Source organism: Aegilops tauschii, chromosome 1, assembly GCF_002575655.3.
Source record: "Aegilops tauschii subsp. strangulata cultivar AL8/78 chromosome 1, Aet v6.0, whole genome shotgun sequence".
NCBI classification, from domain to species: Eukaryota; Viridiplantae; Streptophyta; class Magnoliopsida; order Poales; family Poaceae; genus Aegilops; species Aegilops tauschii.
In genome coordinates, this window is record NC_053035.3 from 65,747,847 (window position 1) to 65,819,935 (window position 72,089).

The 72,089-nt window shown below is 46.3% G+C and overlaps 1 long non-coding RNA gene across 45 annotated transcripts; it reads right to left on the reverse strand.

Moving 5' to 3' along the window:
• Positions 1-21,766: 21,766 nt before the first annotated feature.
• Positions 21,767-34,012, reverse strand: LOC109774795 (uncharacterized). Of its 45 annotated transcripts, XR_012202066.1 has the most exons (16): positions 33,449-34,011; positions 32,569-32,898; positions 32,322-32,378; positions 32,166-32,222; positions 31,933-32,039; positions 31,741-31,841; positions 30,283-30,324; positions 30,083-30,110; positions 29,692-29,967; positions 29,425-29,458; positions 28,467-28,568; positions 28,164-28,228; positions 26,374-26,582; positions 23,534-23,959; positions 22,167-23,438; positions 21,767-22,067 (listed from the first exon to the last, which is right to left on the reverse strand). It is a non-coding gene; the product is annotated as an uncharacterized lncRNA (long non-coding RNA). The 45 variants fall into 45 exon arrangements; XR_012202132.1 differs by lacking the exon at positions 26,374-26,582 and adding an exon at positions 29,300-29,320 and having other exon boundaries at positions 29,741-29,967; positions 30,083-30,103; positions 32,166-32,378; XR_012202128.1 differs by lacking the exon at positions 26,374-26,582 and adding an exon at positions 29,300-29,320 and having other exon boundaries at positions 30,083-30,103; positions 32,166-32,378.
• Positions 34,013-72,089: the final 38,077 nt, after the last annotated feature.

The following is a 72,089-nucleotide window of genomic DNA, read 5'->3' on the forward strand; positions in this document are numbered from 1 at the left end:
TGTGATATGCAAAAGAAGAAAGATGTTGATAATGATATTGTTAAATTGAAGCTATTTCCTTTTTCGCTTAGAGATCGTGCTAAAGCTTGGTTTTCGTCTTTGCCTAAAAATAGTATTGATTCTTGGAACAAGTGCAAAGATGCCTTTATCCCTAAGTATTTTCCTCCCGCTAAGATCATCTCTCTTAGAAATGATATTATGAATTTTAAGCAACTAGATCATGAACATGTTGCACAAGCTTGGGAAAGGATGAAATTAATGATACGTAATTGCCCCACTCATGGTTTGAATTTGTGGATGATCATACAAAATTTTTATGCCGGATTGAATTTTGCTTCTAGAAATCTTTTAGATTCGGCCGTGGGAGGCACTTTTATGGAAATCACTTTAGGAGAAGCTACTAAACTCCTAGATAATATTATGGTTAATTATTCTCAATGGCACACTGAAAGATCTACTAATAAAAAAGTGCATGTGATAGAAGAAATTAATGTTTTGAGTGGAAAGATGGATGAACTTATGAAATTATTTGCTACTAAGAGTGTTTCTTCTAATCCTAATGATATGCCTTTTTCTACTTTGATTGAGAATAATAATGAATCCATGGATGTGAATTTTGTTGGTAGGAATAATTTTGGTAACAACGCGTATAGAGGAAACTTTAATCCTAGGCCTTATCCTAGTAATTCCTCTAATAATTATGGTAATTCCTACAAAAACTCTTATGGAAATTTTAATAAGATGCCCTCTGAAATTAGAGACTAGTGTTAAAGAGTTTAGGAATTCACAAAAGAATTTCAATGCTTTGCTTGAGGAAAAATTTCTTAAAGTTGATGAATTGGCTAGGAACGTTGATAGAATTTCTCTTGATGTTGATTCTTTAAAGCTTAGATCTATTCCTCCTAAGCATGATATCAATGAATCTCTCAACGCCATGAGAATTTCCATTGATGAGTGCAAAGAAAGAACCGCTAAGATGCGTGCTAAGAAAGATTGCTTTATAAAAGCGTGTTCTTCAAATTTCTATGAAAATAAAGATGAAGATCTAAAAGTTATTGACGTGTCCCCTATTAAATCTTTGTTTTGCAATATGAATCTTGATAATGATGGGACTGAATATGATCCACTTTTACCTAGAGGGCGTTCCAAAAATTTGAAGTTTTTAGATCTTGATGCTAAAATTGATAAAAGTGGGATTGAAGAGATTAAAACCCTAGATGTTGCTAAACCCACTATTTTGGATTTCAAGGAATTTAATTATGAAAATTGCTCTTTGATTGATTGTATTTCCTTGTTGCAATCCGTGCTAAATTCTCCCCATGCTTATAGTCAAAATAAAGCGTTTACTAAACATATCGTTGATGCCTTGATGCAATCTTATGAAGAAAAGCTTGAGTTGGAAGTTTCTATCCCTAGAAAACTTTATGATGAGTGGGAACCTACTATTAAAATTAAGATCAAGGATCATGAGTTCTATGCTTTGTGTGATTTGGGTGCTAGTGTTTCCACTATTCCCAAAACTTTGTGCGATTTGCTAGATTTCCGCGATTTTGATGATTGCTCTCTAAACTTGCACCTTGCGGATTCAACTATTAAGAAACCTATGGGAAGAATTAATGATGTTCTTATTGTTGCGAATAGGATTAAGTGCCCGTAGATTTTATCGTTCTTGATATAGATTGCAATCCTTCATGTCCTATTATTCTCGGTAGACCTTTCCTTAGAACAATTGGTGCAATTATTGATATGAAGGAAGGGAATATTAGATTCCAATTTCCATTAAAGAAAGGCATGGAACACTTCCCTAGGAAGAAAATAAAATTACCATATGAATCTATCATGAGAGCCACTTATGGATTGCCTACCAAAGATGGCAATACCTAAGATCTATCCTTGCTTTTATGCCTAGCTAGGGGCGTTAAAACGATAGCGCTTGTTGGGAGGCAACCCAATTTTATTTTTAGTTTTTTTGCTTTTTGCTTCTGTTTAGGAATAAATATTTGTTCTAGCCTCTGGTTAGATTTGTTTTTATGTTTTAATTAGTGGCTGTGCCAAGTTAAACCTATAGGATCTTCTTGGATGATAGTTATTTGATCTTGCTGTAATTTCCAGAAACTTTCTGTTCACGAAAACAATTGTTAAAAATCACCATAACGTGATAAAATAGTGATTCCAATTGCTGCTGATCAATAAAAAAATTGCCTAGGTCTTCCTATTTTGGCTGATGTTTTGGAGTTCCAGACGTTTGCGTTAGTTACAGATTACTACAGACTGTTCTGTTTTTTACAGATTCTGTTTTTCGTGTGTTGTTTGCTTATTTTGATGAATCTATGGCTAGTAAAATAGTTTATAAACCATAGAGAAGTTGGAATACAGTAGGTTTAACACCAATATAAATAAAGAATGAGTTCATTACAGTACCTTGAAGTGGTCTTTTGTTTTCTTTCGCTAACCGAGCTCACGAGATTTCTGTTGAGTTTTGTGTTGTGAAGTTTTCAAGTTTTGGGTGAAAGATTTTTGATGGATCATGGAAAAAGGAGTGACAAGAGCCTAAGCTTGGGGATGCCCATGGCACCCCCAAGATAATCTAAGGACACCATAAAGCCAAAGCTTGGGGATGCCCCGGAAGGCATCCCCTCTTTCGTCTACTTCCATCGGTAACTTTACTTGTAGCTATATTTTTATTCACCACATGATATGTGTTTTGCTTGGAGCGTCTTGTATGATTTGAGTATTTGCCTTTTAGTTCACCACAATCATCCTTGCTGTACACACCTTTTGAGAGAGACATACATGATTTGGAATTTGTTAGAATACTCTATGCGCTTCGCTTATATCTTTTGAGTTATATAGTTTTGCTCTAGTACTTCACTTATATCTTTTAGAGCACAGTGATGGATTTGTTTTATAGAAACTATTGATCTCTCATGCTTCATTTAGATTATTTTGAGAGTCTTAAATAGCATGGTAATTTGCTTAAATAATACTAATATGCTTGGTATTCAAGAATAGTAAAAACTTTCTTATGAGTGTGTTGAATACTATGAGAAGTTTGATGCTTGATAATTGTTTTGAGATATGAAGATGGTGATATTAGAGTCATGCTAGTTGAGTAGTTGTGAATTTGAGAAATACTTGTGTTAAAGTTTGTGATTCCCATAGCATGCACGTATGGTGAACCGTTATGTGATGAAGTCGGAGCATGATTTATTTATTGATTGTCTTCCTTATGAGTGGCAGTCGGGGATGAGCGATGGTATTTTCCTACCAATCTATCCCCCTAGGAGCATGCGCGTAATACTTTGCTTTGATAACTTGTAGATTTTTGCAATAAGTATATGAGTTCTTTATGACTAATGTTGAGTCCATGGATTATACGCACCCTTCCTCTTTCCACCATTGCTAGCCTCTCTAATACCGCACACTTTTTCGCCGGTATCATACACTCACCATATACCTTCCTCAAAACAGCCACCATACCTACCTATTATGGCATTTCCATAGCCATTCTGAGATATATTGCCATGCAACTTTCCACCGTTCTGTTTATTATGACACGCTCCATTATTTTCATATTGCTTTGCATGATCATGTAGTTGACATCGTATTTATGGCAAAGCCACCGTTCATAATTCTTTCATACATGTCACTCTTGATTCATTGCATATCCCGGTACACTGCCGGAGGCATTCATATAGAGTCATATTTTGTTCTAAGTATCGAGTTGTAAGAAAATAAAAGTGTGATGATCTTCATTTTTAGAGCATTGTCCCAAGTGAGGAAAAGGATGATGGAGACTATGATTCCACCACAAGTCGGGATGAGACTCTGGACGAAAAAAAGAGGCCATAAAAAAAGAGAAAAGGCCCAAATAAAAAAATGAGAGAAAAAGAGAGAAGGGACAATGTTACTATCCTTTTACCACACTTGTGCTCCAAAGTAGCACCATGATCTTCATGATAGAGAGTCTCCTATGATATCACTTTCATATACTAGTGGGAATTTTTCATTATAGAACTTGGCTTGTATATTCCAATGATGGGCTTCCTCAAAATGCCCTAGGTCTTCGTGAGCAAGCGAGTTGGATGCACATGTTGGGGATCGTAGCAGAAATTAAAATTTTCTACGCATCACCAAGATCAATCTATGGAGTTTACTAGCAACGAGAGGGGAGGAGTGCATCTACATACCCTTGTAGATCGCGAGCAGAAGCATTCAAGAGAACGGGGTTGATGGAGTCGTACTCGTCGTGATCCAAATCACCGATGATCCAAGCGCCGAACGGACGGAGCGGTGACATCTCCCACGCCTTGATCCAGCAAGGAGGAGGGAGAGGTTGAGGAAGAAGGCTCCAACAGCAGCACGACGGCGTGGTGGTGGTGGAGTGACAGTTCTCCGGCAGGGCTTCGCCAAGCACACGCGGAGGAGGAGAGGTGTTGGGGAGGGGAGGGGTTGCGCCTTGGATGTGGTGCTGCAGCCATCCCCTCACCCCTCTATTTATAGGGAGAAGGGGGAAGGGGGCCGGCCCCTCTAGATGAGATCTAGAGGGGGGCGGCGGCCAAGGGGGGAGGGAGCTTGCCCCCCAAGCAAGGGGGGCGCCCCCCCTTTAGGGTTCCCCCCAAACCCTAGGCGCATGGGCCCTAGGGGGATTGGCACCTAGCCCACTAAGGGCTGGTTCCCTTCCACCTACAGCCCATAAGGCCCTCCGAGGCAGGTGGACCCTCCCGGTGGACCCCCAGAACCCCTCCGGTGGTCCCGGTACAATACCGGTATACCCCCGAATATTTCCGGTGACCGTATGGTGACTTCCCATATATAAATCTTTACCTCCGGACCATTCCGGAACTCCTCCTGACGTCCGGGGTCTCATCCGGGACTCCGAACAACATTCGGTAATCACATACAAACCTTCCTTATAACCCTAGCGTCATAGAACCTTAAGTGTGTAGACCCTACGGGTTCGGGAATCATGCAGACATGACCGAGACACCTCTCTAGCCAATAACCAACAGCGGGATCTGGATACCCATGTTGGCTCCCACATGTTCCACGATGATCTCATCGGATGAACCACAATGTCGAGGATTCAAGCAATCCCGTATACAATTCCCTTTGTCAATCGGTACTTTACTTGTCCGAGATTCGATCGTCGGTATCCCAATACCTCGTTCAATCTCGTTACCGGCAAGTCACTTTACTCGTTCTGTAATGCATGATCCCATGACTAACTACTTAGTCACATTGAGCTCATTATGATGATGCAATACCGAGTGGGCCCAGAGATACCTCTCCGTCATACGGAGTGACAAATCCCAGTCTCGATCCGAGCCAACCCAACAGACACTTTCGGAGATACCTGTAGTGCACCTTTATAGCCACCCAGTTACGTTGTGACGTTTGGTACACCCAAAGCATTCCTATGGTATCCGGGAGTTGCACGATCTCATGGTCTAAGGAAATGATACTTGACATTAGAAAAGCTTTAGCAAACAAACTACACGATCTAGTGCTATGATTAGGATTGGGTCTTGTCCATCACATCATTCTCCTAATGATGTGATCCCGTTATCAATGACATCCAATGTCCATGGTCAGGAAACCACAACCATCTATTGATCAACGAGCTAGTCAACTAGAGGCTCACTAGGGACATGTTATGGTCTATGTATTCACACATGTATTACGATTTCCGGATAACACAATTAAAGCATGAACAATAGACAATTATCATGAACAAGGAAATATAATAATAACCATTTTATTATTGCCTCGATAGCATATTTCCAACAGTCTCCCACTTGCACTAGAGTCAATAATCTAGTTACATTGTGATGAATCGTACACCCATAGAGTTCTGGTGTTGATCATGTTTCGCTTGTGGAAGAGGTTTAGTCAACGGATCTGCGACATTCAAATCCGTATGCAGTTTACAAATATCTATGTCTCCATTTTGAACATTTTCACGAATGGAGTTGAAGCGACGCTTGATGTGCCTGGTCTTCTTGTGAAATCTGGGCTCCTTGGCAAGGGCAATAGCTCCAGATTTGTCACAGAAAAGAGTCATCGGCCCCGATGCATTGGGAATAACTCCTAGGTCGGCAATGAACTCCTTCATCTAGATTGCTTCATGTGCTGCCTCCGAGGCTGCCATGTACTCCGCTTCACATTTGTGACTTAGAGTCATCCAGATCTGTGTCGAAGCTAGCATCGATGTAACCCTTTACGACGAGCTCTTCGTCACCTCCATAAACGAGAAACATATCCTTAGTCCTTTTCAGGTACTTCAGGATGTTCTTGACCGCTGTCTAGTGTTCCATGCCGGGATTACTGTGGTACCTTCCTACCAAACTTACGGCAAGGTTTACATCAGGTCTGGTACACAGCATGGCATACATAATAAACCCTATGGCCGAGGCATAGGGGACGACACTCATCTTTTCTCTATCATCTGCCGTGGTCGGGCATTGAGCCATGCTCAATCTCACACCTTGCAATACAGGCAAGAACCCCTTCTTGGACTGATCCATATTGAACTTCTTCAATATCTTGTCAAGGTATGTGCTCTGTGAAAGACCAATGAGGCGTCTTGATCTATCTCTATAGATCTTGATGCCTAATATTTAAGCAGCTTCTCCAAGGTCCTTCATTGAAAAACACTTATTCAAATAGGCCTTTATACTTTCCAAGAATTCTATATCATTTCCCATCAAAAGTATGTCATCCACATATAATATGAGAAATGCTACAGAACTCCCACTCACTTTCTTGTAAACACAGGCTTCTCCATAAGTCTGTGTAAACCCAAACGCTTTGATCATCTCATCAAAGCGAATGTTCCAACTCCGAGATGCTTGCACCAGCCCATAGATTGAGCGCTGGAGCTTGCATACTTTGTTAGCATTCTTAGGATCGACAAAACCTTCCGGCTGCATCATATACAACTCTTCCTTAAGGAAGCCGTTAAGGAATGCTGTTTTGACGTCCATTTGCCATATTTCATAATCGTAGAATGCGGCAATTGCTAACATGATTCGGACGGACTTCAGCTTCGCTACGGGTGAGAAGGTCTCATCGTAGTCAACTCCTTGAACTTGTCGATAACCCTTAGCGACAAGTCGAGCTTTATAGATGGTAACATTTCCATCCGCGTCTGTCTTCTTCTTAAAGATCCATTTATTTTCTATCGCTCGCCGATCATCGGGCAAGTCTGTCAAAGTCCATACTTTGTTTTCATACATGGATCCTATCTCGGATTGCATGGCTTCAAGCCATTTGTTGGAATCTGGACCCGCCATTGCTTCTTCATAGTTCGAAGGTTCACCGTTGTCCAACAACATGATTTCTAGGACAGGGTTGCCGTACCACTCTGGTGCGGAACGTGTCCTTGTGGACCTACGAAGTTCAGTGGTAACTTGATCATGATTGTCATCATTAACTTCCTCTCTAGTCGGTGCAGGCACCACAGAAACATTTTCTTGTGCTGCGCTACTTTCTGGTTCGAGAGGGGTCATCTCATCAAGTTCCACTTTCCTCCCACTTACTTCTTTCGAGAGAAACTCTTTCTCCAGAAAGGACCCGTTCTTGGCAACGAAGATCTTGCCTTCGGATCTGAGGTAGAAGGTATACCCAATGGTTTCCTTAGGGTATCCTATGAAGACGCATTTTTCCGACTTGGGTTTGAGCTTTTCAGGTTGAAGTTTCTTGACATAAGCATCGCATCCCCAAACTTTAAGAAACGACAGCTTAGGTTTCTTTCCAAACCATAATTCATACGGTGTCGTCTCAACGGATTTTGATGGAGCCCTATTTAAAGTGAATGCGGCAGTCTCTAAAGCATAACCCCAGAATGATAGCGGTAGATCGGTAAGAGACATCATAGATCGCACCATATCCAATAGAGTGCGATTACGACGTTCGGACACACCATTACGCTGAGGTGTTCCAGGCGGCGTGAGTTGTGAAACAATTCCACATTTCCTTAAGTGTGTGCCAAATTCGTGACTCAAATATTCCCCTCCACGATCTGATTGTAAGAACTTTATTTTCCTGTCACGTTGATTCTCAACCTCACTCTGAAATTCCTTGAACTTTTCAAAGGTCTCAGACTTGTGTTTCATTAAGTAGACATACCCATATCTACTCAAGTCATCAGTGAGGGTGAGAACATAACGATAGCCACCGCGAGACTCAACGCTCATTGGACCGCACACATCAGTATGTATGATTTCCAATAAGTTGGTTGCTCGCTCCACTGTTCCGGAGAACGGAGTCTTGGTCATTTTGCCCATGAGGCATGGTTCGCACGTGTCAAATGATTCATAATCAAGAGACTCCAAAAGTCCATTTGCATGGAGTTTCTTCATGCGTTTGACACCAATGTGACCAAGGCGGCAGTGCCACAAGTATGTGGGACTATCACTATCAACCTTACATTTCTTGGCATTCACACTATGAATATGTGTAACATCACGTTCGAGATTCATTAAGAATAAACCATTGACCAGCGGGGCATGACCATAAAACATATCTCTCATATAAATAGAACAACCATTATTCTCGGATCTAAATGAGTAGCCATCTCGCATTAAATGAGATCCAGATACAATGTTCATGCTCAAAGCTGGCACTAAATAACAATTATTGAGGTTTAAAACTAGCCCCGTAGGTAAATGTAGAGGTAGCGTGCCGACGACGATCATATCGACCTTGGAACCATTCCCAATGCGCATCGTCACCTCGTCCTTCGCCAGTCTCCGCTTATTCCGCAGCTCCTGCTTTGAGTTACAAATATGAGCAACCGCACCGGTATCAAATACCCAGGAGCTACTACGAGCGCTGGTTAGGTACACATCTATAACATGTATATCACATATACCTTTGGTATTGCCGGCGTTCTTATCCGCTAAGTACTTGGGGCAGTTCCGCTTCCAGTGACCGTTTCCCTTGCAATAAAAGCACTCAGTCTCAGGCTTGGGTCCATTCTTTGTCTTCTTCCCGGCAGCTTGCTTACCGGGCGCGGCAACTCCCTTGCCGTCTTTCTTGAAGTTCTTCTTACCCTTGCCTTTCTTGAACTTAGTGGTTTTATTCACCATCAACACTTGATGTTCCTTTTTGATCTCCACCTCCACTGATTTTAGCATTGAATATACCTCAGGAATGGTCTTTTCCATCCCCTGCATATTGAAGTTCATCACAAAGCTCTTGTAGCTAGGTGGGAGCGACTGAAGGATTCTGTCAACGACCGCGTCATCCGGGAGATTAACTCCCAGCTGAGACAAGCGGTTGTGCAACCCAGACATTTTGAGTATGTGTTCGCTGACAGAACTATTCTCCTCCATCTTACAACTGTAGAACTTGTCGGAGACTTCATATCTCTCGACCTGAGCATGAGCTTGGAAAACCGTTTTCAGCTCTTGGAACATCTCCTATGCTCTGTGCTGCTCAAAACGCTTTTGGAGCCCCGGTTCTAAGCTGTAAAGCATGCCGCACTGAACCAGGGAGTAATCATCACTACGTGACTGCCAGGCGTTCAGAACGTCTTGAGTTGCTGGGAAAACAGGTGCATCACCTAGCGGTGCTTCAAGGACATATGCTTTCTTGGCAGCTATGAGGATAATCCTCAGGTTACGGACCCAGTCCGTGTAGTTGCTACCATCGTCTTTCAGCTTGGTTTTCTCTAGGAACGCGTTGAAGTTGAGGGCAACATTAGCGTGGGACATTTGATCTACAAGACATATTGTAAAGGTTTTTTAGACTAAGTTCATGATAATTAAGTTCATCTAATCAAATTATTAACAAACTCCCACTCAGACAGACATCCCTCTAGTCATCTAAGTGATACATGATCCGAGTCAACTAGGCCGTGTCCGATCATCACGTGAGACGGACTAGTCATCATCAGTGAACATCTTCATGTTGATCGTATCTGCTATACGACTCATGTTCGACCTTTCGGTCTCTTGTGTTCCGAGGCCATGTCTGTACATGCTAGGCTCGTCAAGTCAACCTAAGTGTATTGCGTGTGTAAATCTGGCTTACACCCATTGTATGCGAACGTTAGAACCTATCACACCCGATCATCACGTGGTGCTTCGGAACAACGAACCTTCGCAATGGTGCACAGTTAGGGGGAACACTTTCTTGAAATTTTAGCGAGGGATCATCCTATTTATGCTACCGTCGTTCTAAGCAAATAAGATGTAAAACATGATAAACATCACATGCAATCAAATAGTGACATGATATGGCCAATATCATTTTGCTCCTTTTGATCTCCATCTTCGGGGCGCCATGTTCATCATCGTCACCGGCATGACACCATGATCTCCATCATCGTGTCTTCATCAAGTTGTCTCGCCAACTATTACTTCTACTACTATGGCTAACGGTTAGCAATAAAGTAAAGTAATTACATGACGTTCCAGTTGACACGCAGGTCATAAATAAATTAAGACAACTCCTATGGCTCCTGCCGGTTGTCATACTCATCGACATGCAAGTCGTGATTCCTATTACAAGAACATGATCAATCTCATACATCACATATATCATTCATCACATCCTTCTGGCCATATCACATCACATGACACTTGCTGCAAAAACAAGTTAGACGTCCTCTAATTGTTGTTGCAAACTTTTACGTGGCTGCTATAGGTTTCTAGCAAGAACGATTCTTACCTACGCCAAAACCACAACGTGATATGCCAATTCCTATTTACCCTTCATAAGGACCCTTTTCATCGAATCCGATTCGACTAAAGTGGGAGAGACAGACACCCGCTAGCCACCTTATGCAACTAGTGCATGTCAGTCGGTGGAACCTGTCTCATGTAAGCGTACGTGTAAGGTCGGTCCGGGCCGCTTCATCCCACGATGCCGCCGAATCAAGATAAGACTAGTAACGGCAAGTAAATTGACAAAATCGACGCCCACAACAACTTGTGTTCTACTCGTGCATAGAAACTACGCATAGACCTAGCTCATGATGCCACTGTTGGGGATCGTAGCAGAAATTAAAATTTTATACGCATCACCAAGATCAATCTATGGAGTTTACTAGCAACGAGAGGGGGGGAGTGCATCTACATACCCTTGTAGATCGCGATCGAGCGGAAGCGTTCAAGAGAACGGGGTTGATGGAGTCGTACTCGTCGTGATCCAAATCACCGATGATCCAAGCGCCGAACGGACGGCACCTCCGCGTTCAACACACGTACGGAGCGGTGACGTCTCCCACGCCTTGATCCAGCAAGGAGGAGGGAGAGGTTGAGGAAGAAGGCTTCAACAGCAGCACGACGGCGTGGTGGTGGCGGAGTGACAGTTCTCCGGCAGGGCTTCGCCAAGCACACGCGGAGGAGGAGAGGTGTTGGGGAGGGGAGGGGTTGCACCTTTGATGTGGTGCTGCAGCCCTCCCCTCACCCCTCTATTTATAGGGAGAAGGGGGAAGGGGGCCGGCCCCTCTAGATGAGATCTAGAGGGGGGGCGGCGGCCAAGGGGGGAGGGAGCTTGCCCCCTAAGCAAGGGGGGCGCCCCCCCTTTAGGGTTCCCCCCAAACCCTAGGCGCATGGGCCCTAGGGGGGTTGGCGCCCAGCCCACTAAGGGCTGGTTCCCTTCCACCTACAGCCCATAAGGCCCTCCGGGGCAGGTGGACCCTCCCGGTGGACCCCCGGAACCCCTCCGGTGGTCCCGGTACAATACCGGTATACCCCCGAATATTTCCGGTGACCGTATGGTGACTTCCCATATATAAATCTTTACCTCCGGACCATTCCGGAACTCCTCGTGACGTCCGGGATCTCATCCGGGACTCCGAACAACATTCGGTAATCACATACAAACCTTCCTTATAACCCTAGCGTCATACAACCTTAAGTGTGTAGACCCTACGGGTTCGGGAATCATGCAGACATGACCGAGACACCTCTCTAGCCAATAACCAACAGCGGGATCTGGATACCCATGTTGGATCCCACATGTTCCACGATGATCTCATCGGATGAACCACGATGTCGAGGATTCAAGCAATCCCGTATACAATTCCCTTTGTCAATCGGTACTTTACTTGCCCGAGATTCGATCGTCGGTATCCCAATACCTCGTTCAATCTCGTTACCGGCAAGTCACTTTACTCGTTCCGTAATGCATGATCCATGACTAACTACTTAGTCACATTGAGATCATTATGATGATGCAATACCGAGTGGGCCCAGAGATACCTCTCCGTCATACGGAGTGACAAATCCCAGTCTCGATCCGAGCCAACCCAACAGACACTTTCGGAGATACCTGTAGTGCACATTTATAGCCACCCAGTTACGTTGTGACGTTTGGTACACTCAAAGCATTCCTACGGTATCCGGGAGTTGCACGATCTCATGGTCTAAGGAAATGATACTTGACATTAGAAAAGCTTTAGCAAACGAACTACACGATCTAGTGCTATACTTAGGATTGGGTCTTGTCCATCACATCATTCTCCTAATGATGTGATCCCGTTATCAATGACATCCAATGTCCATGGTCAGGAAACCGCAACCATCTATTGATCAACGAGCTAGTCAACTAGAGGCTCACTAGGGACAGATTATGGTCTATGTATTCACACATGTATTACGATTTCCGGATAACACAATTAAAGCATGAACAATAGACAATTATCATGAACAAGGAAATATAATAATAACCATTTTATTATTGCCTCTAGGGCATATTTCCAATAGCACACCCACTTAGTTTCCTTTGTTGAGATTTCATATACTTATACCTCTAGTGCATCCGTTGCATGGCAATCCCTACTCACTCACATTGATATCTATTGATGGGCATCTCCATAGCCCGTTGATACGCCTAGTTGATATGAGACTATCTTCTCCCTTTTTGTCTTCTCCACAACCACCATTCTATTCCACATATAGTGCTATATCCATGGCTCACGCTCATGTATTGCGTGAAGATTGAAAAAGTTTGAAAATGTCAAAAGTATGAAACAATTGCTTGGCTTGTCATCGGGGTTGTGCATGATTTAAATACTTTGTGTGGTGAAGATAGAGGATATCCAGACTATATGATTTCATAGGGATAACTTTCTTTGGCCATGTTATTTTGAGAAGACATGATTGCTTTGTTAGTATGCTTGAAGTATTATTATTTTTATGTCAATATTAAACTTTTGTCTTGAATCTTTTGGATCTGAATATTCATACCACAATTAAGAAGAATTACATTAAAATTATGCCAAGTAGCACTCCGCATCAAAAATTCTGTTTTTATCATTTACCTACTCGAGGACGAGCAGGAATTAAGCTTGGGGATGCCTGATACGTCTCCAACGTATCTATAATTTTTGATTGCTCCATGCTATATTATCTACTGTTTTGGACATTATTGGGCTTTATTATCCACTTTTATATTATTTTTGGGACTAACCTATTAACCGGAGGCCCAGCTTAGAATTGTTGTTTTTTGCCTATTTCAGAGTTTCGCAGAAAAGGAATATCAAACGGAGTCCAAACGGAATGAAACCTTCGGGAACGTGATTTTTAGGAAGAATATGATCCAGGAGACTTGGACCCTACGTCAAGAAACAAAAGAGGAGGCCACGAGGTAGGGGGGGCGCGCCCACCCCCCCAGGGCGCGCCCTCCACCCTCGTGGGCCCCCTGTTGCTCCACCGATGTACTCCTTCCTCCTATATATACCTACGTACCCCCAAACGATCAGATACGGAGCCAAAAACCTAATTCCACCGCCGCAACCTTCTGTACCCATGAGATCCCATCTTGGGGCCTGTTCCGGAGCTCCGCCGGAGGGGGCATCCATCACGGAGGGCTTCTACATCAACACCATAGCCTCTCCGATGAAGTGTGAGTAGTTTACCTCAGACCTTCGGGTCCATAGTTAGTAGCTAGATGGCTTCTTCTCTCTTTTTGGATCTCAATACAATGTTCTCCCCCTCTCTCGTGGAGATCTATTCGATATAATCTTCTTTTTGCGGTGTGTTTGTTGAGACCGATGAATTGTGGGTTTATGATCAATATTATCTATGAACAATATTTGAATCTTCTCTGAATTCTTTTATGTATGATTGGTTATCTTTGCAAGTCTCTTTGAATTATCAGTTTGGTTTGGTCTACTAGATTGATCTTTCTTGCAATGGGAGAAGTGCTTAGCTTTGGGTTCAATCTTGCGGTGTCCTTTCCCAATGACAGTAGGGGCAACAAGGCACGTATTGTATTGTTGCCATCGAGGATAACAAGATGGTTTTTTTTACCATATTGCATGAATTTATCCCTCTACATCATGTCATCTTGCTTAAGGCGTTACTCTGTTTTCATGAACTTAATACTCTAGATGCATGTTGGATAGCGGTCGATGAGTGGAGTAATAGTAGTAGATGCAGGCAGGAGTCGGTCTACTTGTCTCGGACGTGATGCCTATATACATGATCATACCTAGATATTCTCATAACTATGCTCAATTCTGTCAATTGCTAAACAGTAATTCGTTCACCCACCGTAAAATACTTATGCTCTTGAGAGAAGCCACTAGTGAAACCTATGGCCCCCGGGTCTATCTTCATCATATTAATCTTCCAACACTTAGTTATTTCCTTTGCTTTTTTACTTTGCTTTTATTTTACTTTGCATCTCTATCACAAAAATACCAAAAATATTATCTTATCATATCTATCAGATATCACTCTCGTAAGTGACCGTGAAGGGATTGACAACCCCTTATCGCGTTGGTTGCGAGGAGTTATTTGTTTTGTGTAGGTACGAGGGACTCGCGCGTAGCCTCCTACTGGATTGATACCTTGGTTCTCAAAAACTGAGGGAAATACTTACGCTACTTTGCTGCATCACCCTTTCCTCTTCAAGGAAAATCCAACGCAGTGCTCAAGAGGTAGCATCAGCCTACGCAATGGATCCCCGTGCGGCTAGTGGTTGCCGGTCACGGGACCGGCTATACATTCTGGTGCACCAAGCGCGCTGGCACTAACAGTACCGCCATCTGCTGCCATGGTCGAATGCTAACCTCCCACACGACTGGCACCTTGACCCGCACCACATCCCGGTGCCGGCGGTGTTGTGGTTGGCATGGGCGCACGTGTAGGAGGTGTGCAAGCGCCACACCCTCCTAATGCCTAGGGCTGGACTAACGAGCTGCTCGACTTGTTCGGCTTGTTATCATTAAGCTCATTATCGCTACGCTCGTTATCATTAAGCTCATTAATATTAACGAGCTAAAACCTCTGTTCGCCTCGGTTCGCTATGGACTCGTTATGCTCGCGAGCATTCACGAGTGTTCGTTAAGATAATAAACAATAGAGAAGAATCCATGATCCCATAAAAAATCATAATAAAATAAATGAAACAAAAGCGTTAAGGTAATAAACAACACAGAAGAATCCCATGATCCCATAAAAAATTCACAACGGTATAAGTAAACCAGAGACGTTTGGTTCCTGGTGGCTAGCTCCTGTTTGACTCTAGGGTTTCCTGGCGGCTAGCTCCTAGGTCTAGCAAAAGTGCTGAAGTGGGCTTGGGCACTAGGCCCCTAGGCTGGGCTAACTGGCAACTCTTTTGTTAGTGGGATGATTCGAATTAGGGGTCTCATGTAACACCCCGCATGTAACTTTCCATATTTGTAACTCCGACTCTTGCCATTTTCGGCTATGTGTTATGATATTCCCTCCATGGTCGGGTTTTGTTTGTCGTTTTGCATTTTGTTCATGTCATGCTTTTCATATCATGTCATCATGTGCATTGCATTTGCATACGTGTTCGTCTCATGCATCCGAGCATTTTCCCCGTTGTCCGTTTTGCAATCCGGCGCTCCTATCTCCTCCGGTGCACCCCTCTTGTTTTCTTTCGTGAGCGGGTGTCAAACATTCTCGGAATGGACCGAGGCTTGTCAAGTGACCCTAGTATACCACCGGGAGACCACCGGTCAAGTTTCGTTCCATTTGGAGGTCGTTTGGTACTCTAACGGTTAACCGGGTAACCGGTAAGTCCATTTGTGTGTTGCAGCAAAACCCCCCTAAAAACCAGCCCAAAACCCACCAAAATCTCTTCCATGCTCTAGGTCGTTCGCTCACGATCGTGTGGGCGAAAACCGCACCTCATTTGGACTCTCCTAGCTCCCTCTACCTATTTATATGTGACCCTCCCGAAAAACGCACGCAGACTAAACCCTAGACCCGCTCCCTCTCCGCCGCCGGACACGTCAGGGCGGAGCCGGACGTGTCCACCGCCGCCCAGCGTCCAATCCGGAGCCGCCACGTGTCGCCGCCGCCATCTCCACCGCGCCGGCCCGCCGAAGCCCGCCGCGGGCCCGCGGGCCCGCTGGCCCGTACGCCGCCGCGCGCCTCCCCCCGTTCGCCTCCTGCGCCGCGCCGCCACCTCGCCTGCCTGCGCCGCCGCCGCGCACCGCCGCCGTGCCCCACGCCGCCGCCTCGCTGCGCCGCCGCCGCCGGCCATCATCGCCTCCCGCGCCGCGCGGTGCCCCGGCCGGCGCCGCCCTCCTCCCGCCGGACCCCGCGTCGCCGTCCTCCCTCCGGCCGTCGGCCTCACCTCCGCCCTCTCCCTCCCGTCGCCGGCGAACAGGGCCCCGAGCACGAGCCCGAGCTCTTCGGCCGATCCAGATCCGGTCAACGCCAGGTTGACCCCGAGAGCCCCCCAAATTTCCTAAGTTTTTGCAATTTTCACTTCATATGCCTATGTTCATCATTGCATAACTCCTTGTACATAGCTCCGTTTTGCACGTGTAATATGTCAAATTGTTCGCCTTGTGATGATCTACATTTTGTTCAATTGCACCATGTTCATTAGAGGCCATATTGATCGCCAAATCTCTGTTGCAAGAGTGCTAGTTGCTGTTATCTTCTGGTTCTTACCAGAACTTGGAGATTTGTCATTTTTGTATCTTTTAATCTGTGCATCTTATGGGCATGAGCTCTACATATGTTTTGTTGTATGCCATGCCATATTTCCAAGGGTGTATGCCATGTATTTTTGTGATCTCTGTGGTGACTAGAACAAGCATGCAAACTAGGCCCCGTAATGTTTCTGATTTCAGGGACTTAGTAATTTCTCTAAGTCTTTGTCTGCTGTTATTTTGTTGCCATGTAAACTTGATTCTACAGAGAGATCCATGAATATTTTGGAGATGCTCAGTAAGGATATTTTGTAGATATTTTTGTCGTTAATCCATTCCAGCCCTTGTTTGCAATTATGGAGTGCCATAGCATGACTCAATCTTGCTCTACTTTTGCTATAAAATATTTCTGGCAGATTCTTAACATGATATTCATTTTTGCCAAGCTTGTTGTAGTTGATCCATACATGCTATGATTTTTTTCTTGCCATGGATAGTTTCATAAACATGCCATCTTGCTGTAGGTATGCTTTTTTTGTCATGAATTGTTTTGTAATGAGTGAATCAAGCTCACAAACATGCCTTCATATTATTATTTCTGCCATGCTCTGTTTTCTGCTAAGTCTGAAACCTGATAACGAAACTTTCTATGTTTACATGCTTGCCATCATATCTTCTGTTCCTTTTTGGCTTATGGTCAGTAAGGGACTTTTGTCATATGAATTTAGTAGAATACTGTCATGCCTTGTTTTGCCATGTTAAGTTCCTGTAGCATGTTGATTTCATGCTCTGAACATTGCTACCTGATGCTGTTTTCTGCTATGTCCAGTAATTTCACCAAGTCTGTGAACCTGTTATCTTTTGCACTTTTGCCATGCTTGTTTGAGCTTGTTATGTTGGGAACTAGCCGTAGCTCAGTGTTCATCTTTTGTCAAGCATATGCTTTGTTGCTATGTTGGAGTGTTGTAGCATTGTTGCTTGTTGCATTTTAAGTGCTATCGTGCTGTTAATCGCAGATTCGTGTCATTCTTGTTTTGCTTACCATTTGCAAACCGTGCATCCGTTTCCGGTGATCTTTATATCGATTTCGACCGAAATCATCTCATCTTTCCAGTGGCATGCTTGGTTTGCCAAGTTACTGCCTTGTTCATCATTTTCCCTTCCGGAGCACGCATATGCATCGCATATCATATCTTGCATATCATACATGTTTTGCATCATGTTGTTTGTGCATTTCTCGTGATTGATTGTGGTTCCGTTGCTTGTGTTCTTGTCTTGGGTAGATCCGGGAGACGAGTTCGTGAACGAGGAACCTGTTGAGTACGCTTACGAGGATCAAGCTTTCGACAACTCTGAGAACCTTGCAGGCAAGATGACCACCCCTTGAAATCACTTCTATCTTTGCTTTGCTAGTTGTTCGTTCTATTGCCATGCTGCGCTACCTATCACTTGCCATGCTGCGCTACCTATCACTTGCCCGGCTATGTTACCGCTTTTGCTCAGCCCCTCTTATAGCGTTGCTAGTTGCAGGTGAAGTTGAAGTTTGTTCCATGTTGGAACATGGATATGTTGGGATATCATAATATCTCTTATTTAATTAATGCATCTATATATTTTGGTAAAGGGTGGAAGGCTCGGCCTTATGCCTGGTGTTTGGTTCCACTCTTGCCGCCCTAGTTTCTGTTATACCGGGATTATGTTCCTTGAGTTTGCGTTCCTTACACGGTTGGGTGATTTATGGGACCCCCTTGACAGTTCGCTTTGAATAAAACTCCTCCAGCAAGGCCCAACCTTGGTTTTACCATTTGCGACCTAAGCCTTTTTTCCCCGGGTTTTCTAGAGCCCGAGGGTCATCTTTATTTAAACCCCCGGGCCAGTGCTCCTCTGAGTATTGGTCCAACCTGTCAGTCGCCGGTGGCCACCAGGGGCAACTCTGGTCTGGCCTATCGGAAGCTTGGACAATCCGGTGTGCCCTGAGAATGAGATATGTGCAGCTCCTATCGGGATTTGTCGGCACATTCGGGTGGCTTTGCTGTTCTTGTTTTATCATTGTCGAAATGTCTTGTAAACCGGGATTCCAAGACTGATCGGGTCTTTCCGGGAGAAGGTTTATCTTTCGTTGACCGTGAGAGCTTATGATGGGCTAAGTTGGGACACCCCTGCAGGGTATTATCTTTCGAAAGCCGTGCCCGCGGTTATGAGGCAGATGGGAATTTGTTAATGTCCGGTTGTAGAGAACTTGTCACTTGACCCAATTAAAATACATCAACTGCGTGTATAGCCGTGATGGTCTCTTCTCGGCGGAGTCCGGGAAGCGAACACGGTCTGAGTTATGGATGACGTAAGTAGGAGTTCAGGATCACTTCTTGGTCATTTCTAGATGACGACCGTTCCGTTGCTTCTCTTCTCGCTCTCTTTTGCGTATGTTGGCCACCATATATGCTTATTGCCGCTGCAGCTCCACCTCATTACACCAACCTTTTCTTATAAGCTTAAATAGTCTTGATCTTGCGGGTGTGAGATTGCTGAGTCCTCGTGACTCACAGATTCTACCAAAACAGTTGCAGGTGCCGACGATGCTAGTGCAGATGATGGGGTCGATCTCAAGTGGGAGTTCGACGAGGAACGTGGTCGTTACTATGTGTCTTTTCCTGATGATCAGTAGTGGAGCCCAGTTGGGACGATCGGGGATCTAGCATTTGGGGTTATCTTATTTTCATTTGGATCTTGACCATAGTCGGTCTATATGTGTGTATTTTGGATGATGTATGAATTATATTTATGTATTGTGTGAAGTGGCGATTGTAAGCCAACTCTTTATCCCATTCTTGTTCATTACATGGGATTGTGTGAAGATGAACCTTCTTGCGACAAAACCACTATGCGGTTATGCCTCTAAGTCGTGCATCGACACGTGGGAGATATAGCCGCATCGTGGGCGTTACATCTCATGGCAAACTTTTGGAAATTATCGAGCTAAACGAGTTAGCTCGTGAAACTCGTTTGCTCGCTCGCTAAGCTCGTTAATCTTAAAGAGCAATTGTTTGGCTTGGTTCATTAACTAACGAGCACGAGCCGAAACAAGCTGAACTATCGAGTGCTCATTATGCTCGCAAGCTTCGAGCTTTTCGCCCAGCCCTACTGACGCCAGAGCAGCGACACAACCCTGCCTACCCGTCAGACTCCCCCAACTGGGAGGCCTAGTTCGCCATGGAGCACGACGTGGCATGCCGTGGCGGCGTGTAGCTCAACCCTGGGTTTGTGTCGCTGCCCCCGGAGGTGGTGTCGGAGGAGGAGGTGGCTTGCTAGCCGCATTGGAGGCGGTGCTCTAGCATGCCCTGGAGGAAAACCAGCACGAGGAGGACACGCACTGGGACGGCTTGGAGGAGGGCCTCGAGCTGTCGGTGGCGGGGGCCTTCGCTTATGCCCCGCCGCTTCCCAAGCCCAAGGCCGAGCCCGAGCACACACTGGCGCTCACGCTCACGCCCACGCCCACGCCGCCCGTGGAGCCCGAGACGGAGATGGATGCGTGGACCGGCATCCTCCGTGAGTGGGTGAGTGCACCGCCCATCCCGCTGGGCGCCACGCCAGAGCAAGAGAAGGCCTACCTGGAGCACCGACGATAGCTCCACCTGTCGGAAGAGTGCGCCGAATGCAGGCCGAGCGCGAGGAGGAGGAGTGCCATGCCGGCTAGGCACGGGAGGTAGAGGAAGAGCGCTAGGAGCGGGAGGAGGAGGAACGCGCGCGTCGCGCATCAATGTTGCCAGCGGAGCAAACGCGGGAGGCGTGAGATATGGATGGGAAGGCTTAATGTATTATAGTCAAGACACTCAGCTGGGCTTAAATAGGCTACAGTTATTTGTAAAATGGATGTAAGTAATAAAAATAATGTTCAAATTTTGTGTGTTCCAAATATTTTATATACAACCAATAATTAATTAGTAAAAAAACATTTAAATATACACATGTATATTATATCAAATATTTTTAATGAATATGAATATTTTTACACACTCATGGCTCATATTTAAATTATTAAACAGAAACATTACTAATTATTTATAAACATTCACTTGTGTATAATCTTCCCTCATGACTTATATTCATTTTTTATATAATTTAAATATTAACCAGGACTCAATATCCATATCAACATTATACTTGTTAAATTGTGAATATTTTTAATTATAGAAACATTTTAATTGCTAACATACTTATGAGTTATAAAATGTGTGTATAATCATTGAAATGTTTCAATAATTTAAGAATTATAATGTTACATATTATTATGATTTTAGATTACTCAATTATTTTTATAATTGATAAACATTATTTTTAATACATGATTTTTTTTGAAATATTACGTGAATATTTTTTTAATATAATCTATGAGTGTATTTTAAATTTTGTATATTTACTAATCATTATTTGTATGTATAATATTTATAACACACAAATATTTGAACATTATTTTTATTACTTACATACATTTCGCCAATATCTTAAAAAGTTAACATGTTCTTAATGGGCCGCACAACTACATTCCATTGAATCCCAGCTAGCGCCTTGATTATAGTACATTAGGCCTTTTTTATCTCTATTGGACATCAAAGAGTCTCGAGTTTGGTTCCCTGAAGACACATTTTGCATGTGTAAAAAGACAGGCCACACCTCCACCTTCAAGAGACATTTTGTGTGTGTAAAAAACAGGCCACAGCCCCACCTCCAAGACACATTTTGTGTGTGCGCAAAAAGACAGGCCACACCCCCACCTCCACCATCCAGTCGTTGACAGTGGGTCCCGCACCAACTTCGTCAACATTGTTTTCATATCCAAACACAATTTGCATCGTCCGAGCCAAGTTCTAACACCCGTTCCCTGTATGCCACAAGTTTTAGCACTAAAATAATTTTTCTCGTCATGTTTATGGACCAGTGGTGTAATTGACTCAAAAAGAAAAATATTCGGCTCTCCACAACTCCACCAGTAACTGGTAGGAGGAGGGGTCCTCAAGAATAAAGACACGGCAAAGTACAATTGCAAATGAAGAAAAGAAAAAAGGAAATGCAAATTCAAAGTGAAAACACGTCGGTGCTTGAGCTAGCATGGGTCGGTGGTTGACGTGCATTCCACGCGCTGCTCCGACGCGTTGCCGGAGTAGCATCGTCTCAGGCTGCGGTCGTGCACCACGGCCTGCACAAATAAGATTGCGCTCATGACGATAGAGTAGAGTAAAGGTAGACGACGTTAGCTTGGAGTCAGACGCGGCTCGGAGCGCCCGTAGGTACGTACCAGATATATGTCGTGGTGCATTGCTCGGTTGATGGTCTCGAGGGACGCCTCGCGGAAGACGGCGGTGAGATGGCGGGACTCGGTTTCTTCCGACTGCCGGAACATGAGCGGCACCTCGCGCTTCAGCTTGGACCACATCTGTAGCCGCGGGTCGATCACGTCATGTTGGACGCCATGGACGCGCCTGCCGCAGCCACGCGGTGCTTCGGTCTCGTCAGTGGTGTCGCTGCGAAGGACAAACGGGTCCTCTTCTTCCACAAGCCAAACCGGAGTTTTGTGCGCCTCGTTCAGCATGAAACCCATCTCCCGCGTGAGGAACTCGGCGGCGACCTTCTCCGTGGAGCCCATGGTCGTCGCCCGCTGCATCTGGTAGCTGGACACCCATGAGTAGAGGTATGCCACCCCGGATCGGCCGCCGCCGTGCAGCAGGCCGGTCACCATCACTTTGATGTCGGCCTCGAAACGCCACAGCTCAACGCCGCCCCAAAACTTGTGCGCTTCCTTGAATTCCTCCCACCTCCCCTGCAACTCGTCGGCCTTGACGCGATCAATGGTGGCGACGACCTTGTCCAGGCCCTGGACGAACTTGGCCACCATCTCCACCAACCTGAACCGGACGATGTGGTTCACTACCAAGGCGGATGCAACGACTTGCTGCTGCACGGCCAGTGCTCCGGGCCTTTGGACTGACAGTGATGCGCTGCCGCCGTTCTCCCCAACCCCATTGACAGCATGCAAGTGGCGTGTGGCCGTGAGCAGGAGCTGGTGCTTTGAGACGGCAACTTTGCCATTGCCGATGTCCAGATCCACCGACGGCACGTGCAGGCGGACGATGAAGTTCTTCACCTCGCCGGCGTACATCGCGCCGATCACGATCTCGCCCGACGCCCCGTCTCCGGAGATGTGGCTCCCGTACCCACCGGAGTCGATGCTCTTGAGCTGCACCCCGCCATGCTTCGGGGCCACAAGGCTGATGCGCTCGTCGACGGCGACGACGCTCTTGAGCCCGCCCAGGCAGACGGCGAAGGCGCTGGTGATGCTGGCCAGGTTCTCGTTGATGAAGGAGTAGGTTCCCCGCGACTCCTGGGCGATGAAGAGCAGCGCGTTGGGTTTGTGAGACCCGCTGAAGCCGAAGGTATGGACGGGGTACTTCCGGAGCGCGGCGCTGATCCCGACTTCCATGCTCCACTTGATTCCTCTCTTGTCTTTTCCATCCGACAGGAACAAGATGAAGCCGGCACGGTTCCTTCCGTCACTTCTCTCGTCGAGGATCTGCACTTCACACAAGGATTAAGGATATATTGCTAATTATTCATGCCGTTGCAAGATTGTAACACCAAATTGCAGCGGGCTGCAGGGGCGCATACCTTCACCGCCTTACACAGGCCCGGCCGGAACGCCGTGGAGCCGCGCGCCGTCAGCTCATCGACCCGCCTTCTTACATCTCTCCGGCCACCGGACGACATGTCCAGTAACCTGGTGCCATACTCTTCGACGATTTGGTTGTTGAACGCCACGATAGCTAGGCGGTCTCCGCTGTCGAGCTTCCCGATGATGAACTTCATCGCTCGTTTGAGCAGATCCAGCCTCGATGACTCATCGGATGGCGCCGCCCGAGTATTCATGCTGCTGCTGATATCCAGCACGGCCACTAGGTCGACGGGGGATCGCCTGCTTGCCTCCGGCGGCGCCTCCACACGCACCAGCACCTCGAAATCATCGTTCTCTTGCCCCCACGGGATTGAAGGGAATACCGGCGTGGTGCTCACTTTCACTGTCTCCGCGGCAGTGACCTGTATTAATGATAAACATCCGCATCGAGCTGATCAGTTCTTCGTCTAGCTTTCATTTATTTATGTATTCATTTTTTTGGGGAGGTTTCAAGTTTCATCGAACTGAATTGCGGTGAAATTGGCATTCGCCGAGTATTTTTAATACTTGGCTTTATACGATTTTAATCTGCACTCAGATGACCAGGAATAAAGATGCTCGCAAGGACCCGAGCCTGCCGCGATCCCTTTAGTCCCGGTTGGTATCACCAACCGGGACTAGAGGTCCCATTGAACCGGGACTAGAGGTGACTGTGCCCCTCTCCGCTCCTAGTCGTTGGAACCGGGATTAATGATCACATTAGTTTCGGACCCAAATCTAGCCTGGACTAACCAGTAATTTCTCAGTTTTTCTGAAGACTGGTCGTGCAATGGGGACATACATATTTTTGTACTTTCCCGTATTTATTATATTTAAAATAGAATAAAACGCCGGGCGTAAGTCTATCTAACTATTCCGTGACAAATTCTTAAAACAAACTACACCATGACTAATGGAGTAATTCTACAAGTAGGAGAATCATAGATGCGTGCAGGAATCTATCACCTCACGATTGATATCATCAATACATATTATTCAGTACATCAAAATTTCTGAAATGATTTACCCCTGAACCGTCGGTCGTCACCAGTAGAGTTTGTTCCAGTGAGGGCTTCAAAACAAGATCATATATTGCTATGTTCCGGTGATTTTTTTGTCGGACCAGTTGTAATACAATAATTATTACCATTGTTGTCATATTTGCAGTGCATAATTGCCACGTGGATAGTACATGGTTACCAGGCCAATAGTTTATACTCCCTTTGTTCCAAAATATAAGGTGTATTCGTTATTTTCAAAAGTCAAACATGTGCATGCTTGACTAAATTTTTAGAAAAATATATCAGTATCTATAATACTAAATTCACATCATTTGATTAATCATGAGAAGTATTTGCATATTTTATCTAATAGGTATTACAGATGTTGATATTTTATTCTATATCTTGGTCAAGCATACAAATGTCTGACTCAATGCTCCTTATATTCTGGAACGGCGGGAGTACTTTTTAATTAGGAAATGCAATGTTATATATGAAACAGGGCGAGTTAAGTGTTAGCAACAAGTAAGAGATAGTATTAACCCTGGAAGTGCTCTCATGCAAGTACTCATTGGTGAAGATGACGTCCAATAAACTATTAACCAATTTACTATAATCTATGTGGAAACACGTCGATATGAGATTTAGTTTCAAAAATCTTGTCACTTCTAATGTAATGGTAAAGTAAATTGTTAGCCGGATTAGCAGTTAAAGGGATAGAAGGTTTTAGTAATAGGAATTTGGAAAATCTTTATTGATATCATGGTTTACATATGATACAGAAAAGGACTAACGCCTTAGGGTCTTAGGCCCCATGCCCCTACATAGTCCAGACTTTAGAGAGAAAAGGGCTAACATACCGGATATTCGCAGGTTCACGTAGGAGCCGTGCTGGCTGTTCGATTGCCTCATTATCTACAAAGTCGTTAGATCTCATACGAGGGCACAACAAGTTTTATGTTTTAATTTCCTAAATTTCGGTCGCAAGTTCTGAAAGTTACGACTTTGTTGGTTGCTTGTGCCGAAGTTCTGAAAATTATGTTTTTGTCTGTCACTCGTACCAAGTTTCACAAGTTGAAACTTCACGAACTTTTTGAAAACTTGTCAAAATGTATTAAAAAGGAATCTCGTTTGAAAGCCCTCGTCACCAGAAACAGAATATCCAAACAAACTTAATTTGGATTTTTGGTTTGGAAGATATAAAAAGTTGAAAATCAAAATTTAGTTACATGCCCCTCCCACTAACATACCGCATGAGAAAATTTAGTGTGACGACCCGACTTATAGTCCAGCACAAGATGTGGGTACTTGTACTATTTCTCATTTTCGTTGGTACAACTATCCATGTCTTACATTCATCACGTGATATGATATCTTTACCTCGGAAGAGGTCCTCCATATTGAGCACCAGTGTTTCTTCTTTTGCGGGGTTTAGCACTAAAACGTCTATACGTTTCCGTTTCTTCTTACTGTATATTAGGTTTGTCTTAAGCCAAATCTTTTGAAGTTTGATTAAGTTTGTAGAAAAAAGTACTAACAATCACAATATTAAATCAATATTACCAGATACATATCGGAAGAAAAAATATATTATATTCATCATGAAATATTTTTAATATAAATATGGTCAAACTATACAAAATTTGATTTAAGACAAACTTAATACACATTAAAAAAACCGAAGGCGTTACTAGATTAATAAATTAATAAAGTAGCATTCCATCGATCGGAAGCATGAGAGTATACTAATAAGTTAAGTAATTGGATTAAATTAACTTGTAAGCTACAGAACATACCTGTCGTAGTAGTACTATGAGCAAAGAGATGAAGCACGCCGACCGGGGTAAGCCAGTAACCCGCCGAGCCATCTCTCACTGGTTCACACTACCTTCAATCCGGTGTTCTTTGTAGTTGTGTTGTGCGCTCTAGCTAGCCTATATATATAGGCTCGACCAGTCGATTCGTCGTCGGCTCGTGGCCGTGCAGCACATGTTCAGCGCAAGTTCTGTAAATGGAATACTAAGTATATTCTGACGAGCAAGCTACAGTGTCTCGGCGACGAAAGACACCATATGACTGTGGCCAAGCGTGCATGCGGTCCACCCGTCATATACCGTGGAGACGGGCCGTCCGGATGTACTCTGTCTAGAAAGATCGGACGACACGAAGAGGCCCCGAGAGGCCCTCACGGCACGCCACCTAAAAATTGACGGCGCGGGGGCCACTCTTGCCCGTGAAGCCTCCCAGGAGACGGGTACTCCAGCTCCTTTACAGAGGTGATTAATTTGTATTTGAGTTTGAAATTTTATTTGTCGTATGGAAGACAATTTCTTTTACGCATTTTAATTTTTGAAGAATTATTTGAACTTCAAAACATATTTTTCATGTGATTTTCACCGTTTTCCTTGCGAACAGTCTTTTCCTGGCCAGCCATATGAGATGGAACAAATTTGCGGCCGAATCAGATGATGAGCAAGACAACAAAGTGAGGACATCTCCAACGCAGACCCTGAAACCACCCGCAATTGTCTGGACCACGTGGTCCGAACGCGGTTTGCCATCCAAAATGGAATTGTATCGGTCCGCCGAGTGGTCCGGGCGTACTTTTCCCGGCAAACCCGAGACAAATAGGAGGGGGGGTGGGGTTGCGGGAGTCCGGACAGCAGCCTCCAACACCCCCGGCCCACCCAAAAGCCTTCCTGGACCCCGCGCCTCCAACCCCCCCCAAAATTTTTCTCTCCTTCTTTCTTTCTCCCTTGCCTTCGCGGCCGCTCCACCACCCCGGCCGCCACGCCACACCCCTACCGGAACTCTACATCTTCGTCACCTCCTGCATTTCAGCAAGGCTCCACCCGCTTCACCTCTGTCGCCGTTCAACCCCTCTCCGCCGACCGCCCTGGCAGGTACCATCCGCTACTGCTATAGTCACCATGCCCGACAATTGTTCCATGAATTGCCGGAGCTAAAAAAGTTGTCTCTACTTCTTTCATGCAACTAGATGACCCGGTTGCGCCAATGGCGCAAGAACCGAATTAGAAAGAATGTTATTAGTGAGTAAGTAGGAGATGTAACTGGAAATATAATGCAATGTGGATTGTATTACATCATGTATTAACCACAAATCATGAAATCAATACCAGAGAACCAAATAATGTCACCACCTCTATACTAACAACCAACATTTTAGCATAAGGAGTATCACAGGAGTGATTACTTGCACATCAGGAGTATCACAATTACAACTAAAGAGGGATTGTCCTCACTGCTGTCCCTGAGCCCTTCACAAGGAGAGTTCCAAGCCTCGCAACTTCTTCCTCCAGCTCTGCACATGACCCTCAGTTACGAACCTCGTCCCTCAGCAATTAGACTCCGGTAGTTTGCAAACTCCCATTTCCCATAGCAGATTGATTTACATGGCTACTCTCACCAATGAGAGGACCAGGCGCAGAAAAGATTCAGAACTTTTGGAAGCAAACAATTATAGAGCTATGGGTCTCTGAGCACTTACCATGCCTAATCGCATGAATCCAACAAATTTGCCAACTCAAATGCTACAAAGACCAAATGATGGTGTGAGGCAGCTCACCATATATCATTGACTCTTACAATGATAGATCCATAGATCAGCGAGGATATTCATAGCTGCTCCACCTAAGAAGGCCAAGATGCCATACACACAATTAGAGCCAAAACAAAACCTGAAGCAGTGGAAATAGCCATCCACTTGCTGGAGGAAATAAATGAAATAACAAGCAAGAAGAAGCAAAATGATGTCGGCAGTGTATCAAACAATCGTACTGAAATGATCAATACACAAAAAAGGAAGCGATCTCCAGTTGTCAACGCACTGAATTTAGCATATAAATGACATGGTGACTAAAATAATTACCTTAGATCATCTTAGGAAATGTTCCAGCAAAGAAGGCAATGACTTTTCCGTATCACACATAGCATGAATTTTTCAACTTCAAATCGTATGATACCATGGACTCTACATATGTTGATAGGCATAATAATTAGCCACAAAAAACAGGGGTACGGATAACACATCGAAAGTAAAAGCAGAGAGCAAATTTAATGCTTACAGCAAAGCATGGGCACAGATAACTTACTGGTTCATCTGCCACTACTTTATTATCTATGAAGAAACTAAAAGTCAAATGTACAACTAAATCAGGAATAAGAACACCATAAAACACTGGGCTTGGTCTGCATGCAAACCATTAATCTGATTGGAGATGGAAAACTAACCAAGATCGGATAAAGTCTGAAGGTAAGATATACGTACAGTCATTCGAGTAAATAACAGAAAGGTAACCACCAGATCATCTTCTGTTCTAGAACTCTGTATATATATGTGTTTAAAATATTTGGCAACAAAACTGACATATTAGGTATTTCTATTGACTAACACAACCCATCTGTTGCAGAGCACACAACTTTTAGATACCTTTGATGAGCAATAAGATCTATGTTGGCATAGAAATCAAATGCATGCTCAATCAAGGACTTTATAAATGAGGTAAAAACAAAGGAGAACACAAAGCTTATATTGACAACCAGCCAAAGTCCAGTACCTGGCCAATGCCTAGTAGTATGATGGGATATTACCCAATCGGAAATCATAAACAAAAAACTGATTACAAATAATAATGATATAATATTTATAAAATGAATTCAACAATTAAAATAAGCAAGCCCTGATTATACGTGAGTGCATACCAAAGTTTTGTGAGGTTAGGCCTGAACATAAACATGAGAAATGAGCGTGACTGTTTAATCAGTATATATAATAGGGTGAATGAACTCAATATGTATGAAAGGAATAAATAAGAAAAATATTGTACCTCATGCATTGGCACGGGTCTCGCCGATCTGAGCCTGGCAACAAAACATACCAGTGTGTAAAGTAAGGATTGCAGAAAAATTAAGAGAAGCAGATCCCAAGTAAACAAAAAGCATGTATCTTAGTCATCGCAATCATATTATCCATAGCGCTCCTCTAGGAATGAGCGAGAAAATGATCAAAAATCATATGGCAAAGGAATATCTAGGACAACACAAACAACAACAATAAAGGAAACACTACGCATTGCTGAGAAAAAGGCCCAGACCCCGGCGGTCGCGCGTGAAGGGGCCGACGTGGTGGCATATCGACAGCACCTGACAGTTGCGTCTTGCTGTTGCTAGCCCTCATCGCCGATGTGCTCCTTCCTTAGTCGCTGCCCTCGAACCTCCTACTTAGCCGGGGAGGGGAGGGTAGTGGGGCGCAGGAGCCATGTGAGATCGGCAGCTGCCATCTCCCACCCATTGAGCCGCCTACCTGACTGGCACCTGCTCCGCCCCTCCTTCGGCCAACAACGTCTAGGTTGAGCACTTCCTTGGAACTACTGATACAGAATTGAAAAACAAAGAATGGAAAATGCCTTATTAGCAACACATGGATACCCCCAGTTTATATAAGGATAGTAAGTATGGAGATGAGTTCATAGACATGGTGCTCACCAGAAGGGCTGTTGGTGATTCCTATATTCTTCAGCGGAGGAGAAACCAAATTAAGAGAGGATCATCATGTTATATCTTACTCAATTGACCAAAAGATGATATAATCATTAATTAATTTGTGCAAGAATAATATTAATAAATTCAATAGTTTAGAAAGAGTGAAGAACAATATTAATCAATAGAAAGAGCGAATAAATTACCTCCTTCTGTTCAGTAACACCGCCATGTACAAATCATATAACCTGCAGATTTTGAAAGAAAAACTTATGGCCTCATAAAAGTTGTGGCATAGTTCTAAAAAGTTGGATCGTGAGATTCAACTTTTATATAACAAGCAATTTATATAGCAAATTTCACACTCTATATTCTTTCCCATATCTTTTCTTAATGTTCCGTAACTCCATCCATATAGTTTATATAACAAGTAATTTGCAAAAAAAAAAGTTCAAACCCTCAGATCATCACACTCTGTATAGGCAACAACAACTACCAGACGTACGACACACTCTGTTCTACTAAACATGTCACGCATGGCTGGTATTCCAAAAGAGAGCAGTCACATGTGAAGAAGAGTCTCACTCAAGTAGGAGGTCATCATGTTGTGTTCTGTTTCTGGCCATCAGTCTCAAGGATTCATGTCCAGACTCCAAATTCCACTTTCTTGTGTATGCACAAAGGACAACTAATTGGACTATGCATCTATAGTTTTCTGCTTCAACAGGTTAACAAGATTCATGTCCAGAATCCAAGTCACAGCTTTCTTGCTTATGTAGAAAGAGGAAAAGACAGTAATGCTCCATTGCCTTCTAGATTTATTACATTTAAAAGCTAGATAGTAGAGCCGGTTCCTACAGGTCAAATAAATTCTATGCAAATAGTGCCCTGTAACCAGTATACACACACATTCAGACAAAGAAAAACATGGACATAAATATTGTTGCACCCATGATTTCTACTGTATTTGCAACATCCATCCATTTATCTCTGTATATCCATGAAAGCAAGAGTCATCGTCAAAATGTTTGTCCGTTCAGCAAGTGAGCAGTTACTACAACGCTTCTATTGCCCACCCCTACTTAAATGTTTTGAAGAGGTTATGTCATAGGTGGTTCCGGTATGGTCTTTTAATAGGTTAATAAGTCATTTCTTGATAAGTTGATGCTTCCATGGTCTGTCCTGTGCACGGTGGGTTATTAGAAGACAAATATATCAAAACGAAGTGAGTATTAACCACACAAACACACACAATTTTGATATGAATAAATATGTGTGCACTAACACAACAATCACAAAGGATTAGCATATAGCTTATCAGACAAAAAAGGACAGTCTTTATAACACCAAGTCACAACAAAAGAAATATACTCTCCACAGAACAAAGAACTAACGAGGGAATATCAATTTTAAAGAAACACCAAAATCCATTGAAACTATCGAACAACAGGAAGCATAATAAGAATTGCAGAAACCACTTTGGACCTTTTACACAAACTGAAGGTAGCATTGTAGGTACTAATTAACCCTGGGCATATAATAACATGTAGTCAAATAGCTGAATCAAGGAAATTTGATAGTAAGAAAAGAAATGGGGGCGTTCTACAACCATAGCTACAGTGTACATAACAAAAGTTAGCTGCTTGGGGGGAAAATGGATGCACCTTGGATCCACCTGATATTAGTAGTTGTCGCTGGTCATATTTCTCCGTTGAAATTGGTGGGGGCATATAAGTACGTAGCTTCCCGTTGAAACCAGCTGCCCCTAGGAGAGAAAGTACAGATAGATTAGAATGGGGTGGGTTTGAGGCACAAGTGAGAAGCAAGGAAAAAGGAAAGGCTAGGAGGACCCATACCTGGTTCTCTGACTGCTGCTGCCCATGGTCGGAGGAGAGGGAGCGGCGCAGGGGAGCGGAGGGGGAATAAACACCAATAGCCTCTTATCCCCCCAATCTGTTTTCTCCTGCAATTTTTAGTGGTTCAGATGCATGAAGGCATATATGCAGCGGCAAGAACAATGAAATAAGAGAAAATGACCTCACATTAGTTGATCCAAAGAACACATAGAAAGTATATATTTTTTACGTGCCTTGTAAATCAGTAAGTCATCGATGATTGATCTTCTTATAGAGAGCTATGCGTCCACCTCGAGAGTTGATTCAGTTGGAAAAGAAAATGAATCAAACAACTCAAAAAAATGAAATGTAAAAAGTGCGGTAAAGAGATGGTACTGATGACTGTATACATTGCCGAAGTTGCAGAGGTACAACTACTGGGCTGCTCTCATCAGGCCATCCAAACCCTACCCATGAAATATATAAATGAATTAGAGAAAGGAATAAGAATAAACACTCAGTGTTGGTGACGGCTGAAGGCTGAGCTCATGGTGGGGAGGTGCAGCGGTAGCAAAACTGAAACATTCATCAAGCAAATGCTGACTGCCATATGACACAACCAGCAAGGTAAGAAATCGGTTCATGGAGGAGCTCAACCTTGTCGATCTGGTTGTGTGGACGCTGGGTGTAGAAAGAGAGCATCCCTGCTCTTCTTGAGGGGTTGAGCTGGCCTTGGTTGGGAGATGAAGGAGGCTGGTGCGGAGTCAGCGGCACCAGCAGCGACCTCGGCATATGCCGTTGACGAGGAGGGCTGCCGGTCCTTCTGGAGCTGACGACGCCTCCTTCCTCTCACCCTTGGCCTCCCACGGCGGAGGAGGCGCCAATGACTGCAGCGACCTCGTCCGGGTTCATCTCATCCTCCCGTGATTTCCTCGCGACAAGAAATCTCGGCGCCGGTCTGAATTTTCTGTCAGCATGGCAAGTACCCTAGGCAAATTAACAATCACTCAGGGTTCTAACACAAGAAAGCATTTATACACTGTATGGCTGCCTTCTGTTTGGGGATTATAACATTATAAGATCATAATATGTTCCTCCAAGGGAGTCAAATAAAGCAATTTCTTCTCAAATTCATTGCTAAGGAGATATAAATATTACCCTCAAATTGCACCAAAAAAGTGATCAAGCTCATCACCAGTTTGACCAGTCAATCCAATAGTAAGCCTCAGCACAACAAACACTCGCCAAGGGTCAACATCCCTACTCCTATGAACTTGCAGCATTAAAATAAATAGTCATTTCGAACCTACTTTTTGCACAATCAAGAAATCCGACAATAAGCTGTGAACTGCCACAGGAATACCAACACAGAACCATGGACAAATTTCAACAGCAAGGCTACAGACCCGACGTTGCAGGTGGATGAAAGGGTAAACCGTAGGGGAACGAACGAGGCGTGAATGGAGGGGGACGAGAGGGGCGAACCTCGCAGCTGGAGGAGCAGAGTGTGGCGGAGGCGGAGGAGGAGGCGACGTACCTGTCCAAGTTGTCGTCGTCCTCGGCGCGGGGGACCGAGCCGCCGCCGCTGCCGCCGGAGACGGCGGATGAGGAGCTCCCTGTCGCGGTCGCGGGGCCTTGGCGTCGCCCATCATCAGGGGCTCAGGCTCCACGCGCTGTGACGCCGGCAATGTCGCCCTTCCCTGCCTCGTACCCTCCGAGATCGGGGCCCGAAGCAGGCACTCCCGCCTCCATGGTCTCGCGCCTGAGCGGCGCCTCTTCGCAGCTCGACGCCGCCACCACTGCTCCTTTCGCCTCTTTGCAGGTCGACGCCGCCACCGCCTCTCTTCTCCTGCCACCGCCGCCGACGCCGACGCCGCATCCGCCGCTCCCCGCCTCGATCCAACCGACCCCGCATCGGCCGCTCCCCTGCCTCGAGCCAGCAGCCGCCATGGAGCCATGGATCCTACGCGGGAGGAGAAGAAACGCGAAGGGGAGGAGACGACACGGTGGTGGTGGCGAGCACGAAGAAGGGGACGCGGGGCTCGAGGAGAGGAGGGACGAGGGATTGGGCTAGGGTTTTCACCGCGCAACGTGGGGCTCGAGGAGAGGAGGGACGAGGGATCGGGCTTTTCACCGTGCACAGCACACGATCCACCCCTTTTTTCACCCAAACTCAGTCAGCAAAGCACACTGCAACGTGGTCCCACCTAGATGGCTGGCCCAAGCGTCATTCACCGAACTGGAAAGACACGACACGACGTGAAGCAAAACAGACGGTTGGATGTTTGACAGCCAGTTGAAAAGGACCAAAAACTTTACACGTAGGTAAAACGGACGAGGCAGATCGTTGCGCGCGAGGGATGGCGCTGGATCAGCGGGTACTCTAACAGGCTTTATATGTTAGATGGATTCCGATTTGGAGTGCATATACGAGCACTATATTGTATCATCCGACGACTCGTCCGACGAGGAGGACTACACAGATGAGACGACGATGATGCATACGGTCCTTGAAGACGCGGAGCATGCAGAGGAGGATGTTCTCAATTCTAAGGGATCAATCAACGGTCATCGAGTGCTCAACCGCAACATGCCGTGCATCCATTTGACACTGATGGATGACTATTTTGCCTCCGATGCACTCTTCTCTTACCATTTTCGCTGGGGTTTTCAGGACAACAATGTTGGTTGTAATATTTAAACTTTTAAAAAATTGAACTAATACTGCATGCGGCTATTTGAACGTGTGTACTCTATGTATGCCACTATTTGAATGTCTATACTCTATATATGCACCTATTCAAACGTGTGAACTTTCAAAATAAATAAATTAGTGGGGCCGAATGTATGCGGGCAGCGTTGGATAGCCGCCTCCTTCATCCGTGTCGGCGAACTGGCCCCCCTGTCCGCGGAAGGATCCGGGAGAAATTTGCGGGTCGGCGTTGAGATGTCTGATACAATCAACTGGTGACCGGGATTCCTCGTCGACATTTGGTAGAAGAATCTCGGTGCTGTCGGATGATAATGCCCGACTTTATTTCATTACTAATTGTAAATGATGGTGCTATTTTATGAAGATCTGTGTGTTCTGCTCAAAAATAAAATGTGATGTTCAAATTACGTAGAGTTATGACCCTATTTGGTTATATCTGGCAATGGCAATGTTTCTTATGTTGTTATCTTGTTGAATCCATTGGTCGGAATTGCACGGACTTGTCCTTCACGGTGAAAACCCATGATTTAGGTCTTCTATGATTGGATCTGGCGACGTTGGCTTAAGCGTCGCCCTTCATGAAGATATTGTCACTACAGGAAGTTAAATAGGTGCCGACGGCTAGTAGCCGTCGCATAGGCCGTCGGCATAGGCCTGAAAGCCGTCGGCATCGGGCTATGACGATAGCTACCATCAACATATGGCCGTCCTCTTCGATTTCCTCGACATAGTAAAGTCGTCGGTATAGTAAATCCATCGGGATAGATACCCTATGCCGATGGCTTTTCCTATGGACGTAGACATAGATTTTTGTCGGTAAAGAAAATAGACGACACGTTTGTCCGACACCGTTTGGAAACGTGCCACTATCCTATTAGGCCACGTGACGGAGGTATGCCAACGACATTACTGTCGACATAGGTTTCAAGCTATGCCGATGGCAAAGCCATCGACATATATCTGCCACACGTCAGCTTCTGGCCGTTCCTGGCGGGTATATCTATGCCGCCGGCATAGCATTGCCCCGAGCTGCCATGAGCTTTTTTTTAAACCTATTTTGGTTTTGCCCTGCAAAATCAAATTGCTACATGCCCAAATATGATATAATCATCATCAGAAGCTCACATATAACATTATATCCATCACACATAGTATGATCATCATAAAAACAAAATAAATAACATTATCATCATCATGACACCCAAATACATTACATCATCATCGAAACAAACTCATAAATAGCATCATAGCACGAGAAGTTGAAATCATCACAAATAGCATCATATCAAGAGAATTTTACATCATTATCATAGACGACAAGTTTACATCATCAACCAAATATATAACAAGCCAACACACCACCGTGGGCCTTCTAGCACTGCCAAAACCCTAAGTGCACCAACAAGAGCATCATCGCTACAAAATACATGACAAACGTATAGCATGACAATTGGTCCAGCTCTAAGTTTGCGGTTTGGCACATGTTCTAACTTTAAGTTGACGCATCTTGCGAGAGGGGACTAACCGGAAGGGGCAAGCCACAGGCTGAGGGAGAAGGAGCACCGCCACCATCGAGCAAAGTGGTGTCACTGGGCTCCGTGAATGAGGAGTAGAAGAATCACCAGGAACGTTTGATCCGTGGGATCCCAACATGTTTTAGAAAGAGATAGTAAGAGAAATCTCTATGTGTTGAATGAACGATAGATAGTGCTTGACTAGTTTGGCAATGTAATAACCATAGTCCCTGTGCCACGTGCCAAGAATTCTTCTATCATTATCGGTTGGGGGTAATGGTCCAGGATTTGGTGGTGGTGGTCTGATTGGTGGAGCCGGAGTGCCATTTTGAAGAGCCGAGTAGACATTTTGCACATTAGTTGAGAAGTGAAGACGAAGGTCAAAAGAAGTGAAAGTACAAAATTTATCTTGGCTCTAAGTGGACAAAACTAACCTCCATCTGTGTGGCGCGGTACTCCACTAGCGCTCACACTTTGGAGTAGTGTTTCACACACTCTTGACGATAAGTATTGAGATGCCTAAAGTACGCCTACGATATGACATGACGGATCTTATCAACGTAGCCATGCAGGAAAGAAAGTGAGAGAGGATAAAAAGGAGAAAAATGCATACATCTTCCTCCTCTCTAGATCGGCTAGGCCGTGCCCTGGTTATGTTAGCTGTACTCGCACTTGTGCTGGAAGATCAGACATGTGAGTAAGTGATGGTAGGCTGGATCACGACATTCAGAAGTGGGTGGCAGCCATGTGGCTTGCCGTGTCCAAACACGACTACCACCATATCGTTGGTATCTGACTCCATGGGATTTGTACATGTATTAGGACACAATGCAAGTTTGGGTGGGATTGCCGCCCTCCGAAGACCCTGGAGCAGCCTAACCCTAACCCGTTTGACTCAGAAATCTAGGCCATTGACTGGCGCTGAATGACGTTTGACCAATGGACTTCTCGACCTGGTTGTGCTAGGTTAGCCCATGGGATCATGGAAAACAAAGTTTGAGCCCAAGTTATCACAAGATTCCCTCCGGAATACCCATGGTGGCAGTTTCTCGCTCTAAGTGCATGTGTTTGTGCCATCCGTGAAACGGGTCACACTCCGGAGCTGAGTATTGGGTGATTAAACATCCTACCGCACTTTAAGACATGTATCAGGACACAATGCAAGTTTTGGAGGGATTGCTACCCTCCAAAGACCCCGGAGAGGCCTAACCCTGATCCGTTTGACCGGGAAAGCTACCACTTTGACCGGAAAATCGACCCTGTTGACCAGCCTCGAAAGGAATGTAACTGATGAAATTTTCCTCATAATTGTGTTGGGCCACGTCATAGACACATGGAAAACACATTTGGGCCCAAGATTCAAAATTATTCCCTCCGGGATACCCGTGGTGGCCGGTTCCCCCATCTAAGTGCCGAACCTTCGTGATTGGTAGCACATGTGTAAAAACGTTTTTATGAAATCCTTGAAACTTTCTGACGCTAATAAATATGAAATCTAACACATTTGGCCAAGGAATAAAAATATATACAAACAAGTCAAATCAAGAGGGTGTTTTCTGGAGATTTCAAGCTAATACGATTTTAGTTTTTTCAAATTTGAAAATATGATATACCAACAAAATCCTTTCAAGATTTTGATCCAAAAACACATATGAAGTTTGTCAAAATCGATGAAGTATGAATTACTTGTGATTTTCACAAAGTATAAGGACCTATTGTCAAAAGTACATGAGGCTGTATTTTAATCATATTCAAAAAACAGAAACAAAGTGGATATTCATAATCTATGAAAAAACCTACACCAAATTGATATATAATTTATATATGTTTAAGTTTAGATAAGTCAGATTTAAATTAATCAAATTCAAACTTTTTTTGAAAGTAGAAAATGGTTTAGAATTAAAAATAATAGAGAAAAATACTATGCCGACGGCTGTCGTGAGGGCCGCCGGCACAGATCTAATGGTGTCAGCCGCCCGTCAGCCAACGCCCCTCAGGGCTACGTGTCAGGAACTATGCTGACGGTCACCCTCGGCCTATATGGAGCTTGGCCAACGACCAGTTGTAGGCCGCCGGCATATCCTGAGCTTTCCTGACGGTCGCAGTTTGCCGATGATTTTACTCTGGCCTTCAGCTTACGTGTAAGTATGCCGGTAGTGTTTTGTTGGAGAACCTTTCTCACTGTGATTGTGATATCAAGAGATGGGCGGTGTATATATGGTTGCTGCCGTAGCTTGTTGATAATTTCAGAGTTTTTTTTTTACTCCACCATGGTTTATATCTCCGGTCTGTTATGACTTTGATAATTGTCGGTAAGATTTTGCATGTGTTTGTTGTTGTTGGTTGTGTGCGTTCTAACTATATAGAGGCCAGATGTGCATTCATTGTGTTTATAAAATGCACCATTGTTAAAAATATTGCAGATTACCCGGAGTCTGGTCATCTCATGTATACGTTGTAATTCCCGCTCTCCTAATCTTTCAGTGACGATGCAGATGTTGATCACGTGGCCACGAGCAATCTAAGTACACCCTGACCAGGGTCGATAATAGCTGTTCACAAGACGACGCTTAACTATTTGAATGGGCGAACATGGTGATCAGTTTTTATTAGTTTTCTGTGAGACTCGGAAGAGCGGAGACCATCTTTGGTCATCTCTCGCAAGGTACTACTTGAATGCACTGTCAAGGAACCTGCGTGTCGGTGCTTTTGAACAGCTACATTTAACTTGTGACGAGGACAGCGAAGGACGTCAACGAAATCTTGTTCAGTTTTTGACTTCTTTATTTGACTCGAAAGAACTGACACTTCTTGGTCATCTTCTCTATTGGATCAAATTAACAGGAAGTTGCGTGGGCACATGGATCGTGGCCGACTCCGATCGATCAGACGTGCAAGCATGTGTTGCTATGACATATTGTTGCTAGATGCAAGGCATCGATTTGATCCCTGACAAACTACTTGTTCTTGTTCCGTCAACGATACCTAGCTGATCGAGGTGATTTTATCAAAACAGTGTTAAGAAACAATTATTGTATGCTTTACACAGTGGTCTGATTTACCTTAACTTGAGTCTGTTGTATTATATTAGAGGTATATAGGATGGGTTAGCAACCAAAAAATATAGCCAGACTATAAAATCCTAGCGAAAATCAAAATACATTACATGGTAAATTTTACCATAACTCAACCCACAGCGCAAGTTGGCGTCCCTTTCGGGCGCGATTGTTGTCTGGTGAAGGAGACTTTCAGTAGTGTCCGAAAGGAAATCAAGCAGCTCATGGAGAAGCTGACAGAAGGAAAAAGACAACAACTAACAAAAAGAGTGTTGTACTGTTCGGATCCCGATCTCTCATGAGTTCGGAACAGTAAAATAAAAAGAAAATGAAAAATTTGCAAAAAATTCCATTTTTTTTCGTGTGAAACATTGACAAAACTTTTAACAACTTGCAAAATTTCAACACCACCTGACATTCGTGGAAAACATAGCAAAAATAACAAAATCGATGCTCCAAAATGCATTTGAAAATAACATTTTCGAGCATCGCTTTTCTTGCCGAATTGTCCTCGAATGTCATTTGCATTGGTTTTGAAATTTTGCATTCTATTAAAACTTTTTTTAGTGTTTCACACATTTTTGTTTGAATTTTCTTTTGATTTTACTGTTCACCCGAGCTCACATGACCTTGGGATTAGAACAACACTTTCGGTATTTTACTACACTAGTAGAAAACAGGGAACTAGTCCCGGTTCCTAAGGGCCTTTAGACCCGGTTCAGAAACCGGAACAAAAGGGTCGGGACTAAAGCCCAAAACCTTTAGTCCCGGCTCGCTTACGAACTGGGACAGAAGGGGCTCCACGTGGCCGCTGCGGAGCGCCCAGGCAGGAGGACCTTTAGTCCCGGTTGGTAACACCAACCGGGACCAAAAGGCTGCCATGCGTCAGCAGCACGCATGCGCTAGGGTTTTTTTTTTGAAGGGGGGTGGGGGGTTTAGTGGTTTTGGAGGTTTAATTTAGGGGTTTCATATTGTGTTAGCTAGCTAATAGAGAGAAGTGACCTCTCTTTCTCCATGCTTGGTCGACGCTAGCTTCTATACATATAGAGAGAACTCGACACGCTAGCTAGTAAGCAAATGAAGGAACCATTACACAAGATCGTCATGAACATATACAGCGAGAAGTGACCTCTCTTTCTCCGAGAGATTGGTCGAACAACAAGTTTTCATATATCTATCCAACGCTACTACATATATACAATATAACATCTCTTATAATCCGTAACATCTAAAATCCATTTCAATTTCCAGATGGTATTCTCCCTTCTCATTTATGACGTGGCCAAGAAAGAATCCCACCAATTCCTCTTGAATTGCTCGTATGCAATCATGTGGTAGGAGTTCATCCCGCATCTGCCACATCTAATTCAAAGAAGGGGTCAATACATATATATGAATGAAATTCAACACAAATGATGGTAATAAAATAAAATTGTGAATATTATTGTTTACGTACTTTGTATCGTTTTTTAGAGTGGCCCCGCTTAGAGGTCGCGTTGTACATGAACTCGCAAATGTAGTATCCACATAAATTATTCCCGCCTTCCTGCCACAAGCACTTTACGAGAAATAGAGTTCAATCAAACTGATAATCAAGCATGATAAATGGTATTGATGAAACTATAATCAATGGGAGATGCACTTTCCTAGCTAGTACTACTTACTTTTGGGTGTGTGTAAATCGCAGCTCCCTCGGCAGTCCCGGAACCATTCCGGTGAACTCTTTCCAAACCCTGTCAGACAAAGAAAATAATTACTTGATATCAGAAAATGCACAAAGTTGCCGATATGGTGCGATAATGATCGATTGAACTTATTTCTGGAGCATTGCAGTCATGTCCGCATAGTCCTGGGGATCTTTTCGTCTCGAGTCTAAGACAGTTACTACTCTCCGGTCAAGCTTACTCTCTAGCAGAATAAAGTGGAAGCTGCGCACACATGCATAACTCATCAATTACATTACTATAACCTCGAGTAAGCGAAACCGAATATGCACAAGATAGTAACACTCACTCGAAGTTGTAAGGAAAGAGTATTTTCCCTTTGTTTTGATTTCAAAGTAACGATTGTAGCAAGTTGTCCTCAGTATCTTTGTCTCTGTTTTTAACCGACCATTCATTTATGGTATTTGGGTTAATGAACCCAATATCATAGATTTGTGATTTTTTGCATTCGATGATCTTCAATCTGCATAATATAGTGAGAATAAATATATATATACATGCAATGAAAGAGCAGAGCTATAGAGACTTAATTACAGAAGTAATACTTACAGACAGTAGCAAGTCATGAGTTGTTTGTCGCGGGCGTCTTGATTGAATAACTGGAATAACTCCACAAATTCAACATGCATCACCTCAGTTCCAACGAGGTCATGCTCCTCTTTAATTCCCAGCATCAAACTATCCTTCCCAGACTTCCTGCAGGTATCCATGTACCATCCATGCAATCTTCACATCATCGTTGTTAGAGGAGGATGATTAGGTTTGACGAGAGGCTTCCCGTACTCGTATCTAAAGATATCTACCTCTAACATTTCAAACTGTACATCATCGCTCAGGTAATCAGCAGGATTAGTACCGGGCACTAGCCCCGGATGATTAGCGACGATATCGCTTGACACCCTGAGTGGGGGGCACGATTGCTTTGCCTGTTCGCCGAGCTGGGGAATTGTTTTCCCACTTCTTCGTTGTGCTAATCTTGCATCACTGGAAGTACTTCCCGACCGCCGCGCATCTTCATGTCTTTTTAATACAGCGGACATAGTTGGAATCCGACAAAGGCGGTGGTGGTCGCTTCAGGGCATCCACAGTGCGCTTCACTTTCACCGGATCTACCGTTTCCTTCGGTGGTGGAGGTTTCCGTGCAAAATGGTCCCTCACTTCGGCAGCAGAGATGTCCGTGTTTTCCACGTCGGTCCTCTCATATGGTAACTTTTCCGGAGCCTTGAGAGACAGACCGTATTTGAATTGCTTCCCGCCTCTGCTTGTACTGCTAGCTGCCGGAGCGGCGGCGTCTCTCTTGTGCCGTTGCTGACGCGGCGGAGTCCGCTGACACACCGGAGGAGGCGGAGTTCCCTCACGCGCCGGAGGAAGCGGAGTGCCCTGATCACTCGCCGGAGGAGGAGGCGGAGTGCCCTGACTCGCCGGAGGAGGAGGAGGCGTCCAGTTTGGAAGCTTGATGTACTCCTTCCTCCATAGACAGGTACTCCTTAAAGCATAAACCAGATAATTCTCCCCTTCACCTGTAGGGTAGTCAAGCTCCAGCTCCTCAAATCCCTCCATTATTTCATCCATCGTCACAACATCATAGCCATGTGGAATCAGACGGCAATGAAAAGTGCCGCCAGCTTGAGGAGGTACAACAGAGCCGACAACCGCCTTCAAAGTCAGGTTCTGCCATTTCGTCATTAGCTTGCAATGTTCAGCCTCCATGATACTATCCACGGGGTAGCGAGGAGCCATGAAATCAGGCCGAACGAGCTCCATGGAAGCCACGCTGCTTCTCCGCAGAGATGGTGGGGTAGCTTCTGGGGCAGCGTCGAAGCAAGGATCTTTGTGCCGCTGAGATGGTTGGCCGGTAGCTTCAAGTTCCTCTAGCTTTGCTATTCTAGCATTGAGCTTTTGCATTTCGCTCGCTTCCACTTTCCTCTTTCTCTCTCGGCTTCTGTAACCACCGCTGTCGGGAAACCCAACCACCCACGGAACGGAGCCTGGTGTGCCTCGTGTTCGTCCAGGGTGCTCAGGATTCCCGAGGGCCTCTGTCAGCTCGTTCTTCTCTCTATCGGGAATGAACGTCTCTTCCTGCGCTGCCCTGATATATTTCTGAAGCTTGTTGATGGGTATTGCAAGTTGCTCGTCCGTCCAATGACACTCCCCTGTTTCTGGGTCCAAAGTTTCCCCAACCCTGAAGAACCAAGTCCTTGAACAATCTGGCCAGTTCAACGTCGCTAGTTGGACCCCTTCAACACATAGGTATTGCTCAGCTTTGTCCCACAATGGCCGGGCTTTGTAGTAGTCACCTGACCCCGTGTGATGGTGATACTTCTTCTTTGCAACATTTTTCTTGTTTCTCACTGACCTTCTCTGACCCTTCTCTGATTTCTTGTAGGCCACAAATGCGGGCCAGTGATCTCTTATCTTCTCATATCGACCGATGAATTCTGGAATCTTCCCTTTGTCGACAAACTTTGTGTTCAACTCTTTCTTCCAGTTCCTGAATAGATCTGCCATCTTCTTAAGAGCAAACGCCTTGACCTTTGGCTCTATAACTGGGTTATTCGGATCCTCCTCTGGCGGTAGGCTGAAATTTGCCATCAGCGAGTCCAAATATCACCTTTCTGTCTATCCTGGATATAAGATACTTAAGGGTCATCCTTACTCTTATTCCATTGTTGTACACTGATCAGGACACTGTCCCTAACAACAACTCCGCACTAATGTACAAATGCATACTTGGTCCACTTGGGTTCAATCGGTTGGCCATCATTCGCGACTTCTGTGATCATGAACCTTTCTTCTTGGCGCAACCTTTTCTTCGGGCCTCGTCTCCTTACGGAAGTTTGGCTCGATCCGGAGGGCTAAAAGAAGAAAGAAGCGTTAGTATATGTACATACCAAAACAATTAATGCATGAAGTCAGCACAAGCTTAATTAATATATATACCTCGCCGGACTTTGCAATAGCTCCTTCCTCCGTTCGGTCACCGGAGCCGTCATCATGGTCTCCTTCCTCCGGCATTCGGTCACCGGAGCCGTCACGATCTCCTTCCTCCTCCATTGTTGGATTACCGGAGCCGTCATCCTCTCCTTCCTAACCATCGGTGTCATTGAGAAACGAAAAGGGATCACCTCCGTCACGGATTATATCCCCCAACAACTCTTCTTGTTCTAAGTCTTTGTCCATAGTTTCTGCAAATATTACAACATGGCAATATACAAACATGATAGATGGATATATTAGTGGCAAACATAGACCTAGCTAATTACAACAAGGAATCATATGCATATATGAGCAATGGATTAGTTGCGGACCGCCTCTCTCATGCATGTCCGACGCCCCCCTCATGTCGAAGTTATCAGGCCGGGGTTATACTTTCAGGGTTTGGGTGGCCTCGATAGTTAGTCGGGTGAGCGGACCGCCTCTCATGCATGTCCGACGTCCCCCGATATGTTGGTCGGGAGATCGACAATGCTTTTTTTCTAGGGTTTGGGTGGCCTCGAGAGTTGGTCGCCTGATATGTCCACCGTGATATAAAATGATGCATAGATGACAACAATTCTTTATTAGAAAGCAAACCAGATATCTGACATATATCTACATATCGTCCGATATATCTAGACTTGTTTTTTCCGATATATCTAGACTTGTTCCGGTTTGGGGTGGCCTCGACAACGCTTTTTCAATCCCGGTTTGGGTGGACTCGAGAGTTGGTCGGGCGAGAGGGGGTTGATCGACGTCCCCCCTCATGTCGAAGTTACTGGAGTTTTCTATATGAAAAAAAATCCACATGACATGTCCGACGAGCAGACCACCTCTCTCTCATGCATGTCCGATGTCCCCCCTCATGTCAAAGTTATTGGGGAGGGGGTAGATCGACAACGACGTCGCTTTCATACATATGAACAAATTTCTATGAACAAATCGACGAGCGGATCGGCAACTTAGTAACTTAGTAACTTGGTAAATTTAAACTAACTTATATGAACAAAAAAATATTCTATGAATAAAAAACATCATATGATCATTTTCTATATATATAAATCCGCCCATCCATGTATGAACAAAAAAACAGCATATGATCATCTATGAACAAAAAAACATCATATCATCTATGAACAAAAAAACATCATATGATCATCTATGAACAAAAAAATCATCATATATATGAACAAAAAAATATTAAAAATCAGGACATATCATCATATACACATACATATCATCTATGAACAAAAAAACATCATATATGTGAAAAAAACAGGACAGGGAGGGAGGGCAGGGAGGAAAGCGCCGGCCGGACTGAACGGGGAGGAGGGGCGGCGTCGTTGGGGCAGGGGCGCGGGGTCGGCGGCAAGGGCGACGATGGCGACGACAGGGCAGGGGTGCGGGCTCGGGGCAGGGGCGATGACGACGACGGGGGAGGGGCAGGGGCGCGGGCTCAGGGCAGGGGGACGGCGACGACAGGGGCGGGCCGGGGCAAGGACGCGGGTGACGGCGACTGTCGGTGTCAAAACCGGCGGATCTCGGGTAAGGGGTCCCGAACTGTGCGTCTAGGATCGATGGTAACAGGAGACGGGGGACACGATGTTTACCCAGGTTCGGGCCCTCTCTATGGAGGTAATACCCTACTTACTGCTTGATTGATCTTGATGAATATGAGTGTTACAAGAGTTGATCTACCACGAGATCGTAATGGCTAAACCCTAAAAGTCTAGCCTATGTGAATATGGTAATGAGTCTATGTATCCGGACTACGCTCTCCGGCTTATATAAGCACCGGAGAGATCTAGGGTTACATGGGGTCGGTTACATCAGAGGGAATCTACATAGTCGGTTGCCAAGCTTGCCTTCCACGCCAAGTAGCATCCAATCCGGACACGGGTTCAATCTTCGGTCTTCATGTCTTCACAGCCCATCAGTCCGGCCCAACGAATAACAGGCCGGACGCCCGAGGACCCCTTAGTCCAGGACTCCCTCAGTAGCCCCAGAACCTGGCTTCAATGACGAGGAGTCCGACGCGCTGATTTGTCTTCGGCATTGCAAGGCGGGTTCCCTCCTTCCGAACTCTGGAATAGTCCTCGGATATAGTAAGTATATCCGGACCCGTGTATGTAATTGCAGAGAACACAACACTCTACAGGTCCGACCTGCTGACAACTGTTTATGACATTGCATTACGCCTGCCTGGTTATTATTTCCAACCATTGGCTAGCCCCTCGCCCCACGTCTCAGGACGCGGTTTTATCGGCACGTCTTGTCAAAGCAGGGATCGTGTCCCTTATTCATGGGATTTTCAATAATGTGGGCGTGGGTAACCCAACCATCCCCTGGGTACAACTCCTTGAGGATAGGTAAGTTTCGAGACCCAGGAGGGGACGCTCAATATTCTGGGCCTTTATATAGGGACCCAGACTTGTCTTTTCTCTTCTGCGCTTGCTTCTTTCCCCAACCCCAGCCACCTCGAGTTCTAGCCCTCGGGTTCCAATCACCACCAGCCCCAATCATGTCCGGGTCCATCCGTTCAGGCCGGTGGGTGGCCTCTTCTGTCACGGAGGAGGATATTGCGAAGCTTCGCGTGGCGAGGTATCTGACCCCAGAAATCCTTCATCGGCTTCCCGCGGAGGGGCAGGTTATTCCCACTCCCAAATCCGGCGAGAGGGTAGTGTTTGTGTCCCACTTCCTCCATGGGTTAGGGTTCGCGCTTAACCCCTTTGTCCGGGGGCTCATGTTCTACTATGGGCTAGATTTTCACGATCTGGCCCCGGACTCTGTCCTTCTCATCTCGACATTCATCGTCACGTGTGAGGCCTTCCTCCAGACTCCTCCGCACTTTGGTTTGTGGCTCAAGACCTTTGACGTAAGGCCGCGGGTGGCAGAGGAGGAGCAGGCAGAGTGCGGCAGCGTCGCAATAGGCAAGCTTGTCGACACGGTTTGGTTTGAAGGGTCCTTCGCCGAGTCTTCTGGCACGTGGTAGCAGGGGTGGTTTTATATCAACGAGCCGCGGGGCTCCAATGGGGTGGCTACGCCTGCGTTCCGACCCGGCCCTCCCATTCAGCTTGCTTCATGGATCAATAAGGGATTGGACTGGGGATCCGTCAAGGAAGTGCAGACTCTGCAAATTCGCATCCGGAGCCTTTCCGAGAAGGGCATCGATCTTGTGAACGTTGTTCAAGTAATGCTAGTCCGCCGGACCCTACCATGTCAGCGGCGGCCTCTCCGTATGTGGGAGTTTAATCCAGAAGGGCGGCGGACTCTTCAGCACTTCTTCGGCGCTACGCACGAAGGAATGTGGAAATTATATTTCGGGGAGCGAGAACAATGGCCGGGCACTACCGAAGACGTTGGCCTTGACTGCAATCATCCAGACACTTCGGTAAGTATTCAATCTCCGAACACCTTCCATTCAAGCATCTCTTGACAAGATACTGAACAATCCGTCCCTATACAGGACTGGATAAAGAAAGCGGTGTTAATCTGGTGTCCGGCGCCCCTTCCCGAAGACTCTGCGACCACCCTACTGACGAGGATGCTAACTCCGACACCGTACCAGGTGTCTGCAGAGGGGGGCGAGAGCGGGGAGCCTAGAGGTGATGCCCGCCTTGAGGACGAATTAGATGCTGTGTTCGGGGAAACCGAAACCCTTTTGCCCAGGGGCAAAGGTGCAGAGGGCCCCCCCATGGCAAGAAGAGCGCAGCTTCCGGAGGTCAGGACTGGAAACCTTCCAAGAAAGGGAAAATGCCATCGTCGGGCGGCTTGAGCCGGGCAAGCGATGTCGATGTAGAGCTTTATGATGAGGACAAACCTCTTGCCAAATCGTAAGTGCAGCGGGGTATTTTAATCATACCTCATTCCTGTCTTATTACTGAAGTAATCCTCCGACATATATACGTCCTCGCAGGTTAACCCCTGGTGTTTCTCAATCGTCTTCCTCCTCGGGAGACCTTCTTCCAGAGATGATGGAGAGTGACACGCCTTCTCCAGCCTCCTCGCCCAACAGGGCGGATGATTTTGAGGCATCGTCCCGGGGGGCTCCTCCCGATCGACAAGCAGTGCAGGAAACAAAGAAGGCGTTACCCGAAGGTGGTGCCTCTGTCACTCGGGGTTCGGGAATGAACTACGACGGCCCCGAACTATCCGATTTACAGCCGGAGACGATTCTGGAGGCGAGTGGGCGGATCCCTTCAAAGGAATGCCGTACTCCGGCGGCGGTTTCCGGAGACCCAGGAGCGCCGGAAACGCTGACGGACATGTTGCGACAAGCGTCCGTTTCGGAGGAGCATCGTGCGTTGATGGCTACGGTGGTCGAAAAGGTTTTATCCGCGAAGAGTGGGTTGAACGAGGCCTTTACGAGCCTTCTGAGGGTTTTGAGGTTTGTGATGTAGTTTTGCCAATGGAATTTTATTGACAGAATGCACCTGTTGTATATGCAGTAGCCCCTGAGACTCGGAATGCCTTCCAAAGGAAGCGATCGGAGGATCAAAAAGATATGCTCAGGTACTAACCTTGATTTAACAATGAATACAGGCTGCCACCCCTCCTGCGGCTACCCGAAATACGGAAGTGGCCGAACTGCAGCGGAAGCTAGATATTGTGGAGGATGACATTGCATTGATCAACAAGCATCTTGACGACTCGCAAGGTATATATTTCGAGCATTCCTTACACCAATGTGCTTGTATTTTAAGCCTGACTCTAAAAAGAGTTTTATATGACATGTGCATGAATGTAGATGGTGCTGCCGCCGTGGAGGCCCTTCGGGCGGAGCTAGCCCGGGCCAAGAAGCAGGCCTGGTTTAGTAATGCGGCTACCGAAAAGGCATCGGCTGAGTTGAAAGCCGAACAAGCTGCACGGGGCCAAGATTAGGAGAAGATGTCCACCATGGCGCACGAATTAGAATATGCGGCTGCCGCTGTAAATTTCTTGAGAAAGAAAATGAAGCCAAAACGGCTGAACTTGACAAGGCCTTACTGTAACACCCCGGATGTAACTTTCCATATTTGTAACTCTGACTCTTGCCATTTTCGGCTATGTGTTATGATATTCCTCCGTGGTCGGGTTTTTGTCTTTCGCTTTGCATTTTGCTCATGTCATGCATTTCATATCATGTCATCATGTGCATTGCATTTGCATACGTGTTCGTCTCATGCATCCGAGCATTTTCCCCGTTGTCCGTTTTGCAATCCGGCGCTCCTATCTCCTCCGGTGCACCCCTCTTGTTTTCTTTCGTGTGCGGGTGTCAAACTTTCTCGGAATGGACTGAGGCTTGTCAAATGGCCTTAATATACCACCCGGAGGCTACCGGTCAAGTTTCGTTCCATTTGGAGGTCGTTTGGTACTCCAACGGTTAACTGGGCATCCGCATAGTCCATTTGGGTGTGCAGCAAAACCCCTCAAAAAACCAGCCCAAAACCCACCAAACTCTCTTCCATACTCTAGGTCGTTCGATCACGATCGTGTGGGCGAAAACCGCACCTCAGTTGGAGCCTCCTAGCTCCCTCTACCTATAAAAGAGCATCTTCCCCGAAATACAAACGCAGACAAACCCTAGCTCCTTCCCTCGCGCCGCGTCGGACGCGTCCGCCGCCGGCCGGACAAAATCGCCACCGCGCCCGCAGCCAGTGGCGCGCTGCCACGTGGCAAGCCCGTACGTCGCCGCGCCATGGCCCGCAGGCCCAACGCCGGCCCTCCCGGGGCCGAGCCTCCTCGCACCCGCCGCCTTCCGCCGACGCGGCCATCCTCCGCCGCCGGCGCGCCGTGCCCCGCCGCCGCGTCTTCCCCCTCCGGCGCCGTCCTCTCCTCCTCCGGCCGCCTCCTCGTCGCCCCTCCTCCTCGTCGCCCCTCCTCCTCGTCTCCGGCCACCGCCCCGTCGAAGCTCGGCCAAGCCCTCGATCGAATCTGGTGAGGAAGAGAACGACGTTGACTTTCCCCCGTCCCCCGTTTTTTTGTCATTGATTTCTTACAAGTGCTCATGTTCCTCAGTGCGTAACTTCTTGCATGTAGCTCCGATTCGCGCGTGTAATATGTCAAATTGTTCGCCTCGTGATGCTCTACATTTTGTTCAATTGCACCATGTTCATTAGAAGTCATCTTGATGCCCAAATCTCTGTTGCAAGAGGGCTAGTTGCTGTTATCTGCTGGTTCTTATCAGAACTTGGAGATTTGCCATTTTTCTATCATTAAATCTGTGCATCTTATGGGCATGAGCTCTACATGTGTTTTGATGTATGCCATGCCATCTTTCCAGTGGTGTATGACATGTATTTTTTTGATCTCTGTGGTGACTAGCAGAAGCATGCAAAGTAGGCTCCGTAATGTTTCTGATTTCAGGGACTTCGTGATTTCTCTAAGTCCTTGTCTGCTGTTATTTTGTTGCCATGTAAACTTGATGTTACAGAGAGATCCATGCATATTTAGGAGATGTTTAAGGATATTTTGTAGCTATTGTTGTAATTGATCCATTCCTGTCCTTGTTTGCAATTATGGAGTGCTATAGAATGACTCAATCTTGCTCTACTTTTGCTATAAAATATTTCTGGCAGATTCTTAACATGATATGCAATTTTGCCAAGCTTATTGTAGTTGGTCCATGCATGCTATGCATTTATTCTTGACATGGATAGCTTCATAAACATGCCATATTGCTGTAGGTATGCTTGTTTTGTCATGCATTGCCTTGTGGTGAGTGCATCAAGCTCACCAAGATGCCTTCATATTATTGTTTCTGCCATGCTCAGTTTTCTGCTAAGTCTGAAACCTGATAACGAAACTTGCTATGTTTACATGCTTGCCATCATATCTTCTGGTCCTTTCTGGCTTATGGTCAGTAAGGGACTTTTGTCATATGCATTTAGTAGAACACTTCCGTGCCTTGTTTTGCTATGTTAAGTTCCTGTAGCATGTTGATTTCGTGCTCTGAACATTGCTACCTGATGCTGTTTTCTGCCATGTCCAGTTTTTCACTAAGTCTGTGAACCTGTTATCTTTTGCACTTTTGCCATGCTTGTTTGAGCTTCATATGTTGTGAAATAGCAGTAGCTCAGTGTTCATCTTTTGTCAATCATCTCCTGTAGATTACTGCCGTATGCTTTTTTGCTATGTTGGAGTGCTGTAGCATTGTTACTTGTTGCATTTTAAGTGCTATCATGCTGTTAATCGCAGATTCGTGTCATTCTTGTTTTGCTTGCCATTTGCAAACCGTGCATCCGTTTCCGGTGATCTTTATATCGATTTCGACCGAAATAATCTCATCTTTCTAGTGGCATGCTTGGTTTGCCAAGTTACTGCCTTGTTCATCATTTTCCTTCCGGAGCACGCATATGCATCGCACATCATATCTTGCATACCATACATGTTTTGCATTATGTTGCTTGTGCATTTCTCGTGGTTGATTCTGGTTCTGTTTGTTTGTGTTCTTGTCTTGGGTAGAGCCGGAAGACGAGTTCGTGAACGAGGAACCTGTTGAGTACGCTTACGAGGATCAAGCTTTCGACAACTCAGAGAACCTTGCAGGCAAGATGACCACCCCTCGAAATCACTTCTATCTTTGCTTTGCTAGTTGTTCGCTCTATTGCCATGCTACGCTACCTATCACTTGCTATATCATGTCTCCCATTTTGCCATGTCAGCCCCTAACCATCCTTTCCTAGCAAACCGTTGTTTGGCTAAGTTACCGCTTTTGCTCAGCCCTTCTTATAGCGTTGCTAGTTGCAGGTGAAGTTGAAGTTTGTTCCATGTTGGAACATGGATATGTTGGGATATCACCATATCTCTTATTTAATTAATGCATCTATATATATTTGGTAAAGGGTGGAAGGCTCGGCCTTATGCCTGGTGTTTTGTTCGACTCTTGCCGCCCTAGTTACTGATATACCGGGATTATGTTCCTTGAGTTTGCGTTCCTTACACGGTCGGGTGATTTATGGGACCCCCTTGACAGTTCGCCTTGAATAAAACTCCTCCAGCAAGGCCCAACCTTGGTTTTACCATTTGCCGCCTAAGCCTTTTTCCCCCGGGTTTTCTAGAGCCCGAGGGTCATCTTTATTTTAAACCCCCGGGCCAGTGCTCCTCTGAGTATTGGTCCAACCTGTCAGTCGCCGGTGGCCACCAGGGGCAACTCTGGTCTGACCTATCGGAAGCTTGGACAATCCGGTGTGCCCTGAGAACGAGATATGTGCAGCTCCTATCGGGATTTGTCGGCACATTCGGGCGGCTTTGCTGGTCTTGTTTTACCATTGTCGAAATGTCTTGTAAACCGGGATTCCGAGACTGATCGGGTCTTTTCGGGAGAAGGTTTATCCTTCGTTGACCGTGAGAGCTTATGATGGGCTAAGTTGGGACACCCCTACAGGGTATTATCTTTCGAAAGCCGTGCCCGCGGTTATGAGGCAGATGGGAATTTGTTAATGTCCGGTTGTAGAGAACTTGGCACTTGACCAGATTAAAATACATCAACTGCGTGTGTAGCCGTGATGGTCTCTTCTCGGCGGAGTCCGGGAAGTGAACACAGTCTGAGTTATGATTGACGTAAGTAGGTGTTCAGGATCACTTCTTGGTCATTGCTAGAAGACGTCCGTTCCTTTGCTTCTCTCCTCGCTCTCTTTCGCGTAAGTTAGCCACCATATATGCTTATTGCCGCTGTAGTTCCACCTCTTTACTCCATCCTTTCCTACAAGCTTAAATAGTCTTGATCTCGCGGGTGTGAGATTGCTGAGTCCCCGTGACTCACAGATTCTACCAAAACAGTTGCAGGTGCCGACGATGCCAGTGCAGATGATGGGATCGATCTCAAGTGGGAGTTCTATGAGGAACGTGGTCGTTACTACGTGTCTTTTCCTGATGATCAGTAGTGGAGCCCAGTTGGGACGATCGGGGACCTAGCATTTGGGGTTATCTTATTTTCATCTGGATTTTGACCGTAGCCGGTCTATATGTGTGTATTTTGGATGATGTATGAATTATTTATGTATTGTGTGAAGTGGCGATTGTAAGCCAACTCTTTATCCCATTCTTGTTCATTACATGGGATTGTGTGAAGATGACCCTTCTTGCGGCAAAACCACTATGTGGTAATGCCTCTAAGTCGTGCCTCGACACGTGGGAGATATAGCCGCATCGTGGGCGTTACACTTACGAGAGGCGAGAGAAGCGTCGTCTGAATCCAGAGCGGCCCGTGAGGAGATCCGGCAAGCTGTGGATATTGCTGCTGGCAAGCCCTTTTTGCTGCAGACTAAGTTCGGCGATCCGAACTATGTTCAGCTTAATCACGTATGGAGTTCTCCGGACAAATTTTTAGACTTGTCAAAGAGTTCTTCCAATGCGGCGCGGTTTTACCACGCACAAGAGGGGTGTGCAACGGAGAAGCTTTTCTGGTCACAATTCGGCGCGTCAAAGCGCCCTCTGCTGCTGAATGAACATATGTCCCAGTGGGCCGAGCTGCATAGGATATCCGGCGCCGCCATGAAGAACGTCATAGTCCGGTTGTGGCCGACTGAGCCTGTTTTGAGTAGTTATTTTGGCTTGGTGCAGCGGCTTGTTGACGCGGTGCTACATATCGACGCTGTGAAGCGGTCGGCGTGCATTGAGGGTGCACGGATGGCCTTTGCCCGAGTCAAAATGTTCTAGGGAAAGATGAAGGCCATCGATGTTGCAGCGAGGAGTCCACCCAAGGGCAAGAACCATTATGAGCCGGAGCATTATTTTGAAGACGTCCTAGAGGCCGCTCGCTTGATAGAGGGTCAGTGCTCGAAAGACATAATGTTCGAGTGATGTGTATAAGGGTTGTAACAAACAACTTTATAGTTAGTCTATTATTTTGCTCAAAAGCTTGAATTCCTCCTGTGCGGCCGTTTTAGTATAATCTGAAAGCTTTCCAGTCGTCGGCTTCAGCCCCCTCGTAGGAAGTACCGGGGTGTTCAGAAAAGCATTTAATCATTCTTCATCCAAATGTCTTGGTCCATAAAGGAGGTGATAATGCGGCGAATCAGGCAATCAGACTATAGGGCGTTAACACTTTCACTTAGCCATAGGAGTTTTAACGTGGGGCTACGACATAGCCCCTGCTATGAACACGGCGTATTGTAATATCTCGCCTTACATATTTTGATCTAAAAAAGATCCCTCGTGTGACACGGAGAATCGCTAAAGATTCGAGTAAGTCGTTAAGTGGTTGACCAGCTCTCGCCGCATCATGATAGTCAGTTTTCGGCTTTCTCTACTGAGGTGCTCATCCGGTCTAGGCCAGGGCACAATCGCAGTAGTTCTCCCTTTACTACCCTAGACGATAGAGCGGAACATAGGGTAGCAAGAACAGGAGCCGGGCAACCCAACTATTGACCAAAGACAATGATTCGGAGCTGGTGCATATAAGGCCAAACTTGCGACGCCGAAGTACGCTATAGAGCTGTTCGGACTTTTACTGGCGACTCATTTGTTCCCATACCGGGCCCCTAGCGAATTATGCCGAGGTGCGTCTTGTAAGGCAGCCATTACGGCCGGACTCATGGCAGAAAGAGCATGGAAGATTAGTTCGGATGAAGTTTACTGGGAGCGGAGCAATATGCCAATGATAAATGTATATAAAAATTAAAAAAACATAACCCGGCTATTTGACGTGCTCGGGGTTGGGAATGGAGGAAAAAGGCATGGTACAGGCTCAAAATGACGAGTGCGGTCTACAAAAGCTTGTTTTGGAGCTCCTGTCGCACATGTGCACCGCCCATCCTCGGGGAGGGGGAATCCTTAACGGAAATGCCCCTTAGGTGAGTGTACGGATCCGAACTCCGATAGAGTCCGATGTGGGTGCTGTCCTGATGGTCACCTATTTTTAAGAGATAACAAAGAAAAGTAAGGAAAACAGATAAAAAACGTTACGGGAATGCTTGCAGGGTTGTCCGTATTGTGCTTCCGCCGATGCCCATGGTATCTTGAGCGTGTAGTGATGTACGCGTGGTGTAAATCTTGCCAACATAGTGGGTGGGTGGCAGAAGCCGAACTGCTATTTCCATTCCGGAAGTGGTCGAACTTCGGAGGGAAATTGTTTCTGGCCCCTGGTGTTCGGCTGGCGAGCCGCTTCGTCGTTTTTATCGCCTGGTGGCCTCCTGCCCTTGTGCTCGGCGTTAAGCTTGCCTGCCTGCTTAAAGACCCAACAGTTTCTGTTGGTGTGATTAGCTGGCTTATCAGGATGACCGTGAATCTGACAAGGTCGGTCCAATATCCTGTTGAGGGTGGATGGTCCATCCTGGTTTGCCTTAAATGGCTTCTTCCGTTGACTGGGTTTCGGATTGTGAAATCCGGCGTTGACCGCCGTGTCGCATAATCTTTCATTACTGTTGCGACTGTTGTATTCGATTCGTCGTGGCTTGTCGTTGCCGTCTCGGATTTTGGAAGTGCCCGGGTCACTAGCGTTGTTGCTTTTACGAGCAAGCCAGTTGTCTTCTCCCGCGCAAAAGCGGGTCATTAGAGCGGTAAGGGCTGTCATGGATTTGGGTCCTTCCTGGCCGAGGTGACGCGCTAGCCATTCATCCCGGACACTATGTTTGAAGGCCGCAAGGGCTTCCGCGTCCGGACAGTCGACAATTTGGTTCTTTTTGACAAAGAACCTAGTCCAGAGCTGCCTGGCTGACCCGCCGGGCTTCTGGACAATGTGACTCAAGTCATCGGCATCTGGTGGCCAGACATATGTTCCTTGGAAGTTGTCCCGAAAGGCGTCTTCCAAATCTTCCCAGTTGCCAATAGAATTTTCTGGCAAACTGTTTAGCCAGTACTGTCGTGGAATTAACACGTCAGATGTCCTAGATGTAAGGACTTAGTCGTGAGGCCAGCGCATCTATGCAGTAGCTTGAGAGGGGTTGATTGGGATGAGAGACGCAACACAAGACAAGGGTTTAGATAGCTTCGGGCCCCGGGAAACATCATCCGGTAACAACCCTACGTGCTGTTTGAGGCTAGGTCTCATTATGATCACGGGAGAGTCGCCGGCCCCGGCTCTCGGTGTTTAGCCCTAGAGATTATTTCTTGTTGCCTGTCCCTCTTAGGGAGCCCTGCCCCTCCTTATATAAGTTAGAGGGGCGGGTTACATGTAGAGTCCCAGTAGGACTACGACTAGTCTATCTTCTCTTACAAGTTGATTACAAGTCCGGGTCTTGCTTCCTCGTAAAGGAAATATTCGTCATCCCTTTCCTTTTGAGCCGGCCCATCATAAACGTGAGCCGGCCTTCTGGGCCTTGGGCCTAGTCTTCTATCTGACCCGCCGTCGGGGCCATCCATGAGTCGTCTAGTTCATGAGCTGTCTGACCAATGAGCCGCCAGACCCGTGAGTTGCCAGTCCTTCGGTGGGTCATCGGTGAAGCGCCAAGTCCGGCCGGGTCATACCACGGGGTATATCCCCGACATTAGCCCCCAGTTTAATTTGGATTTATCCATATTAAACTGATCCTGCAACATAAACACAAGAACAAATTTGACAGGTTGTGCTCTGGGTTAAATATTCTTGTAAACCGGCACCTGATCATCCTTGAGTCCTTGACATTTTCTCCTGGAATATCCGGGTCAATAGGCCAGCTTTATAACCCATTTGCTGATACTGGCTCTTGTAAATAAAGAATCCATTTGAATTGGCCTTCAATGCTCTGACTTGACAAAAATATTAGTCTCTGAAATATTCAACTGATATCCAGCCGGCTTGAAGATGTAAAACTTGCCGGTTTATGATTACCACCATTGTCGGGTTATAAAAGCTGATAATTCCGGGTCATGATTGTTGTCACGCCGGTTCATGATTATTGATGATGCCGGGTTGTAGACACAGGGTCATAATGATTGGTGACGCCGGGTCAATCTGGTTTGCTCAGAACAAAGAATTTGAAAATATTTCTTCGATAATAGTATAATACCTGTAGCCCCCAAGTCTTGAGTAAAACAAAGTGATGGCTTAAGACTTGCTTCAATATAAATGCTGCCACTTTGAAGAAATCCATATTGTTCATCTCAGTCACTAGTAACAACTGAATACTCCATATTATGTAGCCCCCAAGTGCCGGGTTGTCATGCTTGCAGCAACCTGGGACTTGTAATTGCCTTATGCTCATATAAACTTCAACCAGCGTAGCCCCCAAGGGCCGGGTCATTATGCAATAATGAGCAGGGACTTTGTAAATATGATCATTGATAATAACAATATATGATGTAATCTCCACCATGGGGCTTGAACCCACGTCCACAAGGTTAAGAGCTTTGTACTCTACCAACTGAATAGTGGATCTATCAATATAATGGATTAAGGCTTGTGTACCTCGAATTTTCGACAGGAGCAATTGGTAGCCCCTAAGGGCCGGCTCATTTAGAATGTGATGAGTCGGGTCTTCAATAAGTTGAGCAAAAAAATGACTTTGCATTAGCCCCCAAGTGCCATGGTGCATGCTGGCAGTGACATGGGACTTGTATATTCGTTGTAATCTCGATTTGAACAATGTAGCCCCCAAGTGCCGGGTCGTAAGCCTGCAGCGACTCGGGACTATTTCCTCCATTGTAAAATAAATCATGCCCATTGATAACAATAATAGCCGTTGCGCTGAAGCGACTTTGAAAACCTCAATCATAACACTGGTTATTGCTAATCACAATAGAAATCCAGCCATGTTGGCTATTCAAGATTTGAATACCTCATCGGTTGACAAGTAAACCCGGAGTTTAAATACCTGGCGGCTCTTGGCCAATGACAAGTAAACCCGGAATTTTTGTAACCCGGCGGCTTATACCCTTTGAGAAAACCAAGAATTGATAACTCTTTTGAGACACCAATTTCAAGCTTGAACTTTAATCATTTATGTAAGTCATAGCCCTGTAAATCCTGCACAGAGTTTAAACAACATATGCCCTGGCGACTTAACGTTAAAAGCCAGGGCGGGTAACCACCCAAATGTAGTATTATCCTGCACACAAGTAGATCACAAGATCCCTTGGCGGTTTACCGCAGGGCGGGTCATAATATCTCACATATAACCACTGTGATATTGATTTTGTACTGCCGGTTTACATGACCTGTGCAGTAAGGGTGATAATCCGATCCTTAGAAGCCAATGCTTCCACATAGATGATGATTGTCATAAGCTGGCGATTTATCATCGAAAATCAAGCCGGGTTAAATAGCAACCACTCATATACACCTTAGATATGAAAAAAGAGCTTCAAATAAAATCCAAAAATTGTTTGCAAAAAGAGACTTCGAAAATTTTTGAGGCTTCTGATTCGAATACGATCAGAAGACCATCCCAAAGGGGTTAAGCTAAGATTCGAATACGATCATATAGCCCCCAGTGGCTTTGGCGTTGCCGATCAAGAGGGTACCGACAGCTATGTTCTCTTTGGTTCGAATACGACCTATGTTTGAACAGGAAGCCCCCAAATGACCTTGAGTGTTGTTTAACGACGCTGATTCGAATACGATCCACGTCGGTTCCCAAAGGGGGTTGATCTATGGTTCAAATATGACCAAGAAACTCCCCAATGAGCTCGGCAGTGTGCCGATCAAAAGGGTATCGACAGCTATGTTCTCTTTGGTTCGAATACGACCTATGTTTGAACAGGAAGCCCCCTAGTGATCATGAGAATATTTAACGACTCCGATTCGAATACGATCAGGGTCACACCAAAAGGGTTAAGCTAAATTCGAATACGATCAGCTCTCGATGGTCATTAAAGGAGGGTACCTATATTTGAGTTGTGCTTTGTAACAGACTCTCTTTGGTCCCTTTAATTTTTCCTGAGAACTCAAACTTTGCGACAGACAACCTCTTTTTAAACCGGAAATTTGTAAACCGGATATTAAGAGCTTGAAAGCTTTATAAGATACAAATTTACCTTGAGTCGGACGTTTGAACCGGATTTGAGAGCTTCAAAACCTTGCGGGAGAAAGATATCTCTTGAACCGGATTTTAAACCGGAATCTTTATTTGAACCGGCAATTTTCTGACGGCCTTTAAAGTTTCATCAATATGGTAGCAGCCTCCGGAACCGGGTTATCATTCCCTCCAACGACCCGGGGTTCCCGAGTCATGTCACTGTAGCCCCCGAGTCTCAAAGATGACTCGAGGAGTTGGCTTGAGATTCTCCATATTTAACCGTGATATAAACCGGCATAACTTGTATATCACTGGTGTTGATAAGACGATGTGTATCCACAGAAGGTTGAGGTGATTGCGGCGGGTTATAAATGATCCCGTATGAGCCGTGTCAGCAACTCGGCCAATGGTTCCTTCCAACTGGCTGTTTGAAGTTTAACCAAACTGTAGCGATGGCGACTTGTGCGCATGTCCATTGAGCCATCCAGGTGCAGACGGCGGCTGATAACATATGATAATTTGCCTCCAATTTGTTGGAAGAAAACCGGGCTTCCCAAGTAGTGACCTGCTCATACTCAATACGCAGCTCATGCAGATAGGTGCGGCTCGGTGTGTTGATGTAGACCAGGCCGCGAGAGGCGGACGGAAAAGACGACCTCAGCATCAGAGGCGGCTCAGACAGATGAACCTGCCGCGGTGTTATAATCCGGCGCGGTCGGGCGAGTTAACCACGTCGTTTTGATGTAGTGAACAATTGTCCTGCATCAACAATATTGCAGACCAAGACAAAGATAAACTGCTCTTTGACAAAATAATAATATGTACCAATAAAATATTTTTTAGATGGTTATCACCTGATGTGCCAGGCCGGAAATAATCCGCATGAAATTAATGATTGCTAGGTGAAGTTGAAGTCGCTCACGGGTGAGCCGGCCGCGGCGTGGTAAACCGGTGCCGACGGGTGAGCCGACCGTGACGTTGTAAGCCGGCGCGGACAGCGAGTCGGCCACGGCGTTGTAAGCCGGCGCGGTCGCGAGAGACGGCCACGGCGTTGTAAGCCGGCGCGGACAGCGAGTCGGCCACGACGTTGTAAGCCGGCACGGACAGCGAGTCGGCCACGGCGTTGTAAGCCGGTGCGGGAATCCGTTGAGTAAGGACAACCACCTGTGCCAAATAATGTTTGGCATGTCTCCATCTCCGCGGTATAATACCACTTTGTGATGGATAATTTTCCTTACGCTGGTTTTTGTCGGAGGTTGATCCAGTTGTGATAACAAGCCGACCATAAAAATCACCCGGTAGGTACAGTCAGCCACGGCATTGCAAATGGTGCAGACGGAAAAATCAATCACAAGCACAGTAAGCCGTGCGGACGACGAGTCAATCGCGGGCATGGTCCCAGTTAGTTGATGTAACCGGGTCATAAGGACGGCGACTTGTGCACGTTCGTTCAGCGGGCAGTATGGCGCGGACGAAACGCCGGTACAAGAACATTGCCAGTGCGCTCTATACCCGCAGTATAACGCCTCATCTGATTTTGTTCGGATGATTGATGATCCGTTCAACGCGACAGAAGCGGCTCAACATAGCAGGTGCAGCTTGACACTGCAAAAGCGGCTCAACGCGGTCCTGGCCGCTTAGTCATAGCAGAGGCGGCTCAATGCAGCAGAAACATCACTCACGACGGCTCATCAGCGAAACGAGGCACCGCAAATGCTGGATGTAGTCTGACAGAAAATACCCCGCCTATATGTATGTCTAACTGATGGAGCAGTAGCACCCCACGTGGCCTTCATGACTGCCATGATGATTCATTGCCCTTTTTTTATTCCATATATATACGTCTGATCTGATGTTCCGCTAGCACTCAGTAGTCTTGATCCGTACGCGGATTAGTAGTGCTAGCACTGTCTTGGGAACGAGCTATCACATCTTCATGTGGACCCTTCCCTTGATGTTTTCAAAACCCCACACCACTTTTGCTAATGGATCTTCAGGGTAGATATAATAATAGGGCGGCGAGCGGCGCGCGCATCCATCGGGTGGTGCCTTGCAACAAAACACTTTAAGCTACACGTTCGTCTCCCGTGTCTCCTGTTGCAGACAGACTTTGGCGGGTCAACGGACACGGCCGACGCGTAGTAGGTAGAGGAGGCTTCCGAAGCGGGCCAGTATGACGGTTTGCGGCAATGGAGCGGACCAGCAAACAGGAGCCCGGGACAAAGCGGGAAGGCAGCAGTGACGAAGACGCGCCGGGGCGGGTGGCTCATGGCCGCGGAAGCAGTTCCGGCGAAGCGAGGTTTGCAGCGCCGGCTTGAGGCAGGTGTGAGGCAGACCTGGCGAGGCCGGTGAAGGCATCTCGCGGCACCTTGGCGGCTCTGGCTTGAAGATAAGGCCCCTGGCCGTAGAGGCGGGAGCGGCTTTGTCGAGCCCGCGGAAGTGGCAGCTCGCGGCGACCGGCTCAGAGGCGGCGAGGCAGTAGTGTCCAAATCCATCTCCCCGTCCCTGTCCTTGTCCTGGTCGTTGATCAATCTATTTTTTATCAGGTTTCTTGCTGGCCGTATATGCGCGTGCAACACTAGTAGTAGCACTACTACTCATCAATAGTAGCTGCAGGCTTTAACAGACTAGTTTACGGATTCGCTTCGGGGCAACCCTTGTGTCCATCCATCTCGGACACAGATTTAGCTGATCTCTGTGACGGCGCCCAATAGAATTTTCTGTTGATCTTGGTCGGATCCGCTGCAACCCTAACTCGTCGGGATGTGACATCTCATGAGCCGGATAACGCTCGTACGTGTAATAGTAGTGCTGCACTCTTCGATGACAAGAACGTGAACTCCTGTCTGGCTCGGTGGCGTGCGGCAACAGCAGCAGAAATCGAATTTCGATGGATCGCCAGCCGCGGTGCCGCACAACTCGCAACCCTAGTCCTCTCGATCTCAATCTCGTATCTGCTTTTCCGACTGGTTGTCACCTTGTGCAGACGGATCCAAGTAACAGCCATAGCGGAGCATAGATAAACCCTGCATGTTGTTGTTGAAACTTTTTCCGATCTGGACCGAGGAACTTGAAGTTGATATTGATATTTTTGTGCCGGCTCTTCTTCAGACGGTCAGTTGCGAGCTTCTCCTTCCCTGTGGAAGATCCCTCCAAGAACTCAACACCGCCGTGCGCAGGCCCCACGGTGGGCGCCAACTGTCGTGGAATTAACACGTCAGATGTCCTAGATGTAAGGACTTAGTCGTGAGGCCAACGCATCTATGCAGTAGCTTGAGAGGGGTTGATTGGGATGAGAGACACAACACAAGACAAGGGTTTAGACAGCTTCGGGCCCCGGGAAACATCATCCGGTAACAACCCTACGTGCTGTTTGAGGCTAGGTCTCATTATGATCACGGGAGAGTCGCCGGCCCCGGCTCTCGGTGTTTAGCCCTAGAGATTATTTCTTGTTGCCTGTCCCTCTTAGGGAGCCCTGCCCCTCCTTATATAAGTTAGAGGGGCGGGTTACATGTAGAGTCCCAGTAGGACTACGACTAGTCTATCTTCTCTTACAAGTTGATTACAAGTCCGGGTCTTGCTTCCTCGTAAAGGAAATATTCGTCATCCCTTTCCTTTTTAGCCGGCCCATCATAAACGTGAGCCGGCCTTCTGGGCCTTGGGCCTAGTCTTCTATCTGAACCGCCGTCGGGGCCATCCATGAGTCGTCTGGTTCATGAGCTGTCTGACCAATGAGCCGCCAGACCCGTGAGTCGCCAGTCCTACGGTGGGTCATCGGTGAAGCGCCAAGTCCGGCCGGGTCATACTTCCGGCCGGGTCATACCACGGGGTATATCCCCGACAAGTACCGAGCCGGCCCTTTGAGCTTGAGAGGTAGGTATTTAATGGCACGAAGGTCGTCTCCGCGAGCCATGTGAATATGGAGGAGGTAATCCTCAATCCATACCGCGGGATCTATTGTTTCATCGTATGATTCGATGTTGGTGGGTTTAAAACTGTCTGGGAATTCATGCTCCATTACCTCGTCAGCGAAGCAGAGGCGGTGTGCGACTCCTCTATGTTGGGCCACACTGTGAAGCACCTCCGTCGGACTCCGCTTACGGTTTTCGGACCGAGCGTGGCCGGGTCTGTTTTGTCCGAATAGGTAATCGTCTTTACTGGTCGGGGCATGTCCTTGCGATCTGGGTGCCGATTTTGTGTGTCCTGTTCTACCCTCCAGGTCTTGTTGGATGTCGCGAGTGTTCCCCCGAGCTGCTTTATTCTTGCTTGGACGGCCGGATGGGTTGGTATGGTGCTCTGCTTGGGCTACTGCTTTGTCCGGTCCAAACTGTGGTTAGCCCACCGCGTTGTTCGATGGTAGTGTGGGCTCCAACGCCCTGCCATCGTATTGAGGGAGCCACCTGCTCTTGGGGTGGCTTTTGTCTGGGCCGTTAAGGTCGTATTCTTCGACGGCCAGGACTTCGGTCCATCTATCATTGAGCAAATCTTGGCTTGCTCGAAGCTGCAGCTACTTCTTCCTTAGGCTCCTTGCAGTGGCTATAAGCCGGCCTTTAAAGCGCTCCTGCTCGAGAGGTTCCCTAGGCACGATAAAATCCTTGTTGCCGAGGATCTCCTCCTCCTCGGAGAGTGGGAGATAATTGTTGTCCTCCGAGTCTCCATATGTGGCCTATTCATCAGGGCTCTCTTGCCCGCTTTCCTGTTCCTCCTGTTCGGATTCTACCTCAACAGGGTCTTCGTTGTCCGGAGTGTTGTCTTTTCTGGTGCTAGCATGGTTTTCTCTTGGGCGATGTAACTTGGAGCGGCGCCGTGGGCGCCGGTGTTCGGACTGCGTGCCGGGAGGTTTATTCTCGACTGGATCCTCCTTGTCATCGTCGAGAGCGTCGTCGGGTGTGTCTATCATACACACGTCATACCAGGAAGTGGCCATCCCGTGTCTAGCGGGTAGAAAGCTCTGGCCCTGCTCCTCATCGTCGCCCATACCGTCGATGTCTTCGGAGCGGGGGTCAGGCGTGTTGGTTGGGTCTTCAACGGTGGCTATGAAGTGGGTGGTGGGTGGGAAGCAAAATTTTCCATCATCCGCCGTATGTTCGAACCGAACATAGTTCGGCGACGAGTCATCTGCCAGGGATAGGTTTTTAATGAGTTTAGCAGGTCGCCCATGGGCGAGTGTTGGAAGACATCTGCGGCGCTGAACTTGAAGATCGATAACCGATCGAGTTCGGTATCCGCAGGCTCGCAGGGTTCGAAACTCAACGCCGGAAAAGAGTCCGGGGTTCCATTGATGCAGATATCGTATAGAGTGGAATCTGCGGGTGGCTCCAACGCCGCATGTTCGTCGGGGCGACGGGGAGCGATTGCCGCGGTCTCGAATCCGTCGAAGATCAAGTCTCCACGGACGTCCGCAACATAGTTCAAGCTTCCGAATATGACCTGATGGTCAGGGGCGTAGCTGTCGATCTGCTCCAGATGGCCAAGCGAGTTGGCCCGCAGTACGAAGCCGCCGAATACGAAGATCTGTCCGGGAAGAAAGGTTTCTCCCTGGACAACGTCATTACTGACGATCGAAGGAGCCATCGAGTCCTTTGCCGATGGCACAGTGGAACTCTCAATGAAAGCACCAATGTCGGTGTCAAAACCGGCGGATCTCGGGTAGGGGGTCCCGAACTGTGCGTCTAGGATCGATGGTAACAGGATGTAACGCCCCGGATCCGATGCGCCAGGTGTCTGCCAGTTATTCGCCGTCCTTGCCATGTCATCTGCTTGCGTGTTGCATTTCTGTTCATGTCATGCATCCCATATCATGTCATCATGTGCATTGCATTTGCATACGTGTTCGTCTCATGCATCTGAGCATTTTCCCCGTTGTCCGTTTTGCAATCCGGCACTCCCACCTCCCCTGGCGCACCCCTCTTGTTTTCTTTCCATGAGCGGGTGTTGAACGTTCTCGGAATGGACCGAGTCTTGTCAAGTGGCCTTGGTATACCACCGGTAGACCACCGGTCAAGTTTCGTTCCATTTGGAGGTCGTTTGGTGCTCCAACGGTTAACCGGGTAACCGCAAAGTCCGTTTGTGTGTGCAGCAAAACCCCCTCTCTAAACAGCCCCAAAACCCCTCTAAGTCTCCTCCATGCTCTCGGTCGTTCGATCACGATCGCGTGGGCGAAAACCGCACCTCGTTTGGACTCTCCTAGCTCCCTCTATCTATAAATACACCACTCCCCCCGAAATCCCGCAGTCCAAACCCTAAAAATCTTCCCCTCTCCGCGCCGGACATGTCCGACCGCCGCCGGACGCTTCGCGCCGCCGCCCCGGACCAGTGGCCGCCCGCCACGTGGCGCTCCCCGCCGCCAGCCGCCGCCGGCCCGCCCTCCCCGGCCCGGCTCCGCCCCGCGCCCGCCGCCTCCGTCTGCCCCGCCACCGACCGCCCGTCGCCGCCCTTCCACGCCGCCCCGCCGCCGCTCACCCTCGCCACCGGCGGAGCCCCGAGCCCGATCTGGAACGGCCGCCGCGTTGACTTCGCCCCCCCCCCCTCGAGGTCGATTTTGCCCCCGTCCTAAATATTTTGCATCATATGCCCATGTTCCTTGCATCATAACTCCATGCATACTGCTCCGTTTCATGCGTGTAATATATCGAAATGTTCGTCTCGTGATGCTCTTCATTTTGCTCCATTTCACCATGTTCATTTGAGTCCTTCTTGATTCCAAAATTATCGTTGCAAGAGTGCTAGTTGCTGTTATCTGCTGTTACTTATCAGAACTTGGTGATTTGTTATTTTTGTAGCATTTAATCTGTGCATCTTATGGGCATGAGCTCTACATGTGTTTTGTTGTATGCCATGCCATCTTTCCAGTAGTGTATGCCTTGTATTTGTGTGGTCTCTGTGGTGACTAGCATAAGCATGCAAACTAGGCTCCGTAATGTTTCTGATTTCAGGGACTTAGTGATTTCTCTGTCTTTGTCTGCTGTTATTTTGTTGCCATGTAAACTTGATGCTACAGTGAGATCCATGCATATTTTGGAGATGTTCAGTAAGGATGTTTTGTATATATTGTTTTAATTGATCCATTCGTGCCCTTGTTTGCAATTATGGAGTGCCATAGCATGTCTCAATCTTGCTCTACTTTTGCTATAAAATATTTCTGGCAGATTGTTTACGTGTTATTCAATTTTGCCAAGTTTGCTATAGTTGATCCATACATGCTATGTATTTGCTGTTTCCATGGATAGCTTCATAAACATGCCATCTTGCTGTAGGTGTGCTTGTTTTCTCATGCATTGCTTTGTGATGAGTGCATCAAGCTCACCAAGATGGCTTCATAATGTCTGTTTCTGCCATGCTCTGTTTTCTGCTAAGTCTGAAACCTGTTAACGAAACTTGCTATGTTTACATGGTTGCCATCATATATTCTGTGCCTTTTTGGCTTATGGTCAGTAAGGGACTTTTGTCATATGCATTTAGTGGATTCATGCCATGCCTTGTTTTGCCATGTTAAGTTCCTATAGCATGTTGATTTCGTGCTCTAAACATTGCAACCTGATGTTATTTCTGCCATGTCCAGCATTTCTGCCAAGTCTGTGAACCTGTTATTATTTTGCAATCTTGCCATGTCCTTTTGAGCTTGTTTTAGTGATTTCTGGAGATAGCTCAGTGTTCATGTTTTGTTGTGCTTTACCTGTACATCATGTCCATGCCTTTTTTTCATCTTGAGTTGCTGTAGCATATTGTTTTGATGCTTGCTAGGTGCCTAGTTGCTGTTTTTGACAGATTGTTGCTATATATTGTTTGGAGTGTATGTGTTGCACCGTTGCTCCGTTTTGAGCATGCTCTATATGAAACATGCTTAGAATTGTATGTAGTTCCATATTATCTTGTTGCATCCTTGTTTTGAGGTGTTTGCTTGATGTTTGTATGCATTTTGCATCAATGCCATGTTTACCTTGTTTTGCTCATATCTTTTAGGCCGTAGCTCCGAATCTAATGAACTTTATATGTAACTTGACTAGAATTTCGTGTAGATCATCATGGTGCTCTTTAACTTGCTGTTTAACAACTTCAACTTAATGCTTGTTCAGTTCTGGACCAATTTTGAAATTTGCATATGAGGACTTACCGGATTTGTTATATGTTGTTTCCGGCCTCATTTAACTTGCCTTGATGTGTTGTTCTTGTATGCATCATCTCTCGTCATGAGTAGCTTCATATAGCCTTGTCATGCATCATACTTGATTGAGCATCATGCCTTGTTCATGTGTGGTGTATTTACCTTGTTGTGTGCTTCTTCTCGATAGTTCCCGTGTCGTTGCGATCGTGAGGATTCGTTCGTCTTCGTGGCTTCATCTCCTTTATGGACTCGTTCTTCTTCCTAGCGGGATTTCAGGCAAGATGACCGTTACCTTGGATCTCATTACTATCATTGCTATGCTAGTTGCTTCGTTCTATCGCTATGCCGCGCTACCTATTCACTTGCTCTTCAAGCCTCCCAAATTGCCATGAACCTCTAACCTTTGTCACCCTTCCTAGCAAACCGTTGTTTGGCTATGTTACCGCTTTGCTCAGCCCTCTTATAGCGCTGCTAGTTGCAGGTGAAGATGAAGATTGCTCCATGTTGGATTATGTTTATGTTGGGATATCACAATATCTCTTATATTATTAATGCATCTATATACTTGGTAAAGGGTGGAAGGCTCGGCCTTATGCCTGGTGTTTTGTTCCACTCTTGCCGCCCTAGTTTCCGTCATACCGGTGTTATGTTCCTTGATTTTGCGTCCCTTACGCGGTTGGGTGATTTATGGGACCCCCTTGACAGTTCGCTTTGAATAAAACTCCTCCAGCAAGGCCCAACCTTGGTTTTACCATTTGCCTCACCACCACCTACTTTTCCCTTGGGAGTCGCTCTCTCGAGGGTCATCTTTATTTAGCCCCCCTGGGCCAATGCTTGTCTAAGTGTTGGTCCGAACCAGAGCCACTTGCAGCGCCACCTCGGGGAAACTTGAGGGCTGGTTTTAGTTGTACGTAGTGTTCATCCGGTGTTGCCCTGAGAACGAGATATGTGCAGCTCCTATCAGGATGTCGGCGCATCGGGCGGTCTTGCCGGTTTTGTTTTACCATCGTCGAAATGTCTTGTAACCGGGATTCCGAGACTGATCGGGTCTTCCCGGGAGAAGGAATATCCTTCGTTGACCGTGAGAGCTTATAATGGGCCAAGTTGGGACACCCCTGCAGGGTATAAACTTTCGAGAGCTGTGCCCGCGGTTATGTGGCAGATGAGAATTTGTTAATATCCGGTTGTAGAGAACTTGACACTTGACCTTAATTAAAACACATCAACCGCGTGTGTAGCCGTGATGGTCTCTTCTCGGCGGAGTCCGGGAAGTGAACACGGTTTCTGGGTTATGTTTGACGTAAGTAGGAGTTCAGGATCACTTCTTGATCATTGTTAGTTTCACGACCGTTCCTTTGCTTCTCTTCTCGCTCTCATTTGCGTAAGTTAGCCACCATACTTTGCTTAGACGCTGCTGCAACCTCACCACCTCATCCATTCCTTTCCCATTAAGCTTTGCTAGTCTTGATACCCATGGTAATGGGATTGCTGAGTCCTCGTGGCTCACAGATTACTACACCACCAGTTGCAGATACAGGTTTTGCGATGATCATGACGCGAGAGCGATGTTTACTTGTTTTGGAGTTCTTCTTCCGCTTCTTCTTCGATCAGGGGATAGGTTCCAGGTCGGCAGCCTGGGCTAGCAGGGTGGGTGTCGTTGGAGTTCCTGTTTGTGTTTCATCCGTAGCCGGATGTTGATCTCATGTATGATGTATTGATGTATTCTTGCGGCATTTGTATGCCTTGTATGTATCCCGAACTATTATGTAATGTTGATGTAATGACATCCACCTTGCAAAAGCGTTTCAATATGCGGTTCTATCCTTGGTGGGACCTTCGAGTCTCTTTAGGATAGTATCGCATATTGGGCGTGACAAGTTGGTATCAGAGCCTCGACTGACCCTAGGAGCCCCCCTTGATTGATCGTGTAGTTTGGCCGTTGTTGAGTCTAGAAGAAAAAAATTTCGGAGTCTAGTTATATCGGAGAGTAGGAATTCTTTTTACTCCTCTGCCCCTTCGACGCTCTGGTGAGAAATCTTGACGTAGGTGTTTTGAACTATTCCTCTTCCCCTTCAAATTTTTCTTTAGGATCACGCGGCTAGTTTTTGTTCGTTGCCCATCCCTTTTTTCAATCCGGCGCATTTCTCTTCGAGTGTTTTCGGTCCTCGTCATCTTTTGCGAGATCAGTCCTCAGTTATTTTCCTTCCGATGTTGTTTCCCTGTCCGAAGTTGTCCTTGTTTTTCCCACCCGCCCTCCCTTTTTCTTCTCGGAACCGGAGTCTGTAATCGAGTATCCATCATACTCGTGCGAAGTCTTTGCATTCTTTCCTCGATGATTTCAACCGGTGCTTTTCTCTTCAAAGCTTTTCGTCGATTTCCCCATCAAGGTGCCGTTGTTTTTCCCGCCCTCCCACCCCTTTTACTCCCGGAGTCTGAGTCTCTTTCGAGCATCAATTTCATTCGTGTGGAGCATCTACAGTCTTTCCTCAATTATTTCAATCGGTGAATTCTTGTCTCGTTTGACATTCTTCATCTCTTTTCTTCTCCGGTGAATTCAATTACAATTCTCGGTAGTAACTATATTCTTTCCTCGGCTCAAATGTTTCCCGTTGCTCGTTCTCCTCTTGCCATTTAATCGTTCCGGAGTGATGAAGACATCTCAGGAGATTCGTCTGTGTTCGGATTAATTCGAGGTTGTCACCTCATTCAAATATTTCAATTGTTCCGGTGCATCATCTATCTCTTCAACAATCCTTTTTCAACGGTGATTTCTCTTCAGTGGGCCCTAACCCATAGGTCTTTTCCCAGAATCTTACCTGGCTCTTCTAATATCCCGGAGTTATTCTCAAATCCTTTTCGAAGTTTGATGCAAGTATGAATTTCACCAGTTAGATGTTCTCCAAGATCGCTTTCAAATTCTTTCATGATCGGGCCAACATTTTTCTCCCGGAATATCTCATCAATTTTGGTGTTGTTTCTCATCATCATTCTCAACAGTTGAAGACTGAAGTAGAATTTTTCTCAAATCTTGTCCGTTCTCCCGGAAATTCGTGGTGCTAGCTTGATGGTTAACTTATCAAATTGTTTCCAGCCGTGCAATTCGTTTCAACCACCCGACGCATTTCAGGAGTTGCTTTCTCTCTCGATCATCTGGAGGCCATCTTCTCAGAATATTTCTTCGTTCTAAGTTTTCAAATCCGTTCTCCGATTATTCTATATTCGTGCCCCTTCGTTCGTTTACATATTCTTCCGGTGCCGCGTTCAAGTATGCTTCAATCAGCTCGCGATCTCTTCTTTCAATTGCATCTTGATTCCCTCAAGTATATTCGTGTTTTTTCCTATTTTTCCCGGTGATTCATTCTCTTTCGTCATTCAATTTTGGAATTCTTACGGTGGCTCGTTCAAGATTCTTTCGGTTGTTATCATATCAAACAATTCGTTCTTTCCAAATCCTACCGGTGGTTCACGAAGATTTTTCTCAAGTTTTGGCGCTATATCTCCCTTTAATCCTTTCCAACGCGAATAAGTGGTATGCAAATCCATTGTCTTTCATCAATTGAATCGATGGAGGATACGCACAGCGTAATTCTTATTCTTCTTTCTTCATGTGGATTAATCTTTTCTTTTCGGAGATTGTTCATATTATCACATTCTCGGTTCAAAGTGTTTTCATCTTTTCTTTTCCGGAGTTCTAAGCTTCTCGCCGATTTCGTCGCGAACTTCCATCCAAATCATCGCAAGGATTTGAATCTTACCCCTTTCATCCTTAAATTTTATCTCGGCATTCTTTTGTTACCGGAGTTCATCACGGTGGCTCGTCATGATTTAATTCATTCCTCAAGTGTTCATCAAGATTCTTATCAAAGGAGCTCAAGTATCTTTCTTTCTTGCGTCTCGAAGTGCAATTAATTCTCCGTATTCGTCTGAAATGGAGTTCTGCATTTCTTTGTTCTTCTCATCTTTTCCATCTTTTCCGCTCGTGGTCGGTTATCACCTCAAAATTTTGAGATGTTATCCATAAGTACACTACAAGCTTATTCTTTTGTTGTTGAATTTCTAACAACGCCGTTCAATCCTTTCTTCTAAGGATGCTCTCTATTTCACTCGTGGCACAATTTGTCATTTTCTTCCCCGTTCTTCTCATTCCACTCTTTCAATTCTTTCCGGAGGTTTTGTGTTGTTCCTCAAGTCAAGTATCATACCATTTCTCAAGTTCATGTTCTATTCTTTCCTTGTTCAGCCGGAGTGCTGCATAAATTCCTTCGTTTTAATTCCTTTTCGATTTTGTTCCAACCGGAGTGATTTCAAATTCAGTCTTATTCCTTGAGCTTTAGCTTCTTGTCTCATTCAACATTCCTCTTTTCTTCTCGAGTGTTCTTGAATTTGTTCATCCTCACCGTTTTGGTTCTTATTTCACCTCTTCCCTTTTTCCTTCCGTCTCGGTCCTAAGATCTCGGGACGAGATCTCTTGTTAGTGGAGGAGTGTTGTAACGCCCCGGATCTGATGCGCCAGGTGTCTGCCAGTTATTCGCCGTCCTTGCCTTGTCATCTGCTTGTGTGTTGCATTTCTGTTCATGTCATGCATCCCATATCATGTCATCATGTGCATTGCATTTGCATACGTGTTCGTCTCATGCATCTGAGCATTTTCCCCGTTGTCCGTTTTGCAATCCGGCACTCCCACCTCCCCCGGCGCACCCCTCTTGTATTCTTTTCGTGAGCGGGTGTTGAACATTCTCGGAATGGACCGAGTCTTGTCAAGTGGCCTTAGTATACCACCGGTAGACCACCGGTCAAGTTTCGTTCCATTTGGAGGTCGTTTGGTGCTCCAACGGTTAACCGGGTAACCGCAAAGTCCGTTTGTGTATGCAGCAAAACCCCCTCTCTACACAGCCTCAAAACCCCTCTAAGTCTCCGCCATGCTCTCGGTCGTTCGATCACGATCGCGTGGGCGAAAACCGCACCTCGTTTGGACTCTCCTAGCTCCCTCTATCTATAAATATGCCACTCCCCTCGAAATCCCGCAGTCCAAACCCTAAAAATCTTCCCCTCTCCGCGCCGGACATGTCCGCCCGCCGCCGGACGCTTCGCGCCGCCGCCCCGGACCAGTGGCCGCCCGCCACGTGGCGCTCCCCGCCGCCAGCCGCCGCCGGCCCGCCCGAGCCCGCGGGAGGCCCTCCCCGGCCCGGCTCCGCCCGCGCGCCCGCCGCCTCCGTCTGCCCCGCCACCGACCGCC